Below are 70,549 nucleotides of genomic sequence, written 5' to 3' on the forward strand. Positions count from 1 at the left end.
TGTCCGCGAAACTGTCAGTTCGCACTTCTTGTCGGCAGCGAGCTTCGTACTTGCCACCTCTGGGACTGACTTCACAGGAGGAGCTGGTCAGGCTCCGGGGGTCAGGCGATGGTGGAGGGGGCAGTTTCACTCACAGTGGTCACCCCCGGACAAGTCGCGTGATTCCCGTTGTCTATAGGTGTCGAAGGCCTTGGTTGTCAACCAGAAAACGGGTAAAAACAACGAATCTTGATTTGAGAGACATGAAAGTACCAGAAGCGCCTGTTCAGTTAGCGTCTCCGGACTCTTACACAATCAGTGTCCGAGAAAGCCCGTCGACACTGGGAAACTACCCGCTACCCCTCACCCGACCTCACCTACACGTTTTAATTTGAAGTCATGAAGCATTTCTTTCAAAACTGAACAATAAAATCTTTTTCTAAATTCGTTCCAGCAAATACCTGAACGCATTTTACGCAGCTAGCAAGGTGCTAAGTTTTGGGAATGATGAAAAATCTCAGAAAGGATTGACTTTTGGCTGTACCCCCGCCTCGATGTCTGCGGACACGGATGAGATTTAATTGAATAGCACACTACCGGTTTTGGCTACCACTGCGCCACGTTTACATGCAATGTCTGAAGTGACATTTATCCTCAAGTTTGTGGGCTGTCTTTGCAGTTCTTAAGGTGTTGCTACACTTCACATACTGTGCAAACATCTTGGAAAACGTACATTCACGTAAAACCAATGAGAACGCGTGTATGAAAAAAAAACCCATCTCGTGTTGAATACAAATGCGAGCTAGACAAGATCATTGTTTCCCCACGTCAGAAGACAAAAAAAAGGAAACTCGCTTAGGAAGCTTTTGCGCGCCACGTGTGCGACAAGACTTAGCTCAGCAGGCTGAATACTCCGGGAAATGACCCGAACCGAGCCGGTCCCGCACAAGTCCGGTAGTGTAGAAATCACAAGCGTTTCCCTTTGCAAAGACACGCTCTGCGAGTTGAGCCACGAGTTTATTACCTTTACAGTACAGTCCGGTAGGAAAATAGCTCTCGTGCATGTGAGGCAGCTCAGTGCAAGTTATAACAGTATTTACAACATAATTACAAGCTTTATATATATATACATGTTTTATATTACAAAATAGTTGTATTGTTCTTTTGAGCATTATTGTAGTCAAACCACGACATGGTCCCTTTGGGGTTTCACATCCCTTCTGAAAGAGAGGAGCCACATTCACAAAGCTTTTCCCCTGAGTTATTTAAGCGCAGAGCGTTAATTGGTACACGCAGCGTGACTTCTATTATTTTAACACGCTCTGCTTTTTGTCAGGCGTTGTACAATTTTTCTAGGGCCTTTAAAACAGGAGCCTGTTTTTTTTTTTGCTTAGGAACAAGTAAAGGTTTATTCCACGCTGAAAAGAGGAGAACGGGCTGAAGAAGGCTCCACGGCCGAAACGTTGCGTTTCTTTTCTTCTCTTTCCAGCGCGGAATAAACCTCCACTCGTTCCTTTGCAGCCCACGCACGCTGACGCGGCTGCCTCCTTGAACGCCTTTATTATTACTGAGGCGTGAAGGTCTGGGTGCCGTGAAGAAGACGTCGGAGAAAAGAAAGTCGTTAAATAACTCCTGAGTGGACTCGGTGAATAGTGGCAGCGGCGCCTCTCCTGCGCGCGCGGGTGGGTTTGCTCGTGGGGAGATGGCCGATGCGCGCGAGCGCGGCGTCACGGGAGACAGATTACACGGAGGCTCACGGGAGACGGGACGCGTCCTTTCCCGACTGCATGGACCAGTCAATGTTAATGAGAGCCATCTCTCCAAACGCCCCGGGTGCGAAACCTCGTCTAAGCAGAGACCAGCGCTCAACGGAAACGGGAAGACTCGCTTATTCCAAACAGCTCCTGTCTGGCTCACACCGGCTTCCTCATATCACTCTTCTGTTAAGCATGCTGTACTGTATTACTTTACCGTGGTAACAAAAAAAAACGTCAATCCTTTTTTGATATCCCACAAAAAGTGACATTTTCCAGCCTTTAGAAGACTACAAACAAAATACTACACACGTTTATAATGCAGCGCTTCTTTAGGATTCGCGTTGCGATAAAAGGCGCACAGATCACCCTCACATTCCTCGGCAGGGCCCCCAAAGAAATATGTCTAGACCGAAAGCTGGCTTTTTTGGATCATCCTGGATTTTAAGTCGACGTACTTTTTTTATCAGTTTGAAATGCTTTTTGTATTTATACCGCTACGGACCCGATCGGTGTATTGAACAGATTTTCACATTCAACTCGGTATTTTGCTTGACTGTATACTTGCCAAATACAAATCTACGCCTTCGAGGGAAGACAAAGCGAGGAGCATCAGAGTGAAGAATAAACGCGGCCTTAAATCATTTCGATTTCCATGTGTCTCATTAGCAGGAGAATTAGACGAGAGGGCAGCCCTGGAGGAGGTGGAGGTCAAGTACAACAGGGCTTTTATAAACATCTGGACAGGCGAGTGTCCACTGGTGTGTCCTCTGACAGCTGAGTGTGTGTCCACTGGTGTGTCCTCATAATCTGTCCATTGGTGTGTCCACTGGTGTTTCTTCATAATGTGTCCATTGATGTGTCCACTGAGTGTGTCCACTGGTGTTTCTTTATAATGTGTCCATTGGTGTGCCCACTGGAGTTTCTTCATAATGCGTCCACTGGATGTGTCCTTGGGTGTGTCCACTGGGTGTGTCCAATGGCTGTGTCCACTGGGTGTGTCCACTGGGTGTGTCGTCTGGATGTGTCCCCTGGCTGCGTCCATTGGGTGTGTCCACTGGCTGTGTCCACTGGGTGGGTCTGTTGGGTGTGTCCACTGGGTGGGTCATCTGGATGGGTTCTTTCTCATGCCAGCTCCTTGCCTCCCTGGCTCCAGTACCACCCCCCCCCTCAGCCAGTGAAACCCAGAGTCACAGAGTCCAGCCCCAGGGCAAACACAGGGAACACGCGGGGACAGAAGCCAGCCCCCTGTGCAGCTTCCCCGTTTCCAAGAAGTCAGCTTCCTTCTGCATCATCCGCGCCAGTCCCGGGACTCCGACACGGAACGATCTGATTGCACGTTACATGCCTGCTAGACATATTTCAGGTCGCCCTGCTGGATGCCCAACTGTATCAACCTGGTTCGGGCCTTTTTTAAAAAAAAAACACACATAGCAAAGCTGTTTAAAAACAAACACACACGTTCGTTAGTGAAATGCATCAACGGACTGCTTTTTCCAGCCTGCACTGACCCTCTCTGTTCCTGTCAGGCCCGCTGTGGCAGAACACGTCTCGGGTCTTAAGGTGCAAGGACAGATGGACAGATGGAAATGAAAGTCCTGTTCAGCGTTCATCCTGCTTCTCGTCTTTTAGTCCGCCCGGATCTCCTGCGCTATTCAGTTCCCCGATGATCCCGAGACCGGGGTAGGGCAGCGACCGTCAGATCTTGCTGTTCTCCAGGTGGGTGTCGATGTGCTTGATCAGGGCGTCGTCGGGATAGCCGATGGGGAAGGCCAGCTGGCACAGCGGGCAGCTCCGGATGTCGTTGTCCTCGGTCTCCATCCACAGCTGCGGCCAATCAAAACAACAGGACCGAAAAGTTAGCCAAGTGCCCAAAAGTGAAAAAACCTCGACTGAAAAGCTTCTCTAGTCTCACGCTGTTGCAGCTGAGCACTCTCGCACTGTGGAGGATGTGGTAAAAAAAAAAAAGACAAATACCGAATTATTGCTTGTTGGGGTTCATACGGCGCCACAGGCTAACACTGTTGGCCAGTAGCAGATGTACCGTAGGAGCAGGAATAGGCTGCAGGTAACTGGGCCAGTGTGCACACTGCCAGCTCCACTGGGATACAACTGCATCCCTCTACTGCAGGACTAGGATTCAGCAATAAGAACAACAGTCGTGATACCGTAAAGCACAGCGTCTGCCGCCAACAGGCCGCAACACTGCCATTCACACAGTCTTAGAGGGGAACTGTGGCGCTATTCTTATACTTCAGGGTGCATAAGGATCAGCACTGAAGAGTGCATTTCAAACCACAATAAAAGTCAAATGCACACAGTAACTTGTACAAAAACTCCAATTTACACGGCAAAATAGATGCAATTTTTCAGGTAGGAGCAGCGCCATATTCTGTGATTCAGAACGAGGCAACAAAACCTCCGGTGAGGTGATGCAGCCCCACTACACTGTAAACAAACAGGCTGGGGAATACAGTTCTTCGAATCCAATAGAAATATTGCTCTCGACTGAGACGGGTTTGTGACAAATACCAATTACTTGTTAACTCTACCTGCACATCAGGTTGGGACATTTTTTAAGGTGAACTGCCTGCTGCACGACCTGAACTTATCCGCTCGTCCATCACGGGACATTGGTCCTGTGATGTGATGACAGGGACTAGTGAGCAGGAAGGGCCGCTCCATGGCCCCAGTCTCATGAACTCTCGCTCTGGCCCGTGAGGAGACCAGGGGGTTTGTGACAACAGGGAGACCGGACTTTTCACAAAGCTAGCTCCCGATTTTGTGCTTCTTTTGGAATTGGTCGAATCCCTCTGTCCCGTCAGTGAATTCATCTGGTTTTCGCGAGATTCAGGCAAAACCACCGGTTTGAGAAACTGGGGCTGCAGCTCCCCTTCCCTTGTCGTGGCACCCCTAAGGGCCACTCATGCATCCCCCCCGGGGGGGACGACATCTTTCAAGATGGGGCCACGGGGCTCCCCTGTGACAGCCGGGAGGGGGGGGTACTCACGTTGATGGAGGGCCAGGACTGGGCGTGCTCAGCCTGCAGGTACCCGGGGGCGTGGCAGCTGAGGGCGCCGGGGCCGGCGGCGATGGGGAAGGCGGCGCAGGTCGAGGTCCCCCGGACGACGGCGGCTTCGGCCCCGGCCCCCAGCGAGCCCGGGGGCGTCTCGGGGGGGCACACCCACTCCTCCTCGTCCTCGGAGGACTGGGGGGCCGGGGCGGGCGCGGGGGGCCCGGCCTGCTCGAAGCGCAGGTGCGGGAGCTCGGAGAGGGGGAAGGGCACCTCCCTGGCGTGCCGCGGGCTGCCGCCCCCCCCGGGGCCCGGCGGGGCTGGGGGGCTCTGGTGCGGCGGCGGAGGGGGCGGAGGGGGCGGCAGCGGGGATGGCGCCGGCGCCGGCGGCTGCTGCTGCTGCTTGAGGTAGCCCTCCCCGTACGGGCGCGGCTTGGGCAGCGTGGACACCGGGTCCGGCGGGAACCGGGCCGGCCGCTGGTAGGCCGAGGGGTCGCTGACCTCGGAGTAGCTGCGCCGCCCCTGGAAGCTGGCGCGCAGGTGGTGGCTGGCGGGGCGGCAGGAGTAGGAGGCGGGGCCGTCGCTGATCTCGGGCAGCGGCGAGCGGCGGTGCACGTCCGGCGACAGGCGCTGCAGTACCGGCGATCGCCTCTGGGGGGCGGGAGAGTGCCGCTGGGGGACGGGGGAGTGGCGCTGGGGGACGGGGGAGTGGCGCTGGGGGACAGGAGAGTGGCGCTGGACTAAGAAGGAAGAGAGAGGAGATTACTGGCTAGTTCTGGGTAAGAAAAAGCTACTTCAAAAGAGAAGCAAAAAGCCCTGCCTATTCCCTCCCTGGTTCGCTCATTGATTGCAGTTTCCCCTGTTGAAGCACGGTTTTGTGAGATCCCACTCATGGTGAAGAACGTCTCTCTATAAACTACAACCACTGAATGCACTGATCAACTGGAGCATCCAGGGAGACAGAAAAAATCGATCCAGTTGGGTAGTCTGCCTTAAAGACTCCTTGCTCCAACCCCTGGCCCGCATTCTTGTTCTGATGGCCTTCAAGCCGTCTGTTTTAAAGAGACAGAACGATTCGAGCTCAGAAAGGCTTCCCTCTTTTCAACAGCTTGCACAGTGTCTGGGGAGTGAGGTCTGCGTGTCTGGAGATCAAAGAAAAGCAGAGAGTTGCACAATGCCTGTCGAAAAACCCAAATCATGTGCTCCGGTGTCTTCTTTTCTTGATGCGTACCCGTCTGATGTTTTGTCTTTAATTGTTGTGCGTTAGAATGTGTAATTACCCAATGCTCCAGTTTGGGGAATTCCATGAAAACGTTTCAAAGCACAGAACCTGGCTGTCGGAGCCGTTTACACAGAATCGCAGTTCTGTTGCCCTACATCCTGCTCCTGCCGGGTCCTCCTTTTCATTAACCCAAGCCTGAATTTTTATAGCCCTATTCGTTTTGGGTTTGCACGAACGGACCTGTAACGTCAGGTTATTTGCAAGAACAAACTCACCCAGTTAAAAAAAAACAAAAAAGTTTTCTTCAGCAACAAGTTCCGAAGGCCCAAGCTTTTGCAGAGCAGACTGCTGTGTGCGTGCTTTCAGAGTACTGTCACACTGCAGCTCAACACAGCACACTGAGTGCATGTCCAGGCCAGTATATTTGTGTGTAGTGAACTTCTTTTGCTCAGCATTATTATGATGTTATGATTTCTATACGTTTTCCAAACTTCTCCAGGTCTGGAAATCAGCCATTCTTAATTCCCTACTTTTCCAGACCTTCCAGACCTGTGCACGCACCCCGTTATTGGTTAAGACACTCGGGGACCCCTTCAGAAACGTACTGAGTGGTGACACTGTGGTCATGCCGCTGAGATGATTGGGACTCTATAAAACACAACCACTGAACTGAATGCATTGATCAACTGGAGCATCCAGGGACAAAGGAGTTCAAATGAATCCAGAGCGGGCTGCTCTCTGCCCGTCTCTCAGGGGTGTTGGGGAGCTCACCTGGGCTGCTCTGCTCCTGGGACACCCTCCTCAGGATCTCCGTCTGCCTGGTGCACAAAGTCTGCAGGCGACACAGCTCCTCCGTCAGCTCTGTGTAGGCCAGCGCCAGGTTCACCCTGACGGGAAGCAATAGCACACAGTTAAATGAGGGGGGGTGGTCTAATTCGGGAGAGACGCAGGTCGCAGCAAGGCACAGTGGTTAATGGCTTCACAGCCCCTTGCAGAAGCTGGTGCTGAGCTCTTCTGCAAACTACCACACCTGGATCGCGCCAAGCATGGCCCTATCCTGTATATACATGAGTACAAGCACTGGTGACCCAGCCAGAGAGCCCTATACAGGACACTGACTGTTCCAAACTCCAGCCTGAGAGCAAAGGTTGGGCCTAACGACTAGGAATGAAATGAGCGAGACAGGCCTGACAGTCTCGAGACAAGTCCCACACCGATATTTTCCTTGCCAAGCCCTCACTTGATTAAGCTGATCTATGGATTTAGTGCAAAAAAACATGTCCAGGTACAGTACGCACATGAGAGCCTGGTGATCTCAACATACTGTTAACTGAAGTTCAGGTGAGCAAACCGTCTGCAAATTCACAAGCCCTGAAAGTAGATCCCAACCGATTGGCTGCAAACCTGTAAAACATCACCCTAGTCTCTGCAACAGATACGCTGCAGAAGAGGGAAGAAGGATGGGCAAAGGCTGGTGTTGAGTGGAAAGATGTTGCTGCTGTTGGAAGACAGAGTGAAATGCTGTAGTGAGCACACCCACATGTTGCAAGGGCGCTCAAATGGAATGCAAGGGGCTACAGACAGAAAACGGGAGGCACTTCTTTACACAAAGTGGGGCAGGAGTCTGGAACAAGCTGCCCCGGCATGTTGTGGAAGATGATTTCCTGGAATTCGTCATTAACCGCTGGATGACAGTCTGCCTAGGTCGATAAACTGACACGCTCGTAAACCCCTCCTCTTAAGGAGGCTCCAGCCCTTCCTTCTTTGGTGTTTATCTCCTGCACCTCCCTCCGGTTCCTGCCCCCCGTGCTATAAAAGCCAGGCGTTCCTGCCAATCCGGGCTCAGCCTTGGAAGATGGACGTCCGGAAGCTCGCCTACCAGCGAGTCCAGGAGCGACTCGACAGCATCGGCTTCACAACGGCGTCCTGACCTTCTGGGTCCGAGATCAGGGAGCGTCTGGTCCCATTCCCCCCTTTTATTCCCCAGACCCTCCGCCAGATCCCGCTCCGGCTTTTAACTCTGTTTGTCTGTGTCAGGATGGATCTCCCGGTTTTGGACATTGGATCATTCTTGGATTTGCTATGGACACCCCCCCCGAGTCCTTTCTTTCTAATGCACCACTAACTTAAACCAGGTGTTTCAAATTTAAAATCAGTATGCTATTAAGAATCTGGAAGACTGTAAAGGCATTTGGAATTTTACTTCAATTGTGTGTGAAGTCTTGCATTTCTAGGATGTTTGAATTTGAACAGTTTATTATTGTTCTTGTACAGTCTGATGGTTTTATAGCAGTGTGAGACGTGTGTGGAACACACAATATAAATGTTGTTGTTGCTGCTCAAGTTCCAAACTGCTTCTAATTGTAGGAGTCTAATATGAAGAATCCTGTGAAGATGGAGATCAGACTTCATACACTTGATCTGCTTCCTTCACTTTCATCAGAACAATATGTCCTTGCTATGAAAATGTTTTTGAAGCTCGTAAAGGATGCTTAGAGCTAATCCCATAACTGTATTTGAATATGCATGAATATATTAGCAGAGGCAGGGAAATTTACAGTTTAAAGTAACATGTAAATTTAAAGTAAAAGTAGTCCACCGCAGCTACAAGTTACTTGTGTAAAGAATTACTTTTTAAAATTAAAATAATATATTGTTTCACATGGTAATTACATATACTTCATACTGTAGATCACTATATTTTAAAATCCCCCTTACACAAGTAACTATAATTATTTTTTTAAAGTAGCTTTTACCAGATTTCTATTTAAAATTGTGGAGAAAAAATGTTCTATTTAAAATAATGGAAGAACCCACTTTATGTCGTACCAGAAAGGCAGATTATTGTTGTTCGGACGGGTTTTCATAATCCCTGTGCAGGACATGTTAGAGTATGAACGGGCTTACAGAATGTGTATGTTCAGGCCTGGGTGTGAGGAATTCATGGGTTTGAGAACAAACACCAGGCTTCTAAAAACTGGGATGTTGATTGTTTAAAAGCAAACTGCTATCCAACAGGGCACAGTGGCAAAACAGGTAAATTAACCATCAAGCCAAATAAGTGTGAAAAGAGAAAAGACCATTACCATTTTTTAGATGTTGTCAAGAACTGTGATAAGGTGCTGTCTGATATTTAACCCAGTTAACGCATCTCTTAAAGATACGAAGGTGATGTTTTTAATAACCTTTAACGCGAGCATGAGACCCTCTGTCTTTAAGGGTCAATCCCAAAGCACAGAGCAGGCCTGATGAAAAACAGATTTTAAAGGACGGAAGCCAGTGAGGATGTAACTGGATCAAAACCTGGCGCGGCAACGCCACAGCCTTTTCAGAAAGATACCCACTGCCCCGGCGTGTGCAAAACTGCAGTGCTGTGTTAAAGGGGTGGGCTTGTCTGCAGTCCCAGCTCAGATGCACAGTCCCAGCTGAACCTTGTACCCACCCTTGAAGAAACCCACTTCTAAAAAGGGACAAAGCTGGGAACAAGCCAAGTTAGAATCGGCATAGCCCTGTTCACAGAGCTGTTTTTATTTTCCCAAATGTACCAGCTACCTAAAGATATCATATCACACACAAAACGGGAATATCTGAAACTGGATATGTGCCAGGCTGTTAGAAAACACTGAATCATTTTCTGTTCTTGGGCAATCATTTGTGTGCCTCTTCACAGTGTGTGCTGGAATTGTGGACAGGACAGGAGAGACCTTAAAATTCCTGGTGTGCCCCACTTCAGTCACTCTTAAAGACTGGGGGACACTTGCCGATCATGTAAGCAAGTAATCTGTTCACTTAGGAGATAACCTATAACCCCTGCAGGACTGGTGCTACTGAAGACCCAGGGGGTTCATCCCTGATTTAAAGAATCCAATAAAATAAAAATAAGAAAATAAAATACACCAGTGAAGATATAATTCCCTACCCTGTTTTCAATTTGAAAGCGTGCAAGACCAGTGATCTTAATTTTTGCACCAGGACCCGTTTATTGAATTAAAAAAAAAGTTTCAAATTTGTATTTTATTTTGGAAGTTTATTTTTTTTATTATTTCTTCATCACACGAGGCAGTAGTTACTCTCCCTGAAAAAGCTGCTGGCCTCCCCGACTCTTCAGTGCCCCCAAGTCCTCTCTGCCCTACGAGGGGGGTCTGCGCGGAACCAGATCTGTCTTAAGGTCTTTAGTTTTGCAACGTAGTCAGGTGTAATGCAAGCTCTGCAGAAAACCAGACATGGCTAATTACAGCTTCCACCAGTTTAATTCTGACTAATCTCTTCCTGTGCACCATGTCCCTCCTAACAAGTAAAAGTGATTTTCATGTTCGAATTCTTAATGTAAATATTCTTAAATGAAGAATATTTGCACATGTTTACACAAAAGACATGTTTTGCTGCCATTTCATGATTCAAAATGATCACTCATCTAATTTAAGGGCTTTTTTTTCTCTCTTCTGTAAATGATGAGGCAAGTCCGCTATCAGTCTATCTGTGGAGGGAGACAGAGGTAGGTGGAATGCGTGATAGAGACAAGCACACCGATAATGACTTGCTCAGCCTCGATAAGCACTTTCTTATCTGATCGCTCAAACCAATTTCAGAAAACATGCTTGTATTTTATTATAACCTGACTCAATCTGCCTAATTGTGCCGCTGAAACCAAGATATTTCACTCGATAAGGACAGCGAGCAGCCAAGCTTCGCCTGAACATGGAATAAAAACACACCGTGATGTCTCGTTACAAAAACCACTGCTGGATTTTACATGAAAAAAAGAGCGAGAGAGGGGAAAAAGTGCCTGGAGTAGGCAGTCTATCTCTGTTTGCATATGCCCTTACAAAACACACGTACCTCTGATTCATCCTGAACACTTCTGGGCCAAGAGAGAAAAGTGCTCAGATATCATACTTGATTTAAAATAAGGAGACAAACTCCTGGATCAGCTACATCAGTAAGAGAAAACTACACAAAGAGAAGTTCTCTGATTTGGACAGCATTTCTTTTTGAGAAACAAGGATGAGATGTCCAGTAAATCCTCCAGATAATGATTTATTTATACTCTCCTGGTTGAATTTAAGGGAAACATTATCCCTTGCTATTATTTTTACTTAATAACAGGTAAATGTTTTGTAACAGCATGATGAATGCCTGCCGCCTCGATCGTGGGATGTTATCGGAAGCCCCTGATTGATCAGACTGAGGAAGAGTGTGGTTAAAGAGGGCAGACTGACGTCCTCCACTAGTATATCCGCCCAGGGGTCAGTCTCATCATCTGACTGAGTGGACAGCTTTATTCAGAAAGCAAAACCTTGAAAACAAATAAACACCTCTAAAGCTACTGAAAATGAACGACTGGGGTTTTATATAAATTCAGAAATGTACCCAGCACTCTTTTTTTAAGCAAAGCACATGCCTCCCTCAATTTAGTGTCTTTAAATGAAACAAATTGACCGCTGTCTATGTGCTGTGAATAAATGCAATTATTTTCATTAAATTCACCTTACAATAAATCTAAATAAGACCTTGACTCTGGCATGTCTTATTTACTGGCTTTCTAAATATTTAAACAATATTTGTATTCACACATGCAAAAAAAAAAACAATCCTAACAGCAATCACAAAATAAACGTTATAAAGACGATAAAATGCACACAGGGCACTGAACTGCTCGTGGGTCTGCTGAAGTATGACGGTCTTATTGACAGTCTGGGAAAGACTGCAGACAAGTACTGCAGGAAACAATCAGAAAAACTATTGAAAACAAAACACTTGGATTATCTTCAAAATGAACCAAGATGTTGTCCCAGCTTGAGGATTACATTGCCTGTAACTCTTAAGGACAAGTGCTGGTTTTGAAGTGTGAATGATGGGGTCTTGGTTCTGACGCACCGGTTCGGGTGAAGCAGGTCATTTTTGGAGGACTGGCAGCCGAAGCGTCTGTGAACTGCAGAGCCTCCCCTTTCGCTGTGAGGACCGAGTGTGCACCACAGAGGCAGATCTGCTGGCTTCTCCGGGCTCAGCAGGCGAGAGACGAGCCCCACTCCGACACCCAGCGCATCGGTGTGCGGGAGTGCGCGGCGCGGGGGCGAGCGCGCTGGAGAGCGAGGTACGGAGCGTGTGCGCGCAGACGCGAGCCAGAGAGGGCTGAAGCCGGCTTCAAATACACAGCACTCACAAATTAAACGTTACAGGAATTTTATGGCAAAATGGCAAAATGCTGTTTTTTTTTGTAAGGGATAAACATTCAGATCAGATGAATCACAGCTTTGTTGTTGTTTTTTTCCACGCTCACAAAGCGCCACAGGAGGAAGCGTCTTCGAGGGCTGAGCTCGGTTATGACACATCTCTGTAACGGATTTAAGAAAGCCGCGACTCGGTATTGCTGATGAGATTCATTCTGCTGTTATTTCTCCGCGTTCTTTTTTTTCTGCATTGACTGCCGGGGTGACTGAATCATCAACAGCCTACTCTGAACCCCCCACAACCACCCAAAATAAAAAGTTCATTTACACGCGAATTGCAGAAATAAGGCGCGCTACAAACTCTGGATCTCTCCTGCTTCTCTGTTGCAAACGGCCCAGCCTTGAACACTTTATCCCCCACGAACACCAGCACCACTCGCTGACCGATCCACCCGGGAACCCCGTAGAGACAGACGGCAGCTGTGAGCTTTTCTGCCGTTTTCCTGCTCCATCCGGAACATCAGAGCTGAGCCAAGCCGTGCTGATGGGACAGTCACAGGCAGAATACAGCCCTTGTACTGAAAAAACACTACCTGAACACCACATCTGCATTTGTGCGATCTAAAGAACAGATTTATCACCTTTTATTAGTATTCTAATTATTTTTGAATTAGGCATACCAATCAGCTCATCTGCACTGCTCGTACAGAGGTCTCCAATTCCCCGTCTACAATAATTTATCACACTATTTCCTAGTATTTTTTAAAAACAACTTGGGGACTGGATTCCTGTTTGTCATACTTGAATAAAGCCAGATTACTCATGACTGTAAGCAAATGAGCAAGATCAACCACAATACTGCATCTTCAAATGAGCTTTGACTGCCAAGAAATATTTTAATCTTTGCCACAAAATGTAGAGGAAACTGCACAATCTTTCAGAGCAGCACATTAACCCTGATATGTTTCCTAACACACAAGGCTCTTTCTTCTGTCTTGCAACATTTGCTTCAGGTTGCTGATGTATTAAATGTATTAAAATCAGTCAGGTGTTACCAAGACGTTTACAATATGCCCCAGGTTTAAGCAAAGCCAGCTCTGTATTAAATACTATTAGCACAGGAAAGGCTGGAGTATTACAGGAATTTATTAAACACTTCAGACAATTCTCCCCAGCCTGGTGGTCTTCAACTGGTTGCAGTTAAGAAAACAAGAGATGTTATTTTTAGGCTAACAGAGGTCTTCCAAAAAAGGTGTAATAACCCACAGACTGCAAAATTGCTCATGTACTTCCCATCTACAAAAATACTGAAGTAAAGTCATTAGTGACCTATAAGTTTCACTTTCTTTATACGTAATGTTATAAAGGAATGATTAAATGAGAAGATCTGTAGGGGTATAATTAACTAACTTGCTTAATCACCTGAACAAGCAGTTATGGGTACAAACAGAGCATGTACAGTGATGTACTAATTCAATCAGAAGGTTACAGGATGAAGGCCCTCATAAAGGATTAATTATCCAATTGCATTCAAGGTAAGGCATGTTTCGGGATTGAGAACTGGGTAATGGACAGGAAACAGTAGAGATGATGGGCAAGTGTGGATCCATGATTGTATAGACGAAAGACTGGACAAGTTTGCTTACAGCCAGGTGAACCAACTGGGGTAAAATACCTGACTCAAGGTACAGCTGCAGGGACTCGAACCCACAGCCCACCAGCTATGGGTCCAGAGCCTTACCCACTTGTCCTAATGAACTACATACATGGGCCAAAGGGGCTCCTCTCCTTTCTTCTATTCAGTTTGCCTCTCTAGATAACATCCATCCCGAATTACAAAGCCAGCCACCCAGGTGTTGTGTACAGACTATAAATTTGCATCTTTAGCCTTATGGTTATTTTAAGAGAACTAGTTTAGCACTTCTCAATGGGCTAAGCTTTTGCTGGTAAACAGAGCCCTTGGCACAACTCAAACAAACCACACACTCAAATGCTCTGTAAAAACAAAATTATTGACAGTTTTCGAAGTGCAAATGAGTATGTGGTTTGCTCTCTGCTACCACCAGTTTGACTGCAGAGCAAGAGAACTGTACAGGAAAACTACTGCTGATAGAGAAGGTAATTCGCTTTCTGCTAGATCACACTGTTTTTGATCAATCCCTAACCTAACAGGACAAGAACACACAATGCCCTGGTAGGAAACAACATCAAAGAAAACTACTTGACGAGAAACGCGACTATTCATCTATCTGTTCTGAATTTAAAAGTGGAGAATGACAGTTTCTCTTAACAACAAAGTTCCCAGCTCCAATATGAGCCTCCGTTATGATTTCAAAGGACCAATTCATACACAATTCAGAAATTCCCCCATTGAGATTGATGCATTCTGTGCTTGAGATGACATTAAAGTAGATCAAAATCACATTAATTCTTCTAAACTGGAATCACAACAAAAAAAACATTGCTGAAACATTTCTCAGAAAAAAAGAATGACAGAACTGTGGGTCAGTCAGTTATATACGATTTAATGGACCAAACTACAATATCTTAATCAGATCAGTCTCTGTATAGTCAGCGAGTTATTTATATACGCAATGACGTGTACATTTTCTGGAACGTACTGAGACTATTTCACTTTTCTGGAGAGAATCACATACAGCAACACAGCTAATAAACCCCCTTTGAAAAAAACAGACTCAGTGCTCAATTATTTCATGGACTTTCGTAGGAGAAATTATGTAATGCAGACAGGTCTTCCATTGAAATGAAGATGCCTTGGTCTGGAAAAGATATTCAGCACACAGCGTCTGTTGTCATTTCTCTGAAAGGAGTGTCAGACTATCAGGTGGAATTCCAAACTGTGCTCCTATTTAAGGTTTCCCTGAAAGCAGTTTTGTTTCAAATGAGGTATGGAAAAAGTGGATTTTGGTTTTTAGTGGAGCAAAAACCACTAAAAGTGGAGCAACAGGGTGAAGGAAGCTGTCCCGTTGTCCTGGTAGTGTTGTGTGTGCTGTAATTACAGCCTTTCATTTATTCAACTGTAATCAGTCCTCCAAAAATTCAATCTACATTCTGTTTCTGCCGATTTTGTCTCCTTTAACACATTTCGATGAGCTCGCCAATTTGCAAACCCCTAATTCTTCCTGAGCAGCACTGTCGGAGCCACTCCTGCATCCCTGCAGGCTCTCCAGCACACAGTTTCTAGAAGTGCAGCGTGCTTCCTGGGCAAAGTCACCCCTAGGCTACGCTCAAACACCCCTGACATGGGGCTTCAGCACAAACCCAGCGCTGCCGCCTCCCAGGGCAAAAGACAAGAGCAGCCCCGCTCCCGGTCGCCCCGGTCTCCGGTTTCCCTCGCTCGGCCCTGTCGCGCCTCCTGCCACTGTGGCTCTGCCCCTCCCCCTCGTCTGCCACCAGCACGACGCGAGACACTGGTTCGCCGTTCCTGGAAAAGCCGCCTCTCCATCTCGCACCATCTCCGCACGTTCCACGTGAAAACAGACACGCACCACCGTCTGTACTTACAGCTCAGCGCCCCTGGGTCCGTAGCTGGCGCAGAGAGAGAGAGAAGCAGGCCTGTGCCCCCCCCCCCCCCTTAATCGGGGTAACCAAGCCACTGCAGGAGCCTGAGGTCTCTTGCCCGTCCTACCCAGGGAGCTTTTGCACGCTCAGCCCGAGTGGAGTTCAGGGAGACAGTCTGAACTCTGAGCCTGCTCGGTGCTGCTATTTATTGACCAGAATGTTTGAGCTGTCGACTGTACATTTTCACACTTCTCTTCTCACCCCCCCACCAACACTCCCTAAAAGATCCTGACTGAGCAACACCGAATGCTATGTTCTGCGCTCTGCATTATATCACACGTGTGAACACCTTTTCTGAGCGTGTTGCTGCCTGCCAGCACACACCTTCCGCTGGGGAGCAGAGAGCAAGGCCTTGCGCCTGCTGATCGATGGCTGCAACGACCTGGGGAGGCTGTCGCACTCTTCTGTGTGTGTGTGTGTGTGTGTGTGATTCAAGCACGTGAAAGAGAAATATGTCCTTGTGCTGGGCAAAGGTTCTAGAAAGGGAGGACTGGGTTACCTTGCATTGCTCACTTCAGATGCAAGCGTTCTTGCGTTTGTTTTGCACTGGTTCAGCAGTGAGGTTTGCACAGCTGGCCTGGTGCTCATATCAGTCACCAGTGCCTTCAATAACTCTTCGCTCCCTGAGCCTGCTGCAACACCGCTCATCGGGTTACAACTGGGTGACGGTACAGCGACAGATCTTTCAAGAGACCTGCAATGCTCGCAGGAAGGCTGTGCTCAATAATCAGACCATGGATCGGGCTTCTTCATTGACTACCTGAACCCGAGCCCCTTTCCTGAACCTGGGAGACAGGCCAATCGAGAGCCAGGCCTGCTCTGTGTCATTCTCCTGGCACGTCAGAAAGCCTTCACGCAGAGCAGCCCACACACACACACTCGCAGGCATTATTGTGTCTGGGTGGCGGGCGCGGAGTCACATGACCACCTGCACTGTACCCAGCAGCGTTTTCACATTCGACCACAGAGCCGCCACGAACTGGCAAGGCAGTGGCAGGGACTGTGATGGGGCACTGAGCTAGACCCAGGGCTGACTGATCGCCTGGCGTTTCTTATCTCGCGGTGGGGAGGTATGTAATATAGCAACCGAGAAACATCTAGTGAGCCAGTCAAAATCTGGGTGCTCATCCCACGTGTCTGACACCTCGATGCCAGTGGTGCCAATTAAAAAAAAAAGTTCTCAAAACTAAACTGAGAAACACAAATGGAACAAACCAATTTTTTTTTTTTAAAGCGGCTCTTATTCTCCAGTCAAAGGCTTAAATAAAGACTGGTTGAGAGTGAAACTTACAGGGCTTTCCTTTTAGCAGAAAATCAATACCATTTAATTTTTATCTCCCCTCCCCTTTATGAGGTCTTGATGGCTTATCACAACTACCTCCTAAACAAATACAGTTCTTTCAAGAACATACAAAGAAGAGGAGGCTATCCAACCCATTGAGCCCATTCGGTTGCTAGTAGCTTACTGACCTGATGGTGCCATCTAGCTGTTTCTTCAATGTTACAGCTGATACCCTGCGGACAACATGGTTTGGCAACTTGTTCCTGACACCCACCACCCTTTGCGTAAATAAGTGCTGCCAGTTTGCCTTTCTTCCCCACTTGTGCCCTATGTGCTTATTTTACCCCTGGGTTCTCGGTTTTTCCAGTCAATTCTGTTGGCAAAAATACAAAAAACACCAGGGAGATACTGAAAAGGGCAAGTCCTCTCAATCAATGCATGCTCAATACTGAGGAGCCTCAGTTTCTTTAACCTATGTGCATGACATTCCTGTCTGACTTGGAATCATTCGGGCTGATCCTTTTTGAAAGTGTAATAGTCTTTTTATAATATTGGGATCAAAACAGCACACGATATTCTAACCAAGGTCTGTCTAGTGCTCTGTATGACCTTAACATTACTTTTGCAATATTACATGACTTTTTCTGTTGTCTATAAAGGGGTGACAAACTGAATGCTGGGATACTTTCAAAAAGACAAACTAACCAGTAATAGAGTCCACCTCTTCAATCCTCTACAAACTCAAAAGCTCTGAATACCGGCAAGACAACTGCTTGAAAGAGAAAGACATACGTCAGAACCTTCGTCTCCATTCAGAGCCCCACGCGTTCTGACAGAACTCCACTCCCTACAGTGGAGCATTTTCCTCTCCTCACTGCTATCATTCACTTCTAAAAAACGACCGTGCTTACAAGAACTGCAAAACAACAATAAAAACGCTCCGACAGAAAACTGCAAAGTCAGGGGGAGGGGAGGTAGCCAGTTTCCTCCTCAAATAAGAAATGACTCACTTCTGGAAAGAGTGATTGTCTGAGTGCAGCCCGAACAAGGATATGTGCCATGTTTCATTGCATCAGATCGCTCAGTCTACGACTTCTAGACTTTTTTTTTTGCATGGGGCTTTTAAGCCCACTCCCCAATCTCTTTCTCCACATTTTTGTCTTCTGTCTGTAAGCCACAAGGAACTGGATGTGCCACCTGATAAGCAAAAAGTTCAGTGACAGTACGATAGCAGAGGTGTCACTTCCTCCTTCCCATGAGAACCGAAGTCTCACCAGTACCGGTCGGCTCTCCTTCACACACGGAGAGCCGTGCATCGTGGGACTGCACTGTAAAAGCAAAAGAAAATCTCAGCCAGGCACTCCTTTTCACACATTCAGGTGCCGACTAAACCGAGCCACAGAGGAAAAGCTCAGCAAAGCACTGCGTCAAGGTGCGTTTTGATGTGTACAATGGGCTACTTTTTGCAGACCCTAGTTGCCAGAGTTTTTAAGGCTTCGCTCATCTAAGCCAGGCTTAGGCGGATCAAGATGAGGGATGACGTGGAAGTCAAAGTCCAGCTGTCAGAAATAATGTTTCAAAATGTCTGAAGACTGAACGCACTCTAGTTCTAAAACCAAAAACGCATCACAAACGAGAGGAGGCAACTGGATACTGAAGGGCCGGAGGACCTCATCCAGCTGTCTTTAACTGAAAGATTCCCGGATATCGGATTCAATCACATGGCTTGTTCCAGACTCCCACACCCCTTTGTGTAAAGAAGCGGCTCTTGTTTTCAGTCTTCCACTTGATTCCCCCTAGTTTACACCTGTGCCCGCTGGTCCGTACATCACTTCTGATCCAGAAGACGTCCTCTGTGTTAACTTTGACAGCGATATCAAGGAGCTTGAGCACTAGAATCAGGTAGCCTAACTGTTCAAGGTCATAGACTAGAGGAACAGGCTGAGCCCTGTGACCCAGATGTTGCCTCTCTGAGCCCGAGCTGCACCCCTTCCCTAGCAGTCATATACTAATGGGAACAGCGCTGCTGTTATACGGCGGATCACAGCCAGCCCAGGTTGCTGAGCTCGCAGTGCACCAAAAAAACGAACAGCTCAGATAGGTGGGTATGTCAGGGGGGTGTCAGCAGACCCTCAATCTCCCTCTGCAGCGCATAGGGTGGCTATTCAACAATAACTGACGAGTCCAAATGCATTTGAAATGACTGGCTGTATGCAAGCAAGATGAGGCGTGTTTACTCGAGATGAAGCTTCACAGATTCGTGGCCTTAAAAGGGTCTGAGCTACAGAGTTGGGCTCCCTCACATCTCCCTGTTAAAACCGGGCAGGAAAACCAACGAGCTGGATGTTGAAGAATGTTTCTTGGGGGCTGGGGTCTGGGGAGAGCCCGCCTGCAGGGGGCCTGCAAGGTGGTGGAAGAGTGGGTTTTTTTTTTTTCACTTACTGCTCATCTCCAGCTTTCTTTATCCACTCCACATCGCACTGCTCGCACGGGCCCGCCATCTCCTGCAGGGACAGCACAAGGCGAGCCGAGGTTGCGTTCCCATCCCGCCTGACGACGGCGGCCGGCGGCGGGGCCGCGCCCCCCCCGGGTCTCACCTGCTGCCTCTGCAGCTCCCCCTGCAGGCGCTCGCACTCCGCCTTCAGCTCCGCCTCCCGCCGGCACGCCCCCTGCGCTTCGTGCCGCGCCCCCTCCAGCTCCGCCTCCAGGCGCTGCAGCTTCAGGTCCGAGAGGGCGTCCAGGCTGCGGGAGCTCTGCAGCATCAGGGACGGGCAGTCGAGCACTGAGGACACACCCAGCAGCGCCACACGGCTCAGAACCCGCGCTCGAGGGAGTCACGCGGCGGCGACCACACGCGGAGATTAACCGCCTGGGCTGGGCGGCACGGCGGGGCAGTGGTTAGCTCCGCTGCCTTGCAGAGCCAGGGTCCTGGGTTCAACTGAGGATGAGGGGTGCTGTCTGTGTGGAGTTTGCATGTTCTCCCCAGGTTTGAGTAGGTTTCCTCCAGGCGCTCTGGTTTCCTCCCACAGCCCAAATAATACGCTGGCCCGGTGAATTGGCCGTGGTGTTTCTGTGTCTGGTTGTGCCCTGCGATGAAGTGGCGTCCTGTCCAGGGTGTGCCCTGCCTAGTGCCCTTTGCTTGCTGGGATAGGTCTCCTCTGCCACCTTGGATTCGATGACGTGCTTAGAAAACGGCTGTTTCCATCCCACCAAACCACTGATGAAACCTCCAACGAGCCGCAGTTCTTGTGAAAAACAAGTATGTTTTGACGTGTGCAACCCTGTTGTCACCTGAACCCATTCTGTTCCTGAGCAAATGGCTATCCCTGTCTGCACCAAGCATTTAAGACAGAGATTTTTACACAGCGGGCAGGCAAGGCTGCTTGTCGTCAGTAAGAACTGACTGAAGTGCCTCCTTCAAAGCACTGCCACCTACTTCTGCCTGGGCTCAGTCTGTTTGCTTAAGGAGCTGACAGCGCAGCAGGGCTCAGCAGCAGAGTGCCAGCAGAACAGCACATCTTCAGACAACAAAAGAGGGCTGGGCATGACACAACTCTGCAGCTGAAGCTGCCTGCCCGAAATACCGGAGACTTGAAACATTTAAAAGAGACGGTGGACTGCTTGGGGCTCAAAACTCAAAACACCGCTCAGAGCGCACCAGAGGACAGGAGCAGGACGTGGATTGAAGGCTGAGAAGAGGAGACTCTTCTTCATGCACAGGGTTGTGGACATAGGGCAACACTGTGGAAGCTGAGATCATTAGGTCTGTTAGCAACAAGTAACCAAACCAGCTACACAAGCTCAATGTCCCCCCTCTCATTAACAACTAATTAACTTTCGCAGTCCTTATGTTTTTAAATGAACGGGCAGGGTGTAAAAGTTCATATATTAATCTGTACAACAGTTTGTGGTGCACAGTGGTGCAGTGTATAGTTCACAGAGCCCCGGGTTCGATTCCAGGGGCGCTGTCTGCGTGTGGGTTTCCTCCAGGTGCGCTGGTGTCCACCCACAGTCCAAAGACATGCTGGAGTTAATTGGCTTGTGGGGAAAAAACTGGCCCGGGTGTGAGCATGTGCGTGTCTGCTCTGTCCTGTCCAGGGCGTCTGCTACCTGGCAGCTGTGGCTTACTGGGATAGGCTGGATGAAGGGGTTAGAAAACGGATAGGTGGGCAAGACATTTGCAACCTTTGCTCGTGCACAATAACCCTGTTATAGCAGCCTCAGTGCCCTGGGTCACTGTGGGTCAGGGGTCCAATGATTTAATAATAATAATAATAATAATAATAATAATAATAATTATTGCTTACACTTATATAGCGCTTTTCTGGACACTCCACTCAAAGCACTTTACAGGTCATGGGGATCCCCTCCACCACCACCAATGTGCAGCCCCACCTGGATGATGCAACAGTAGCCATAGTGCGCCAGTCCACTCCCCACACACCAGCTCTCAGTGGGGAGGAGAGCAGAGTGATGAAGCCAATTCCTAGATGGGGATTATTAGGAGGCCATGATTGGTAAGGGCCAATAGGAAATTTGGCCAGGACGCCAGGGTTACACCCCTACTCTTTTCGAGAAACGCCCTGGGATTTTTAATGACCACAGAGAGTCAGGACCTCGGTTTTCCATCTCACCTGAAGGACGGCGCCTGTTTACAGTATAGTGTCCCTGTCATCATACTGGGACATGAGGACCCACATGGACCACAGGGTGAGCGCCCCCTACTGGCCCCACTAGCAGCAACCTTAATTTTTCCCAGGAGTCTCCCATCCAGGTACTGACCAGGCTCACACCTGCTGAGCTCCAGTGGGCTGCCAGCTGTGAGTTGCAGAGTGATATGGCTGCTGCCATATTGATGCCGATGTGAGCCGCGTGGCTCTGGCACTCCGAGGTGTGCATGAAACCGGTCCAGAACCATGTGGTGGACCAAGCTTCCGGGGAAAACTCTGACTCACTGCACCACAGCAGCAAACAGCGAAGGAGCATTGCAGCAGACAGGGGTACTGCTCCTGCTCCAAGATTTTTAGAGCCATCAGGCAGCTGTTTGGAATTTTGCAGGAGGCTGAGAGGCACCAGGAAAAGCTTCGGTCCGCGAGCTGTTGCTGGATTTGACAGCTAGCTATTCAGGATGGATCCAGAAAAGGTTTGACTTCTACGCAAGGGGAGAGGGCTGAAGTTACACAACATCCCCAGCCATTTACCTGGCTGGTGAGCTCTCTTGCACCAAGGCTGCAGGTTTAAAACCAATAACTTAAAAGGTATATAACCCGTAACCACCACAGGGTGGTTAAACACAGGGAATCCTCAGCAACATCAGACCTGCACTGCTGTCAGTACTAAGAGTATTATTACTAGTGAGATAAAAGTTGTGTTAGAAGTTGTAAGTGAATAAATTGAGCTCTAACTTGGATTGGGATTGGCAGGTTGCGGGTGTGAGAGGGTAGTAGATGCAGCCAAGATGGCATTTCCTGTCTATCTGGATCTCCCCATTCCCCAGGAAAGGCAAATTATACCATACAGAATTCAGAAGTGAAATTTGTTCCTGCTAGTTACAGCAGCTAGACAAGCTAAAAAACACCGAAACTAGAGATCAGACAACATTAAGATGCCAGGCTGCAGGGTTAATTGATTGTTTGATTAATTAATGAGCTTCTCTGAAACAAAAGCCACGAGTTACTGCAGTCAGAAAGATAGTGAGAAACTGTATTCTACGTTCGATCTGGGAAGAACAACAGACCTCTATCAAGCAAGTGACCTGCAGATAATCAGTGCCCCCTAGTGGCTCCAGCTTTCATTGCAGCTGCAATAGTTCACAGAAAAGAGATCGACCTTATTATTCCCAAAGGGCATTGTTTTTAAATGGTATATTCTGGAAAACCACAATCCTGCAAGAGTTGCAGCATGAAACTCTTAAAGTGCTTAGAGACTTAAATCAGAAACACTTTAACTGGGTAAACTGTTTAGTTTTGTTTTTTTCATTTTTGGAGCTTAGCTAGAACTTCACAGTGCTAGGGTGAGATATCCAGCCATTTTCTAACCACTATTTCCAGACCGGGGTCTCAGGTGAGCCAGAGCCTATTCTGGCAAGCAACTGGCACAAGGTAAGGGAGGGAGAGACATAACTGACCAAACTGAACACACCTTTGCCAGACTTTTGCCTTGAAACAAGTAAGATAGATCCCTGTATTGGCCATATACAATTTCTTGTATTAGGAATTTGTCTTGTCGCAGACCCCAGCTCGCTCGCCATGAGACACAGACAGGGAGAGAAGCTTGGGGTCAGAGCGCAGGGTCAGCCATTTATACAGCACCCCTGGAGCAGTTGGGGTTAAGGGGCCTTGCTCAGGGGCCCAATGGAGTAGGATTCCTCTGGCCGGCCACGCGATTCGAACCAACCAGCAGTCTTCCAGCCACAGGCGCAGATCCTTAGCCATAGAGCCACTGCACCACCCCAATTGTAACCCAAAATGTAAAATGTAACCCAATTTTGACCAAACTGGCTTTGAATGCCCGGACTTTAGTTACACTGCATGTCTGGTTTTCTATTTCCCTCTGGCCAGAAAAAATGCAGCCTTTGAAAGAGTGTTTAATGCAAGAGAGCTGAGGAGGTACAGGGCTGCATTATGATGTGCTGTTTCTATACCCATCCTGCACTAATAAGCCAGTGTTGCTTGAAAAACCGAAGACCAAATTCTTAGATTAAAAAAAGAAATGATGGGAACTCTCAACCCAGCTAACAAGTACTGGAGAGATTTATACATGAAGAGGTACGGGTTCACTTAATAATATTAGGGAGGACTATTCATTTTCGGGACGAGACGCTGGAGTTATTCGTGAGCATCGGAACACTGTGCCGCACTGACTGTCTCCCCCCAGCATTCAAGAGCAGGCCTGCGGGGATACAGAACAACTATGAAGTTCAGAGGAGTTACTCCTTCGAATCCATCTGCGCCTCGGCTGACATTTAGAGGAGAACAAACCACAGGAGCTGTGTTTGTTCTGTCAACAGCTGCTGCTCAGGGCTCTTTCTGCTCGGCGCTATAGTGCCTTGTGTTCACAAAGAGAAACGCATGCGGGGGTGTAGCGCAACAGTACAGCCAGAACCCCTGTGTAGGAAAAGGTCAGCTCGAAACAGGAGCACTGCAGCTTGCAGAGGCATATCTATGGGGAAACCGTGCGGGTTTGCTGTTGGTGCAGAGGATGAGCAGCCTGCTCTCCTTGGTCACTTTCTCTATCTTCTGGTTGCCCCGACAGGGGAACTTCACAGAGTCAGTGCTGGTGGGAATGGGAAAATATCCCCTAACTCCCCCCACCACTGCAAAGGGACGAAGGGACATCCTCAAGAGGTGCCAGGAACCTGGTATACCCAGTGAAAACCTACACAAACCTCAGGTCCTCTGGTGAGAACACGCAAACTCCACACAGACAGCACACCAGGCTGGAATCAAACCCCAAGCCCTGAAGCAGTGCAGGTAGCAGTGCTGACCACCAAGCAGCCCACAGCTCAGCACCACAGACAGAAAGCGTGGTGGGAGCTGTCCATTCCCTGACACCAGAACCAGCTCGGCCTGATTAAACATGGACCTCAACCTGATGCAGAAAGCCAGATGATTCCTAAAGCATAAGGGCAATGGTTATGTTTTACAGTGAAGCCGTGTGAGCATGTTGTGTCAATGTTTTTTAGCATGGCCAAGGAATAAGCGTGAGCTAAATGTTTGCTTCCCCTGAGAAGACACTCTGCTTTATTTCCCCCTTCGGAACAGAGGCTTTTGAAGAGTCTGGTCTCTGGGCTGGGGTTACGATGCCCAGATTGTGCCAGCAGGCAGGCAGAGAGACAGAAGGAGCTGGTGAGCAGGCAGAGAGCGAGAGAGGCCCGGACAGCCAGGCAGGGGAAGGGGATAAGGGGCTTAGCCAGACTCACAGTGCGAGATGTCGGGGCTGGCGTGCAGCTGCAGGTATTGCACCTCCTTGCTGTGCAGCTGGGAGTTGAGCTTCTGCAGAGAGCCGTCCCGCTGCCTCAGCGCCGCCTCCAGGCCGCGGATCCGCTCCACGTGCTTCTCCGCCAGCGTGGTCTGGGGGCAGAGACAGAGAAGCACAGCCCCAGTGAGCAAGCCCTTCCCTGCTCTCCCTCTCCCACCATCTCCAGGACCGAACACTGCACAGCACCCAGGCAGATCTGCTGGAGGAACGGCACATGACAGACCACTCTGCATCTGTGCCTGCCTCCAGGGACTTCTGAAAGAGGCTCCACATTTATGCACAGGAAGCCAAAAAAAAACAGCAGTGCAGAGCCAAGTACAAAGAACGACAACTGTTCAGCATCTTTGTTGAATCCGATGCTTGGGAATCCTTCAAAAGGCAGCTGAACAGGACTGTGGGATCCAGCAGCTGCTGGGAATGAATTTTCTTTTTTGATCATGAGACAGCAAGGATTTGGATATGGCCAGTCCGGGACACACAACCAGAAAGCAGGCAATTCTCCGGGGAGGCCCCAGTCTCCGGAGGTTATCACAGTGCAGCTGGTCCAGAATGACCATGCACTCCAGGCCTTCAGTGGGGGATTATTTAAGGCAGCTGGAGCCCTAGAGGGCCACAGTCTGGCAAGGTCTATAGGTCTCTTTAATCAATCCTCTAGAACTTAGAAAAGGGTTTAAAATAATGCAATTAACCAATTACGTGGTCAGAAACAGTTGAGCAAAACTGACTCAGAGGTACTTCTTATACCTGCTCAGCTGCAGGGTTGGCCTCTATTCCATCTCTTTCCAGCTGTTTGACTCTCACTCACCTGTTCCGTGAATACACCTCGCCTTCCAGACACAGGACAGCTCTCTCCCTGCTGTCCTAGCCCACGGTGGACAGCCGTGCTGCCCCCCCACTCACCATCTTGTCCAGGTCCCTCTGCAGGTTGCTCTTCTCCATGTGGATCTTCTCGTAGGCCTGGATGACGTCCTCCAGCTGCTCCTCGCGCTCCTTGCTCTTCTGGAGCTGGGGACGGGGGCGGGCGAGGGGGGTGAGCGAGGGCAGAGAAGGGGGACACGAGCAAGGGGGTCCAGGAGAGACAGGGAGCAAGAGAGAGAGAGAGACGGGGGTGAAAAGGCATGGGGGCAGAGACCGGTGGGGACGTGAGAAAGGAGAGAAACGGAGCTGAGAAACAGCCTGAGAGAAAGAGAGAGCACGCAGAGATTGAGGCGGAGCCACATTTTGCATGTGTGTGAGATGAGATGGAGTGAGATTCAGTGCAATTACCACCAGCATGCTGAGAGCTCTGCAGGTCTGTTACATTACAGTGGAGCATGTGGATTCCCTCTGTGCTTAATTGATTAATTGACCTTCAATTAGGTAATCAAACTGCCTGTAATAGCTCAGAGGTGAAGCAGCTTTCCAATTTACGTCACGGCAAATGCATTTAGTGCGAGACATCTGGGTTCAGATGACTGGCGCCGGGACTGAGCTCAGATGAAATCAGCCGGCGAGCTGCAGATTCCTAAAGCGCCAGGAGATGGCGGATTTTCCCGACCGTCGCCCTGGGCTCGCTGGCCAGCAGGGCCGATGTCCTGCGACTGACCCGGTCCATCGGGCCCGGGCCTGAGCGCTGAGCTCTCACCCTCTCACCTCGTGCGTCAGCTGGTTGACCTGTCGCTGCAGGCTGCCGTTCTCCGACTGCAGCAGAGCCGTCTCCTTGGATTCGAAGGAGCAGTAGGAGTTCCTCTCCTCTCCGAAGTCGCTGATGGTGGGGAACTGGGGAACAGGAGGCAGGCTGTGAGTCCAGCTGACACAGGGCTGCTTTCCTCCTTTGCGTTCGACTTCTCCAAGCTGGGTTTTGACCCTCCCCTTTGCACTCAATGCCATGCATCTCAGCACTAACTGCTTGCCACTTAGAAAACCACAAACGGACCACGTTTTCATAAATGACAAGAACACTCATGGAACGACAAACACTAAAAATTCCACTCAATACATCTGGACTGATAGAAATAATAACATTCAATCCTGCAGGCCCACTCCTTTTACGCAATTCGCCGCACTGTGAAATTTTTGTGGGGGTGCGAACTCGAGTATTTCAATGCTCACATTATTGATGAATCAGCTCCCGCAACCCAGCATGCTTGACCTTCAATATCCATCTGCGTTGCTTACATGCATTTTCATATTGAGCAGTTTATTTTAGTTAGATGTGCATCAGGGACAGCTTTCCAACAGGAGATGGATAGTACTCGGTGAGCTAACTTGAGTTGTGCACCGTGTGAAGCCACTGGAGCTCTGTCTGTACCTGTATCTTACTAATACAGTAGAGCTGGCTGAGCAATATGGAATATGGAAGCCAACGTTTTCACTAACCCCTGACCCCTGCAGATCCCCCATGCGATCCCCGCCGACCCCCTGACCTTGATCTCGTAGATCTTGAGCTTCCTCTTCAGGCTGGAGTTCTCGCGCTCTAGGCCGGCCAGCCGGGTCTTGATGTCGTGGTAGGCCGTGATGAGGGCGAAGTGCGAGGCGGAGTACACGTCGTCGGGCAGGGGGGAGCCCGGCCAGCCCACCCGGCAGCCATCCTCCTTCAGCCCCTCGCCCCCCAGCAGTCCCATCTCGCCCCCGAACAAGGACTCCATCAGGGCCCTCACTGGCAGCCTGGGGACGGAGTGGGACAGTCACGCTCACGCACACACACAGAGACAGAGAGAGATCGCCGCGCAGAAGAAACAGATTCACACAGGCCTGCCTGGATCGGAGCTGTAAGAGCACTGCGATTAAATAATAACTTCCGCTTTCAAATTCAAAGTGCTCTTCCTTCTAGGCTACATTCTGAAAAAGCCTACATGTTCAACTGCAGGGTGGCCCGCGGTGCACAGGGAGTCTGATCTTTCTCCCGGAGGTCTCCGGAGAGCTGTGGGTTCCCTGTCCCACCCGCGGGTCTCCGGGCTTGTTTATCGCGACCGGGAAGTGGTTTAACGGCCAACGGGTCTCTGCACGGAGCAGCTTCTCCCAGGCAGGATCCGGGAGCTCTGGGAAGGCGCTCGCTAGAGGCAGGAGCTGCTCTGGCACATCGCCTCAGCAGGAAACTGCGTGGAAGATGCAGAGCTCCAGACCGAGATATATATAGCCTTTACCCGGTCCTCTGGGACAGACGCTCACTCAGAGAGAGCTCCACATGCTCACCAGCATCGAGGGCAACGGAGGTGAGGAAGAAAATGTTTTCTGCTTCATCAACCTCCCCCCACTGCTTGTGCACAAACCGGCCAGGTGCTCTTTACTTTACTGAGCTTTTACCACAGTACGTCGAAGGCAGAAGGGAGGGGCTGAGGGGAGCAGAGGGAGACCTACAGTAGTTGAAGCGCCAGTTGAGGAAAAAAAATCCCGTTTCCCAAAACCGCCTCGACGGCCCTTGTTCTGCCTAATCCCGCCGTGCTACACTGTACACCCCTCCGGACACAGCCTGGCTGTCCCTAGTAACCGGGGAGCAGCACGAAGGGCAGCGAACCCCCTAAAAACACAGGGAGCTGTAGTAAAACGCACACTGTAAAGCACAATGCATGCAATATGCTGTGGTAAGACCAAGTGAGAGGAGAAATAGGTCACAATCTTACCAGGGTAAATTTTGATGAGGGTGTTGCATTCAATAATCAGTCTAATTAAAATAATTAATAAAATAAATAAAGAGCAGAAAACGTGGTTGAAATATCTTGGCTTTCTGCTATCCCTCTAAGTATTTTGTGGTACAAACAATGGCCGTACTCTGAATGTAGATTTTTCTGTTCTTTTTTTACTGGGCTCCGGGATAAATACTCCCACACGCAGCAGTGCTGAAACGCTGCTGATCTCTGTATAGCTGCAGGCACTGGAAGGCATTTTACCAATCTAGCACTAGGAGCAGCAAAAGGTGGAAACGAGCCCAGCGTTCGTTACCCCCAGATTTGGAAATATTACTCTCTGAGGTCCTCATTTTGTCCGCTCACAGCTCTGTAAGACAACAGATGTCAGCTGAAAACTAGACGGGCCCTGCTGGCTCCCTAACACCTGATGTCGTCCTTCCTGTGGAGCGGCCGGGCCTGGGGCCAGCACTCAGCACAGTGACAGGGCAGGCAGCAGAGAGCATGCTGGGAATGTGCCACAGGACGGCATCTCTCATGTCAGGAGAGGAGGAGAAGCTTTGCAATGAGAGAGGATCCTGCTCTGCTTGGGAAAAGAGTAAAACGTTAAAACAAAGGACGCTTTGACTAAGCTCCCCTCCGCCTTTCCTTACGGGATATTTATGGAAAATCGGATTCACAGAAAATAAACGACTTAAACGAAAATCAACCGAACATCCGTGTACATTATGCTAATGCAATGCACGGTTCAATTGTATGAATAGGGATCGGCAGTAAGTACATGCACAGGTTTTCTAATCTTCTGTTGCATAACAGTGGTCTAATTCAGATGTCAAAGAGGCAGCCTCTTTCTCCACTTCCTTTCCCCCCCTGAGGTCACTGTCACTTCTGTAATTGGAGGAGACCCAGAGATTGCTTTCTGACCGGGACAGCGACCCGACAGTCACTGCACCTGTTTTCCCTGCAGGGGGCACTAAAGACAATGTAAATAGACCAGACGGCCAGAAACGGACTCTGGCTGAATCGTTAGGGAAGCTATTAACAAACTCATTAGGAGGCGCTTTGTTCTGCCAGTGCTGGGCAATGAGATGAATGCCTGTTGAGACAGGCCAGTCGTTTTCAGACAGCCCCTGCAGCTCCCGATTAGGATGGATCTGAGAGAGACCTGCCCACGCTCTTGTCCTGGTCTGGTCAGAAACTAGCGCCAGTGTGGAGAGGGCAGGATCAGCTGTTTTCACTCTTAACTTATCAATGCTAACATTGCATTCTCTCAGATCACTGTCTGAAAGTAGTAACTGGGTATGCATGGCAAGATCCATACTCATATGAAATCAGAGCATACACCCAAACCCAACCTAGACCCAGTCCAGGCCCAAAACCTCAGCTGACCCTAACCCTCCAGCACCCACCAGCATCCACCCACCCAACTTTATTCCTACATCCCACGCAAGTATTGTTCTGTATACCATGTTTATTAAATGAACGTTCGTAAGGTTGCTGCTGGAAGAGGTGTTAGTGGGGCCAGCAGGGGGCGCTCACCCTGCAGTCCATGTGGGTCCTAATGCCCCAGTATAGTGACGGGGACACTATACTGTAAACAGGCGCCGTCCTTCGGATGAGACGTAAAACCGAGGTCCTGACTCTCTGTGGTCATTAAAAATCCCAGGGCGCTTCTCGAAAAGAGTAGGGGTGTAACCCCGGGGTCCTGGCCAAATTTCCAATTGGCCCTTATTAATCATGGCCTCCTAATAATCCCCCTCTATGAATTGGCTACATTACTCTGCTCTCCTCCCCACTGATAGCTGATGTGTGGTGAGCGTTCTGGCGCACTATGGCTGCCGTCGCATCATCCAGGTGGATGCTGCACATTGGTGGTGGTGGAGGGGAGTCCCCATTACCTGTAAAGCGCTTTGAGTGGAGTGTCCAGAAAAAGCGCTATATAAGTGTAAGCAATTATTATTATTATTATTATTATCCGTTTGAAGTACTGTGTACGATCAAGGCTAGTCATTACAGATCCCTGCGGCACAAGCGTTTGGAATCTCATTAAGCCCGCAATGGAGCTCGGAACGACTGGGGCCCGGCGGGAGATCAAAACAACCCGATCTCATCAAAAGGAACGACAACAAGCAGAGCATTCGTGAGGATGCAGCGCAGCAGCACCCCAGGTTGCGCGGCAGATACGGGAGACACTCACCCAGTTCTGTCAGCCTCCGGAAGGCCGCTACAGCGGAAACAGCTCATCGGGGCTCTGAGGGAAGAACCCCAGAGCGAGAGCATGAGAGCAGGCTGGGCCGAATCCGGCTGAGCACAGGCGCACACAAGAGACCCAGACAAGTCTGCCACAGCAGGTCCAGAGAGATGGAGACACAGGAGAGATGTCAAGAGGCTGGAGCACAGAGTGCGAACACTCTGAGGCCTCTACAGGCCGACTGTGCAGGGCTACTCTAGGTCACAGTGAGGCCAGCTAAAACGACAGGGAAACTATGGGAAGGGCACAGTGACGCACACGACGCAGTATGGTAAAGCATGAAAGAGTGCAGCAAAGTAAACGCAGTAAATCTGTGGGGAAAAGAGAAGATTGCAGATTTAAAATCTCACAGGGAGAGCATGTTTCCAGTTCCTCACATCAAAAAGCTGTACCTGTGCTCCTGAACCAGGATTTGTGCTTCGTGCTTTCATTCCAACTGAGCTCCCAGTTCTGTAATTCCCCCCTTCATTGCACTAATAATGTGATTAAACCGAGTTCTTTCGTAGTCATTTCTTAAAACATGGCCTTTCAACCACAGTGTGGCACCCTATCGGATATGCACACACAACCCCTGCTGCCACAAAAAGCATCCATCTTCCTCATGCTAGCCAGGTGTGCATAACTTTATCAGTCCAAGCAATGCATAAATTCATTTCACTTTTATCTCATCTGTTGCTTTGAGGAGAGGCGCCCCAGCCCCTCACAACTGGTTCAAAACCAAAACATGGCTCTTAATGCAGTGCTGATGACCGTGCGTGTGCTGATCCATGGCTTAGGTTAACAAAACCAGTGAAGTGTCCGTGTCTGACTAGGTTTCCAAGGTCTGATCAAAGTGTCCCAAGTGTCGAACCCATGCAGCTGTATGGACGGGCTTTTCAGAGCAGTAGGAGCTGATACGCGTGTTGAAGTCCTGGGGTCTCCTTACAGCCATGCATGAAAGGCGAGGCTATGCAGGGTGCTCAGCGAGTGGGTGGTGTTCACCTGAAGAGGAGTGACTATAAAAAAGTGGCAATCAATCCATAAATATCTCGTTTTATTCCTTCCCTGCACGCTAAACCGCATAACAGCTCTTCAGGCTCCGCGCAGGGTCTATTGTCTCCCTTCTCCATCATTCTCGCCCGCGACACCCACAGACGCAAGGCTCTCCTTGGAAACGTTGTCCCCCCTCTCTACCGCAAAGCATGAATCACCGGCCCTTCTGCAGAGATTAACCCCCGGCACGCTGGAGCAGGACTGCCCTGCAGCGCTCCGTGGCCAAGCGACACGGAAACTCCGCCGCCCCCTCCGGCCCGCCGGCGACCGGCTGCTGTGGTACATCTCAGAGACACAGGGCCGCGCCGGAAAACGTTACAGACAGTCCCTTTCTGACAGCGGACATCTGTGGGGAGGAAGCAAACAGGACACTTGCTTCGGGCACACAAAACACCCACTTGTACAGCAGGGTCCTGTCTGACTGCAGTCCAGCAATCTTGAGTCTTCACGGCGGGGTCCAGCTCGTCAGTATATCACCGCCCAGAGGAGAGACAGAGATAATCACCTCCTCCTGGTGCCCTGCCTCCTCGTTCTCACCACCGGCACGCAAACATTACAAACGCGCTGTGAGACGCCTCTACTACTGAGGTTTTGCAAACGTTTTGGGCAAGTAAAGATGGTCGAAATTTCTTAAAACCGGCAACAGCGGTCATAAAGAAACACAACCCTCCCCACCCCACCACCACCCCAGAGAAGGGAATTATTTGAACTCTGTATGTCTGTGTCACGTGGCAGCCTCATTTATTAATGCCAAACAGCACTTACAGTCAGCCAGGCTGACAGACTCTAGCACTGCAGTCTCAAGTCCCTCAATTGAAAAAATTGTATTAAACGGTGACCGTCTTGATACACAACCACTCCAGCCTGACTGATACTACTCCAGACAGATGTAGCCAGGGTTTATTCACATCTGAGAAGTATACAATGGTGGAGAGAGAAACATTTGAGCCAAACACGTCTCGATTAATGAAGAATCTTATTTCCCTTTCATGTGTAAGAGAACCTGCAAGAATGCTCAGGAATGACTATAATCCATCCAAGAACATTCAGAAAAAAAAGACCCAGTAAATGACATACATGTTAGGCATCTGCATATTTTGGAGCAGGGCGCAATTTCAATTCAATAAGAAGAATGAATACACAGTAAAAATAAATGATAAATATTGTCTGATGGAGGAATGGAATGCACAGAAGCCCTGTTCTCTGTGAGAAAGCATGGCTTGTCCTTGCCAAGGACATTTTCGAGGGCAGGAAAGAGGGAGGAGAAGGAAGGAGAGGGGGGAGGGGGATGGGAAGAGAGGAGAAGAGGAGGAGGGCGCGGAGAGAGAGAGAGGAAGGGTCAGATTAGGAAAGGAAGGAAGAGCTGGAGTAAGATCTCGCCATGGAGGAGCAACAGCTGTCCTAATCCCAAATTGGAGAGACTCGGAGAGCGAGTCATTTTGACACACTGCAGAGCCCAGCCAGGGGGGCGACGCACTGACTTCCACACAATCAGGAGCGGAGACACAGGCAAACACAGGGCACACTGGCGAGGAAGCAGACCAAAGAGCTCAAAGACAGGAAGGGAGGGACAGACATGGACGACAGCAGCAGCAGGTGGGCACGTGTGCATTCCGAGGTGGCAGTGGACTCAGCGCAGACCCGGCCACCTGGAGCCCAGCTTGGCTGGCACACTGTCGATGCCTATTGCTGTGAGAGAGGACTCAGCCTCACGGCTGTCGCAGCACAATCCCTAAGTAAACAACACTGTTTGAGCAATTTGTTCAGTGCTGGCCCTTCCAAGAAACGGCATCTCAAGGAGGAGACAAGGTGAATTGAGGATTCAGTGGCCTAACCTTTCAACATGAGCAATGCCAACTGGCTACCAGGGTCTTCGAGAGCCTGATCAAATGAAATTATCCTTCGCTTTGCCAGCTTCAGATTGCCAGCTCTCCCCCCTCCCCCCAGACAAGGGGAGCAAGGCAGACAAACAAGAAATCACTACTCTCGATACTGCAAATCCTCCAAAAACTGCTAACACCTCTACTCTTTATTACAGCTAGAAATACCAAAGTTGCTTCTGCTGCTCCTGCCATTTCTCCTCTGACAATACTACTACAACACTGACATGTGTTCTATCTCAGTGTCGTAGGCATTTTCTCTGCCCGTTTCACTTCATCCCGAGTTTTAGACTCAAGCTGCAGATTTGCACCCCCTGACTGATGGCTTCCATCTGAGAGCGTCATCCAGCATTGTGACAGGAGATTCCAAGCCGTGACGGGCAGGTGGACAAGCTGGAAGTATTTCAGCACCAAGGACAGAGGCGCTGGGACAGAGCACGCAGAGCAGCTATCTGATGTTGCTCCAAGGTACTGGAAGTTTATTCTATAAAAAAAAAAAGATTCCTCTGCTTTCTCTCTCTCTTTCTCTGATCGCTGACTCAAGAGGGAAGCAAGGCGGTTTCACTGCTTGTGGTGACCGGGAGTTTCTAAGCCGGTCAGGCCAGGCTCAGGGCACATTCTTGCTCTGGTTGCAGATAGGTCACAAGCAGTGCTTTTCAACTTTGTTTGCACCCCCACTCTGGAATTGAGACCGCCAGTCCTGCACGGTGAGCAGGACGAGAGGCAGACAGGCTCCTCCAACCCGTCCCCTTGAGTGCCGTTGGTCTTTCTGGAGCACTGCAGCCTCTTCCATCAGTGCCTGACAGGAGGGCAGCAACAGCACAAGCCTTCCTGCAGTCAGGAGGCTTTGTCACGGAGATCCAAGACGTCCCCGGGCAAACTTATCCCAAACCTAAACTTTGAGTGATCCCTCGGGAACAATCAGACCTAGTCTCGAACCCACAACATCTGGGCTGATAGATCACGGAGAGCCCTTACTGGCTCTCACTTTTCAAACTGAATTCAATTCACTTCGTTTTGTCTAAGCTCAACTCAGACCAGTCAGGCTAGCAAACTGTTTCCCCGAACTGCCCCACAAGGGTAACGTTCAGGCAATGAAATTATAATTTCCGCCCGATGTATAAACACCATTGGATTCGGCTCAAGGCTACCTGTTCTAGGTTAAGAGCAAGAGCTAAAAAAAAAAGCATATCCCACGATCAGATTCCAAATGTGCTGCTCCTTCAGAAACTGATGACTAGTGCAAGTTTACAAAACGGCACCAAACCGCAATGTAACCCACGATGATGAGTATTGTGTTATTATGTAAGACAGCTGCGCTATTGGAAAACTAATAGGAACTGGATGCAATGACAGGGCTGGTGTCAACAATAAGAGGGCTGGTCAGCTCAGTAGCACTGTCCAATGCAGCTGGCTGGCACACTGAGGCTGAGCTGCTCCAGATATTCTCAGCTGTACCTGGGCAAGAAAAGTGCAGGACATGTAGGTAACCTCCTTTTTCAGCCCCCAGCATGTCCCCGTGAATCCCCGAGCACAGAGGAGTACCTTCTGTCTGGCGTGTGGCTCTTCCGACGGGTGCTGCCCTCCCTCCAACTCCCCTGTCCTGCCCTCCCCCCGAGAGATCTGGACACCTGCTGTGTTAGTGAGCAGCCTGAGTCATGAGAAAGCATAGCTCCCTTAACCCCTTGGGTCCGGCCTCCAAGTTAGATCGAGATTTTTTATATCTCTGGTATTTTCAATCAGTGTTTCATGTTCAGAACGTGCATGCATGCCGAAAAAAAAATGAGAATGGTTTGAACAAAACTAGAATGGTTGCCATTCTGCAAGCTGTAGTTTTTTTGGCACAGGTTCGGGAAACTAGAACTCTGGACCTCTGCACTCTGTTGTTTGTCAAAGACCAGAGGGGTGATGGAGAGATATGGAGCCCTGTAGCCCAGGCTCACGGGACAGAAGCAGGGTGCTTTGCACAAACCCTCGCACACCCAAGATCTTTACACATCTAGTGAGGAGAGCAGGAGCTCCTAGTGGATCTTTGTGACTCCTGGTTTGGCCCCTTAGGCCAGTGTAGAGCCCAAGTTGGACAGCAGGCTTAAACTGCCATCCCAGGTGCTTTCTCCTGGCATGGATGATGTTATAAGACTTGGGAAAGCAGGGAAAGCCATCGTGTAACAGTTCATCATACACAGTGACTCCTACTGCATCAGAAGCCTCAAGCCCAGCAGCAGAATGAGACACAGAGGTGAAAAGCAAAGTAGGATCACGCACTTGAAGCTCAGCACTGACTTGGCAAGCTCACAATACAACCCTTACTGATGCATGCTCATCTTCTAATGCATCTCTTAACACAATCTGTCATGATCGTTTGCTAGGCAGTTCCTTCACATTTTTTTCCAGCAACAATGATAAATGAGTTTGCATTTTTCCAGATAGTACCAGGCACACAAAAATGCACAGCAACAGAAAATGCCCATGCAGTGTTACGATCACAGCGAGAATAAATAATTTCTATTACTGGCTTAGTCATTTTGTCACAGGCACAAAGGAGCACATTCCAGATTTTCTGGGAGAACATTCAGCATCTCTCAGAAGAAAAAACAACAGGCCACCTCTCTCTATGCAATCCCATGCCTTCGCTTGGAAATCAAGCACAGCACACTGCCCCGAGAACTGGCTCATGAATATTCACACTGGCAAAATAACATTCCGCACCAACACTCACACAAGCCCCACGCTGGAGTGCATCAGACAGATAGCCCTTGATTGTCCAGAGCTTTAAGTGGCTTGCATAATAGTACAAAGTCTAATCCAGCACAGCTTAAAATTTGGGAGAAAATAAAGAAAAGGTGAAATTAGTTTGACCTTTTACATTAAGCACTGAAAAGCATACGCCTTTGCTAAATGCTTTCTGGTGGCTGACGAAAGCATTGCCCGGGCATCTGCAACAGGAGAGGCCAAGACAGGTTCTATGGCCAGATGGAACACCTTAAGGTACGGTTTCTCTTAAGTGTCTCCTGAGTTGAAAGATGCACAGTGATCCTTTGCATATTGAGGTCATTATCCAAGTTAAGGGAAAAAGGATCCATAGGTAGTTCTATGTTGCCTCAGGTCATTTAGATGACCTGGGCCTGGTCCACCAGATGAGACGGAGAATCCTGGTGTTGGAATAAGCTACCCCAGCCATGATGTTGCTGAAGCCAGCACCCGGGTTTTGTTCAAGAAAAGGGCGGATGAGATCTTTGGATCAGTTACCTCCTAGCAACCAGGCAAGCTAGTCTCTTCTCATTTGTAACGCTTCTTGTGTTCTTACATCTTCGTGGGTAGAGTCAAAACCTCACTGGCTCTTCTGTCTCAGGAGGCAGGTCAGGCTGAAGAGCCACACCTCTTAGGCTTGTGGCCAGCAGACTCTTCCCTCTCTCAGGAGACGACAGGAAATGGCCAGTGGACAAGCTTCATGCAAGTCCCTGGACAGAACGGCAGGAGAGGTTGCCCAGTCTCCTCAGGGGTGAAATGGTTCAGTCTCGAAAAGAGAAAAGAGGGAGGAGGGAAATCCTTTTTACTCAGGGCTCTGGAGCTCTCTGGCCTCTCAAAGCAAATGGAGGAGGAGGCCAGGGCATCCAACAGGAATCAGAACAGAATCAATTATATCATCTGGTCCAGGAAATAATCTGAAAAAGAGCATCAGAAATTGCAGGGATCTTCAAAACCACACAATCCCAATGCTGTGGAGGCAGCTGGTAATAAAACTGCGTTTTCCTGAAGATGTGCCTAAAATGGACCTTTTCACAAGAGCGCACAAGACACTGCCACACTCCTTTCGGTCTGGCTTGGCACCGCTGCTGCTTTGAGCTCTGCTAGGTTAAGGTATCCCTTCATTATTCAGGATAATCTTGTTGTTTGCGCATTCAGCCAGAGCAGAGCCCTTTTAGCGGTGAATGATTTAAGTGGCAACATGAAAACTTTTGTTCTGTGTTTGCGGCTGTCCACCCTGTCGGGCCATCATCCCTGCTGCGGCGGCCCTCATCCATGCTCCGATGTCTTTCCCATGGGACAGCTAATGGCCGTCTAATTGGCCATTTTTCATTGGCCGTCCCACAGTTCCGTGCTGCTTTGTCATTGGGCTCTTACTCCGCATCCTGGTTTATACAGGTAACTCCACACTTTGTCCATGGTAATCCATAATTTTGGTCCAGTGGTTCACAACATCTCCCAGCCTCCCTCAAAGTCTCTACACATATCGGCTTGAGATTTATAGCGTTGTCTGATCCAACAACATTGGTTGGAATAATTGAGCTTGTAACAGATCCTTGAATTAAGACAAAACGCAGTGTTTGTGTAGGCGAGACAGTAAGTTATAGAGCATTACATGGCTCATGTAATATTCATAGCCTTCCTCCGACTCCTGCCCTGCTTTGTTAATTAAAGATCCAAGAGGAAGTCTGATTTCAAGCAAAAATCACAACCGAGACAAGCTTGCTACTGCACCTCTGGTTAGCTAGTACGACAGAGGCCAAAAAACATGCATCATTGGCCATTGACGGTGTTCCCAGAGTGCCTTGCTCCATGCACGGGCCTCTGGGAACTGTGCTGACGTTTCTCCACCTGGGAGGTGTCTCGTTAGGCATGGCGCTGCCCTGCTGGAGAGGAGCTGTCAGCTGCTGCCACGGATTCGCGATGGACCCCCCCCACCCCTGCCGCGCGACGTCGACAGCCTCCTCGCGCTTGTAAACGGGGGCAAACCGAGAGGCAGGGGCAAACCGGGGCCACCACGTCAGGGCTGTCCAGAAACACAGGCCCCGACTCAAATCTGCCACGGCTCATTCGCTTGCTGGTTCCGTTCGGCCATGAATGACTCTGCTCTCACGGAGAACCCGGAGGTTCACTGTCAGAGAGAAAGATGCCACCACGATTGGACCCTGCATGGTTGATACGGGCTTCCTGATGCTAAGCTGGAAGTTGCCTTGTAAAGACCACATCTCGTAAGTAAGAAAATTCCAGCTTTTCATTAGGAACAAAGCAAACGTTCCAATCGGGCAACTTGTTAGTTCAGCTGTGGCTTCAGTGAAGCTGTGGAGCTGCGATGAAACAAGCAGGCGTGTAGGCTTTTGGAGCCCAGAATTAGTGTACATGACACAGAGGTAAGAACTCGTCAAATGACAAATTACTGGGTCCTCCACCAGGGCCAGCAGTCCAGCCCCATAGTTCACCCCATCTTCAAGGCCACTCCGCTGAGACTAATGCACTACTCCCCACCTCGGGGTGCCCTCTGCCCAGCACCACCCGTACCCTCACTGCAACGTTGCTGAAGAGGCTCCCTGCTAAGTCAGGGAAGATGGGATAAAGTCCCTCAGACTTCCAATATTCAACAGCCTTTCCCCCGAGTGCTTCTTCCACACAACAGGAGATCTTGAAAGTGCAGTAAACCGACGACTAGCGTAGTGTGATCTCAAAGACCGGCTTGAAAACGCGCCGTCTGCGTTCCTTCCTTGGAGACCAAGTTAATCCTGGAGGATTCTTGAGGAGCTGCTGCTTTTGTGTTGACTCCTGCTCTGCTCCAGTGTTTCACATTCTAAAGCCCTCCTTCCAGGTGGGCTCAGCAGCTAATCACAAAAAGAGCACACTGCCAGACTGCAGATAGTACTGAACCACTCCCAGCAGAGTCGTGCTGAAGTCCAACAGCATGAAACTGGCTCTACCGCTGAGAGACCAGTGTGTAAGATCACTGCACAGCTGTATACTGGCACTACCGCTGAGAGACCAGTGTGTAAGATCACTGCACAGCTGTATACTGGCACTACCGCTGAGAGACCAGTGTGTAAGATCACTGCACAGCTGTATACTGGCACTACCGCTGAGAGACCAGTGTGTAAGATCACTGCACAGCTGTATACTGGCACTACCGCTGAGAGACCAGTGTGTAAGATCACTGCACAGCTGTATACTGGCACTACCGCTGAGAGACCAGTGTGTAAGATCACTGCACAGCTGTATACTGGCACTACCGCTGAGAGACCAGTGTGTAAGATCACTGCACAGCTGTATACTGGCACTACCGCTGAGAGACCAGTGTGTAAGATCACTGCACAGCTGTATACTGGCACTACCGCTGAGAGGCCAGTGTGTAAGATCACTGCACAGCTGTATACTGGCACTACCGCTGAGAGACCAGTGTGTAAGATCACTGCACAGCTGTATACTGGCACTACCGCTGAGAGGCCAGTGTGTAAGATCACTGCACAGCTGTATACTGGCACTACCGCTGAGAGGCCAGTGTGTAAGATCACTGCACAGCTCTATACTGGCACTACTGCTGGGAAACCAGTGTACAAAATACAGATTAGAAAAGTTGTCTAGCTGATAATAACAAGTTGTCGACAAAGCAGTACATAACTACAAGCCCGTTAGCCGAGCACGATCTTTTACAGCAGCAGGACAGAGCGAGAGAGCACGTCAGCCGACCCCAGCTCTCTGGGTTAAAGAGAGGCGGTTGTGTTCGCTGTTCCCCGGCTAATGGACCGAGCTGACGTGTTGAATCGATCAACGAGCAATTAATTACTTACTGTCTGGTTGCCAGCAGGGTAACATTATGGAACTGGGGACAGTGTACAGATACGCATCGTGTACATATCCGACACGTCCACGCGTTTTCATTAGAACTGCGCTCGACGCGGAGTATTAATACAGATTTTCCCCCAGTTATCATTAATAGAAATGACCGTACACAATAGAAACTCGCCACGGACAAAGGCTATAGTCGAAATCGATTTCTCATTTTATAAAAGACGGCATTGGCCGTGCAATTAGATCACACAACGTTTCTTCTGATGAAGAGCACCCTTTTAATTTATATCTAAAAATGAAAAAGACAACCATCTCGAATGGAAATCACTTACTGCACGTCTTGCGATACTTTGGTAGCTATTAATCAGGTTATTACAAGCGTACTAGAATCAGATATTATATATATGACTAAAGAACACGCCGATTCGCCCATCAGGAATTGAAGACACTGAAGCCTGTTTAGCCAAAGTTTTCGTTATTTCTGTCGGCTGGCACAGAAACTCACTCGCTAACCGCAAGCGTCGCCTTTAAGCGATCACCTCAGCTTTTTCCAAAACTGAGACCGATAGACTGGCTATTTCCCACGTAAAAAAAAAAGACGCGTTTATCACCGCCGTCCAAACTGTCTCCCTCCCTTGAGCAGTGTAAGAATGGCGTGTAAGAATACAGAGTGATTTTTATTCCGGTCCCAGCGCACAGCCCCCTAATAGGATCCGGTATTTTCCGTACCGATGTTATGCATTTGTACTGCCACGAGTAAAACATGGCTGTAGTGTAGAGACGGGGAGCATTTCTTATCTTGCTTGGGGTGGGGGGGGGAAGAGAAACCAAGCATCGGTTCTAACGGTAACGATGTGTCTTATTATTCCTATAAGCGTCTTTTGTCTCCCGCGACCCCGTCCCACTCCTGACAGGACAAGTCATGCTCACATGAACGCAAAACCGAGAGGATACTCACGTTCTGCCATCGAGCTGTCCACCTCCTCCTCCTCCTCCTTCTCTTCCCCCCCACCCAGCGAAGCGCTCACGGCCACGGGATGAAAGCCGTCCTCAGCCCCTGTTCGCTCGGCGGCTGTGCGGCAGAGGCAGGCGGGCAGCTCGCTCGCTCGCTCGCTCCCTCCGACTGGCTGGCTGGCGGTACTCCCGTCCACAACTCCTCTCTCCAGCGGCGCAGGCTGGGGGCGAGATCAGGAGGGTCCGCTGGCTGATGGGCGTGGAATCGGACGGGACGAGAGTGGTGGGGGGGGGCGGCGCGGCGGATGGCGACCTCCGGAAAAAGGCTCGTGGTCGAGAGGCAGCGCACACCTTCTCCACCAGCCCCTGCGCGTAGGCTACAAAACAGGGAAATAAATAAATCAAAACAGCTCGTCTGTTTCCTAGCCCACTTACGTATGGCATTGCATAACTTCCTGAGCACCAATGCCGGCGACGGAGAAAACAGTTGGGAGGGGGGAAAGGCGCTATATAGCTACGTCCTGGGGTGAGCGGCGCTCTGAAACGAAACTCAAGATGTTGGTCTTAATCAAACCCCATTGTTTGCCAAGACTGTCCTTTTTCTGCGGGTGCGGTTCAAGTTGTGAATCCCTTCATCGGCAGATTTAGACTAACTTTCATCTTGGGGACCCGGCAGAGGTCTAGGGCCGGATATCAAAGAGGCGCACGATGACGACAGCGGTGACCGACCGTCGGTTCCTCCGCTAGACCCCAGGTCTCTCCCGCTAGAAACGAAAAAGAAAGAGAGGCGGCAGAGTGTGACTGCTTCGGGCACCCGGGAGGAGGAAACGTCACGAGTGGGCCGAGCAAACGTTTCGTGAAGACGCTGTGTGAGTAACCTAGGGGTTTACAGGACAGACTGAAGACAGGAGAGCCTCGGACGCACGTCACTCTAGCGGACGAAACCCACCCCGATACAATCCATGTGAATAAAAAGCCTGCTTTTTAAAAATAAAAGACCATTAATGCAAACACTGCGCTTTAAGTTATTTTTTTATATATTGACTTAAAAAATGCGAAAAGTATGTTGTTGGTTTTTTTTTTAAATGATCTTTAGCAGGAGCGCGCTCTGAACGTGTGGGTAGAAGAACGAGGAGGACCGATTCGCTACTGCAGATAGCTGGAAAACTGAAGAGGGACACTGAATATCTTTTTTTTTAAATGTATTGCTGACTCTCTGTGGTCATTAAATATCCCAGGGTGTTTCTCGAGAAGAGTAGGGGTGTCACCCCAGTGTCCTGGCCAAATTTCCTCCTGGCCTTTACCAATCATGGCTTCCTAATAACCCCCGTCTCTGAACTGGCTTCATCACTCTGCTCTCCTCCCCACTGAGAGCTGGTGTGTGGGGAGTGGACTGGAGCATCATCCAGGTGGGTATGAAACAATTGTTGTGGAGGGGATCCCCATGACCTGTAAAGCACTTTGAGTGTCCAGAAAAGTGCTATATAAGTGTGAGGAATTCTTCTTCTTATTATTATTATTACAGCATGATGCAAACAAAACCCTTGGCATTAACAACATAAAACAAGGGGGTAAATGGCACATTCTTGTGAACTTTATTTAGGGTGAAAGGACGAATGAATGAGTTTCTTAACATGCAGGTAAGGAGCATTGCTGGAAAGCTCTGTGAAGGAGAAGGAAGTCTCTCCTTTCGTGACATCTGCAGAGGCAGGCTTCTCTCCTCCTAACAACATAGCACGAAGGAAAGGAGAAGATTGCCCAGCCTGCAGCAAGACAAGACACCCCAGTGAGGCTGTCCTGTGTGACAATGACCCGAGTGACATTGACCTGTGTGACGCTGTCCTGCGTGACACTGTCCTCTGTGACTCTGTCCTGCGTGACACTGTCCTCTGTGACTCTGTCATGCGTGATGTTGTCCTGTGTGACGCTGTCCTCTGTGACTCTGTCCTGCGTGACACTGTCCTCTGTGACTCTGTCATGCGTGATGTTGTCCTGTGTGACGCTGTCCTCTGTGACTCTGTCCTGTGTGATGTTGTCCTGCGTGACGCTGTCCTCTGTGACGCTGTCCTGTGTGACTCTGTCCTGCGTGATGTTGTCCTGCGTGACGCTGTCCTCTGTGACTCTGTCCTGCATGATGTTGTCCTGCGTGACGCTGTCCTCTGTGACTCTGTCATGCATGATGTTGTCCTGCATGACGCTGTCCTCTGTGACTCTGTCCTGTATGATGTTGTCCTGCGTGACACTGTCCTCTGTGACTCTGTCATGCATGATGTTGTCCTGTGTGACGCTGTCCTCTGTGACTCTGTCCTGTGTGATGTTGTCCTGCGTGACACTGTCCTCTGTGACTCTGTCCTGTGTGACGCTGTCCTCTGTGACTCTGTCCTGCGTGACACTGTCCTCTGTGACTCTGTCCTGCGTGATGTTGTCCTGCATGACACTGTCCTCTGTGACTCTGTCCTGCATGATGTTGTCCTGCGTGACGCTGTCCTCTGTGACTCTGTCCTGCGTGATGTTGTCCTGTCAGGAGCCAGGCCCGCAGAGAGAGGTGGGAGCAGCTCAGCTTCCAGCCCGACTGGCAATAAAATAATAACAAGAAAAAAAAGGAGACAGAAGGAGACGAGCTGACACTAAATCAGTGCTAATTAAGGAGAGCTCACTGGGATGTGTAGGAGGGCAGTGGAGCGGGAGGCAGGCAGCACCTATCCCAGGTTTGAGAAAGGAATTCTTTTTCAGGAGGCAGAATTGCAACCCCCCAGTCCCACACAGACTGAACCCCCTTTGCCCTGTTCGCCTGCACAGACCTGACACCCCCACTGAGCCAGCAGTCAGCGGGGCAGGAAATTCTCCAAGGGGACCGCTTCCTGTTATCGAAGAGGACTGAACTCTGACAGTCTATTAAGAAGACAAATTAGATGAAGAGGAGAGTAATTCTGTTGAAGCCCCCCTCCTCCACGTCTCTCTAATGCCCTGTCCTCCTCCACATGTGCCGACAGCTGCTGGAAAGTGGAGCTTATCTTCTGCTGCTGGAATCGGAATCAGGAATGGCAACCTGGGAGGCTGAAGAGGAGAGCCAGGACTGAATTAAAAGCAGATGAAACAGGTAACCCGCCGCTTGTGGGAATGAATTAATTTTGTCAAATATGTCCTTAGTTTATTTCAGAAATCTCTTCTGTTGCCTCAGTTCACAGATGTGTGTGTAAAGCCAGCAGCTCTATCACTCCGCAACTCACAGCTTGTAGCCCACTGCAGCTCGGCAGGTGTGAGGCTGGTCAGTACCTGGATGGGAGACTCCTGGGAAAGCTGAGGCTGCTGCTGGAAGAGGTGTTAGTGGGACCAGCAGGGGGCGCTCTCACCCTGTGGTCCATGTGGGTCCTAATGCCCCAGTATAGTGACGGGGACACTATACTGTAAAGAGGCGCCTTCCATCGGATGAGATGTAGAACCGAGGTCCTGACTCTCTGTGGTCATTAAAAATCCCAGGGCGTTTCTCGAAAAGAGTAGGGGTGTAACCCTGGCGTCCTGGCCAAATTTCCCGTTGGCCTTTTCCAATCAAGGCCTCCTAATAATCCCCCTCTCTGAACTGGCTTCATCACTCTGCTCTCCTCCCCACTGAGAGCTGGTGTGTGGTGAGCGTTCTGGCGCACTATGGCTGCCATCGCATCATCCAGGTGGGGCTGCACACTGGTGGTGGAGGAGATCCCCATTACCTGTAAAGCACTTTGAGTGGAGTGTCCAGGAGAGCACTATATAAGTGTGAGGAATTATTATTGATTCTTAAAGTTTGGAAAGCTTTGATATTCACTGCTATGCAACTATTACCACTGGGGTTATTCTCACAGTGATGCTTGTCACCTCATTTCAAATGGACCATCACAGCTGACGAAGGATGACTTCGTCCCCCAGATTCTCTCACCATGGGCAAACAGGATCACATATTCCTCCATTCACACACACGCCCTTTCCCCTCCCACACACACATGGCACACACCATGCGTTCCCAGAGAAGGCCATGTGCTTTGTGCATGACCTCATTTACCCACATGCACATCCACGCAGTTCTAGAGCACAGTTTCACACTCCACCGCACAGACAAACGCAGTGGAGTACAGCAAACCATCACAAGCCCAACATCCGTGTCTGCGTCCTCTCAGCCTCCCGGACGCACAGTTGGTAACAAGCGTGTTGATGTCCCTGCGGGCGTGAGACTGCAAAGAGATATAACAAAAGATCCAGGAGACAATCATCCACCCAAACAGGTAACTGGGCTCCTAGTTACACAGGTAACTGGGCTTCCTGTGTCTTTAAGGAAGGAAGACGTTCTGCTCAGTGCCCAGCTGAGACTGCAAGTGAGCAGACGAGCACAGAAACCTGTAAGCCTTGTAAACTAGTCAGGCCGTATCGACTGATAGATCTGCTTCTTGCACTCTCAGCCCAGTCAATACTGCAGAAACCAGGACAGCCACTGGCTTGTGAAAGACTTATCGAGCAGAAGCTGGCTTAACCCTGAGGTATGTGATTCTTTACTTAACCAGGTAGGTGAAGACGGAAGAAGTTCTCATTGACGATAAGAACCTACAGAGTGCCAACTCATACAGCAGCACATTTACTGGAGCAGTCTGAGAGAAGCGCCTTGCTCAGTTGGACACCTAACCATTTCATGCCCTGCTTGTCATTCTGCGTCAGCCTTCAACCACCTCAATGACATTTTTGTCGTAATTGGAGCAAGTAAGGGTGGCTGTTGGTGCTGCTATCTCATACCTGATGCTCATATCCTGGGCTCAGATCTGCAATAGGACACAGTCTGTGTGAGCTGGCATGTTCCCACGTGTTTATCAGTGATCTGCGACAGACTTCCATAGCAATCCATGTGTGACAGACTTCCCTTCCATAGCAAGAGCAATCATGTCCTCTCAGTCCCATCTCACACCCAGCGCTCCCAGCATAGGCCCAGAGGACGTTCGCCAGGCTCTCTGATAACCAACAGATGGGCCAGCTGAACATCTTTTTCCCAGGTCTGAAGTCTCTGATGTGTGAACCAGGCCTTCAGATCCCGGGTGCACTGAGTCCAGACAAGCAGGCTCAACTCTGAACTGCAGAGAAAGCTGTCTTTTTTTTAAAAAAGCCTAAAAGGCACCCCCCCAAAAAGATACTCAAGCTTGCCTGGAAAGGTCAGCCTAAAACATAGGATCCTTCTCACATGTACTGCTTAACACCCATGGAATCATTTCCCACGCTCCAAGATTTCAGGGCGCTCTCAGAATGTGGGAGTGTTGCACACCTGTACTGCAGGTATAATCTCCCCAGACCCAGCCACGCCGCGTGTGTGAAACTGGCACGACTAACCTGTCTATCTGCTCATTCTGATGTCTGATTTAGAACAGCCCCCTTGTAATTACCATTAAGAGGGAGCTTTAAATATCCTACAGATAATAAATCACACCCGATAGAAAGGGAAATGTAGGTCAGGCTCCTCCTGAAGGTGGAACAGCAGCTGGGGAGCTCTGACTAGTGGAAAGATAACACAGCACTCCAGGTGCCCGGGGGCTACCACTATACCCACACACACACACGTGTGTCTGACTGGAAGGCGTTATCATGTCAGCCCAGTCCGTCACTGGAGTACTGCTCCCCTCTATTGTGGACTCGCTGTTCTCAGGAAGGCTGGAAGTATTGTTAAGGATCATCCTGGTTTCTCACTCGTTTTCCCCCTTCCCTCTGGTAAGTGTTATAGGAGCATAAAGGCACGAACTTCCACATTCAGGGACAGCGTCTTCCCACAAGCTGTCAGATTACTGAACTCAACCCCTTCCACTGACTCACACTGATGGGGTTTTTTGTTTCTCACACTGCTTGTCTGACTTTTTTTTTAATTTGTATGTTATTTAACTTGTTGTTGTTGCTTCTGTTCTTTGTTTATGTCTTTAATCGATTCCTTTAATGTTTTTTTATCGCAGCGTACGTGCAAATAAGCATTTCATTGCCCAAACTGAACTGAAAGTGTTTTAGTGGTCAGGGTTCGAGAACTCGTAAGTTGGAGACTGTGGGTTTGAATTCTCTGTGAGACACAGCTCTTGTCCCCTTCAATGAGGTGCTTCACCTGAGTCACTTCAGTAAAACACCCAGCTGTGTAAATATAAGTTGCTCTGGATAAAAGCAGATCTGTTTTGCATGAACTTGATTGAAGCTTGATCGACCGACAGAGTGGGGAGAGGTGCAGGTGACACAGACGTAGAGTTCCAAATGTACTGAACATTCGGAACACATTACAAATGAACAGCACAGCGATTCAGACAACTTTTAATTATTTTTTTCAGATGTTCATTCTCCTTTTGCCCAACAAACATCACACTGATCCAAGCTCAAAGGTGATCCTGAGGTGAATGCGTGAATGCCCATTAACGACCATACAGTCTGGACACTAAACTCAGGATGGGACGCTGTGAGCAAAGCTGTTTCATAAGGGCAGGGGTCCTTCAGGGCTGCTGTCCAGTACGTTTTATAGGTCTTATTAAGATCAAAGATAATTTTCAAAGTCTCCAATTAAGTCAATGAGTTCAATTTGGTAATCAAGGTCCCATGTAATAATAATATTAATAATAATAATTATTATTATTATATTTGCTTACAGTTATATAGCACTTTTCTGGACACTCCACTCAGAGCACTGTACAGGTAATGGGGATCCCCTCCACCACCACCAGTGTGCAGCCCCACCTGGATGATGCCTTGGCAGCCATAGTGCAACAGTACACTCTCCCCACACACCAGCTCTCAGTGGGGAGGAGAGCAGAGTGATGAAGCTCAGTTCAGAGATGGGGATTATTAGGAGGCCATGATTGGTAAAGGCCAGAAAAGCGCTATGTAAGTGTAAGCAATTATTATTATTATTATTATTATTATTATTATTATTATTATTATTATTATTATTATTATTATTATTATTATTATTATTATTGTGGTGACCCAGAGCCAAAAGCAGCAGGGCATGGTCTGGATAGGGATGCCAGTTCATTACAGAGAACACACACACAGACTCGCACATGTGGGGGACGTTTTGGAGAAACCAAATAACCTAGACAGTATATCTATGGACTGTGGAAGGAAACAGGAGCACCTGGCCACATAAACAGCATGTGAACTCCTTACGGAAGGCTCCACACGCCAGACGCAAACTCAGGTCCCAGGAACTGTTGAGTCCACAGCGCTAACGTCCCTGCCACCCCCCTGTGCCAAACCCACAGCCACTTCAGCAAGCCTGAGAAAAGTGGGGTAAGCCCAGATAAATCCCTGCTTTCATTCTGCTCACATATAGATGAGCCATTAGAAAGAGTTTACTATTGAAGGGACAAGTGAGACAATGGTATTATTTGTGTATGTTTGCAAATCAATGCAGTCTTGTGTGGTCTAATGTTGGCTTTATACCCAGAACATAAAGTGGAACTAGTTAAAGCTAAGAAAGAGGATTTAAGATATAAGATGCTTATTCTGCATGTTTATTATGAACTTTTTGCTCAGACATTTATCCAGGGAAATTCTGCTTATTTGTACATTGGAGCAGTTTGTCATGTATCACTAGGTAAGCTCACTGAGACACAGTTATATGGGGGGTGCGCTAAACAGTTTGCTTCACTCATCTTTGCATGAACTTTATGTGACGTATATCCGTATATAGACAGACTTCTGTATTACTATTAGGGGGAGTGTTGCTTTAGCTTGTGTGTTCCACGGTATAAAAGACCATCTTTAGTTACTTATTTTCAAGTCTGGTGGTTGCAAGCCATGCTCCCAAATGCATACGAAATAAAGAGACTTCTACTACACAGACACCAGGACTTTGTCATCTGTATGACACAACACTATGATGAGCTGAAACTATTTCAGTTGTTCTCAAAATGCTGTTATGAAGGCAGTAACCAGTCTGCTACCCAGAGAGGCAGAGAGGGGTCAAGAGGAAATAGGACAGACTAAAATCATCCACTGCAGCAGTAACGCCTCCTGGTTTGGAGCCCGGAGCTCATCTAAACCAACATCATTTACTGTCAGCACTAGAGGCACTTGATAGTGTCAGCGTATGAGAATAACAAGACAATTGGGTGTGCTGAGTCTGCCTCTGTTCCCAGACTGAGAGACTGTGTTAACACCTGAGTGATTGGATTAAAACACTTTGGACTAAATGTATCAGATCACTACTCTGAACCTGACTAACGAGTGGTCCCTTGATCCTTGATTAGAAGGAATTTGTAACACTCTGAATATTTGCAGCCATAATTATCTAGGCATTTTATTTGTGTTTTTATTGCACATTTTCAGTTCTGTCTTCAGCAAACAGTCAGCTGAGAGACATACCCAGGGGCCAAATTTTGGGGAGCAGAAACTGACATAGCTCTGGCTTACCAAAGTGTTAGGATGACCATACTGCCTTGTTAAATTAAAATAATCCAAGTTTTTCTACGGTCATATGCAAATATACCCTTCACTCCTTAAGGATGAGTAATTAATCTACTTGACAGTTCCATCCACGAACAGATGTTTTATTTTTGCTCCTAGACTGTAAAAAACGCTTGTGCAAGGAATAATTTAAATCACCCAAACCATTTATCAAAACCATGCCTGTTACATAGGAATAAAAACGAATGAAAAGACTCTTAACTAGCCTGTATTAATTAATAACGTTTAATGTAATGAGCTGTAATGCACATAATATCCACAAGGTGGGGCAGGATGGCCTTGGAATGAAATATAATGTATTTGTATTAACAGAGTCTGGATGAAAATAAGCTTTCAAGCTAAAGGAAACATACCAGTTCACTGAAATGATTTTTTTTCCTTTTCCCAAAGGTGAAATAAAACCTGGACAAACTCAGGTGTGAGGAAAACAGGAATAAGCTGTCCAGTGTGCGATTGACCAGAAACTGTACATGTCCACCTTTTCATAGGCAGATCTGGAGTGGGAAGCTCTCAGGGCTGTTACAAAACAAGCAAGAGACTTTCCAGCTAAATGTGTTTTTTTTTTCAACCTACTATCTGTGCAGCCTGCAAAACAGGCTACGGTATTTGTATCATATCATAAAAAGCTTATTTTCTTTTTTGGAGTGGATGTGGGTGGGTATGCTAACCCACTCGTTATATGTGGGAAAGGGGTCTGAGAATCAGAACAGTTTGACAATTACCGGCGTACCGCTGTATGCAGTCTGCTTTTTTACAATAGCCTGGGGAGAGATCGAGAGTGTTTTTAGCAATCTGCCTGCATCCCCCACTGCTTGGGCACACAGCGAAGAGGGAGCTGCACAGCCTTCTCTCACCAGCACAGGCCAATGTGTCTTTTGTGAACATCAGAGGCAGCACATCATCCTGGGACATTAAGGTGCAGTGTCTGAGCTCGTCCCCAGAGGGGAGCATAAGAACTTGAAAGTGTTGCAAACAAGAGGAGGAGCATATAGCTCCTTTGGCTGCTCGGAGGTTCTAATCCAGCAGCTTCTGGGAAGGAGCCAGGATGTCGACTTCAACAACATGGCCGGGCAGCCTGTTGCAGACTCCCACAACTCTTTGTGTAAAAAAAAAAACCATGCCTCCCAGTCTCAGTTTTCCTTAAAGCACTTGGCCTTAGTCGCCTCTTGGTGCCTTCGAAGATTGTGAAAACAGTACTGTGCTTGTCTCAGACACCCTCGTAATCTTCCCTGTTCAAGTCTGAAAAGATTCAGGTCTTTTATTTAGTCTGTCAGAGTAAGGCAGCCCTTTAATAATAATACTATCAACACTAATGCATTGCATTTATACAATACTCTTCATCCAAACACATCCCAAAGTGCTTTATATGTTAGAGAGGGCACATGATCCTGACACTGAATTGCAGCACCTACCTGAGTGATGTGTGCACTCTGCTCTAGACAGATTCTAGAGCAGCAATATCTCTAGTGCAATGAATTGAATACAATTAGATACAGTATTTGAAATCACTGCTTACTAGTGTGTTTTATAATGTTAATATTATCCTTTTATTTAGGTTATACACTTTTAGCTACTATATATATATTAATGCTGCACATTGCAATTGATGTATCAACATGAAAGGTGTTTTGATAAATTCTTGATGCACAGTGTTTTCCATTTTATGTCTACATATTTTTGCAATATTCTACCCTTAAACTGAACCAGCCAGGTGTTTGCCCAGTCTTGAATTTCACCTAAGTCTTTTTGAATTCCGATTGCAGTTTTTTACAGTGTTTGCTAATCCTCCTAGTCTTGTGTGATCAGTGATCTGTACCTGTGATCTGGGATTTGTAATGACCACAGAGAGTCGGGACCTCGGTTGTACGTCTCATCCGAAGAACAGAGCCTTTTTTTACAGTATAGTGTCCCCGTCACTATACTGGGGCATTAAGACCCACACAAACCACAAAGGTGAGCGTCCCCTGCTGGCCCCACTAACACCTCTTCCAGACTGCCAACACAAACTGTAGATTTGGAGTAGTGGTCCTCACAGAGACCCCTGTGCTACTCCACTAATTAACATCACTTTATTAACCCTTTACAATTTCTTGCCTTAGGAATTTGTCTTTTCACAGACCCCAGCTTGCTCTCCATGAGACACACAGACAGCGAGAGAAGCTGGGGGTCAGAGCGCAGGGTCAGCCATTGTACAGCGCCCCTGGAGCAGCTGGGGTTAAGGGCCTTGCTCAGGGGCCCAACGGAGTAGGATTTCTCTGCCGGCTGCGGGATTCGAACCGGCAACCTTCCAGCCACAGGCGCAGATCCTGAGCCACAGAGCCACTGCTAATTATATCATCCCTGTCTGAGCAGTCACCCCTCATCTCAAATCCACCCTGTTTCCTATACATTAACCTCTCTCAGAATTATCCTTTTATAATTAAACTGCACTCACAACCATCACTTATTCGAGTGCGCATATTTCCAGAGTGAAATCATGTTGACTGAGAATTCTGCTTCAGTCCTTAGCCATTTAGACAGATAAATAAGTAAGAGATAGAGCTGTGTATGACTACACTACTAACGGTCACAGGTGTAAACAGGTGTTGTGAAAAACAACTTGGAGGTTAATGTAGCTCAATATCAATATAGCCAAACTGTTGAGGTAAAAAACAAGGACGATCAGCCCCTGGAGATACAGGGACAGGCAGATGGCTAACTCATACAGTAGATGTTTTTTAGCACAGATAGCTCTGACAGATGGATGTCCGTGTTAATGGTACTGTAAAAACAGTCCCCAGAACACGATTTTCCATTCTTATTGTTTCAGAGTAGGTGCCCTCATTCTGTATTTAGTTTAGTAACGCCTCATGTCCTTAAACAGTATCACCTGGAGAGAATTGTCAAGTCAATGATCAAGGGAGGAGTCTCATGATTGGTCTCAAACAGTCTCAATCACCACCGTTGTCACCTCGCACTTTAGGGAAAGGGTTAGAAATCAATGAAAAATAAAGAAAACCGGTGTCTCCCTCCTCCTCTTGCATTCATATGGACTTAATCCGTGCCCGTAAAAAGCTTGAAATGCTCGCAGCAGTGCACAATCATGCGGGTGGCTGTGGGCATCACTGTGCGCCACTTGGAAGGACAACACCTCTTGGGGGCGGGGTGTATTTGATACATTAGCAAAACATGGTAGGTATTCGCTCCACGACCCCCCTGCGCGGCGAGTTCAAAGGGCAAGACGCGTGACTGGACGCACGTACAGCCGCCTTACGCCCTTAAGTGCACGTCTCACCTAGCGCAAGTGTAAACCATGCAAAGGACCCGTCTCAGTTATTGAAATCGGCACGTAAGAGCCCGAGGCCTATATCTAAATGCCTTGTGGTGTCAATAACAAACAGGAGCAGATGGAAGCACATTGTTGTGAGCTTCTGCTATCTGGGGGGAGTTCCTGTATCACCCCCCCCATCAACAAGTTGCGCAACATGACATGCGCAGCTAACTACATCACCTCGGGCGCGACAAAGATGCTTAACACCTAAAGATTAAATACTTTGGAAGCGAAAAGGGAAATTTCGTGGAGAACTGCCTCACTCCAATGAAGGGTGTCCGGCAGATCTCATCAGTGGGGCTAATTTCATTAGTGTATTTAGCAAGCACGGCTGTATTTTACAACTTTGAAACAAAATTCTGTACAACGAAATGATTGATAGTAATTTAATGGTTGTCATCTCGTCCCTTTAATTGGGATAAATGCCAGTTTTGGTGGAATATGGTGTGATTGTGCAGTACCGTCTTCAACAGGCTTGCTGCGATGTAAGCGGTCAATACTCTTGTTCTGCAGGTAATGAATCCAGCGCCTGCTCTGTGCGTTATCAATATGTGTTTCAAATGAATAACAGAGGTTTGAATATACATGTTTCACAGCGGAAAGGAAGTAAACCCCCAGGCAAATATCAAGCGAGCGGGCTCAAGGGCAATTTCGCGTACAGGACAGGCCTGGAGTTTTAAAAGACAAGACCCGGAATTTGCACGTTCTTTCTAGCACATGAGAGATTGTCCAGGGTGGCCAGATCAGACATGATGAAATCATGAATCAAAGCGCTTTTGATATGGTCAAGCTGGGAGCTGCGTCAGCGTGAGGTGACCCCAAAGGGTAACACGTACAAGCGCATTTCCACGCTGAAAAGCAGGAGACGGTGGAAACACAGTGACACCCCAAGAATGCTGGGCAACCGAAACTTGCCGTTTCGCCTTTCTACCTTTCAGCTTGTTGTGAACCTTTACCTGTTGCTACGTTTTCTAGTTGTACCCAAGGGACACTTGAGCTCGACATGTTTTCCACATCCTCCGGCAGCTATCGGGTTTTACTGCGTGCGCGACACTTTCCGAGGGATGAGGTCAGGGAACACGCAGACTGCCAGCAGAGCACGACCCCCGATTTAGGCAAACAGACCAATTTCGAGGCGGTGCCAAGAAAAAAAGCCCACCCCCACCAAACTCCTGGTGCAAGAACAACACCACCCGCCCCGTGACTGGACAAGCTCCAGAAACACGCGGATCCCACTGGCCCCGCCCCCCGCCTCGTCCCATTGGCCAGAGCGGCGCAGTGACGCGAGCAAGGCGGCCCGCCATTGGTCGGGAGAAGAAAGATCTGCTGTTCGCTTGCAGCCCGCAACCCCAGAGATCAAGAGAGAGTTGTGGAAGAGGAAGATTTGATTTATCCAGCTGATTGGTGTTGCATCGCCTCTGCTTTTCTACCTCGGCTATTTTCGCAGTAGCAGAAAGTCGCAGCCTGCGTGTCTTCACAATGAAGTTTGTCAGGTTCCTGATGAAGAACGCCGCTTTGGCCAACGTGCCGAAGCACATTGACCACTTTTCGAAATTCTCGCCTTCTCCGCTGTCCATGAAGCAATTCCTGGATTTTGGTGAGTGTGCAATGGTTTGTCATTCATTTACAAAACGCTCCACTCTTCGCCTTACAGCTCCGCGGGTCTAGCATCCAGATTTCCTGCGCATCTCCCGATAATATTCCGGTCTGTGTGTGGGTTTAATACCGATTCACTATGCGCTTGCTGCTGACTGCTTTTTAATGGCAAAATCAGACTACGCCTGTGTTTACCCTCTCAAGACAAATGGCCATTAATGTTGCAGGCCACTCGGCTGTAGTGATGACTTTCCCCCACGGTCGGGCAGAGGTAACGAGGCAACACCAGCTGGTCACTTCACGGGTCTGGTGGAACGTGACTGCGTGGACAGGAGAGACAGTAGCTAACGGCTTGAGTGCATCTCTATTTTCGATATAATTCGGGGTAACAGACAATATACTCGTTTTCTGGCGTGTCTGCTTGCCAGGTGTACGCTGATGACTCTTGTTTCGTTGTACAGAGAAGGTATGTTATTGTCAGGGTAGGTTTCAGCACATGCATGGCACCTCACCGAGGCCTTTGGGGCTTTTTATTGGGGGGGTACCGGGTTGCGGATGGGGGTAACCCTAGGAGCAAGGCAGTTGCACGTCCGTACAAGGCTGTCAGAGATTTTCCATTGAGGGAGAACCAGCCCCGATCGGCTCGCCCAGCTGTCGGCTGTCCTGCAACCTGCCCGGGTGTTGCGTCAGTTTTGACTGGAGTGCTGCGCGGACGAACGGAGACCGTCCGTCCCCGGGGTAGTAGGGGGGCTGCCCGTGCTTAGCACATTACATCTTAACCCAAAACAAAGGGATTGCTCGGGAGTGTTGCAAGGAAGCTGTTGCGCCATTACACGCGTTGTGGAACACGGCCGCGAAGCCTCAATAACCTCGATCTGTGCCCCGTTCTCTTTACATTGTTGCGGTTTTAACGGCCCGAGGCAGGTCTTCTGCAGAGCCATCCTTGGTTTTTTTTTTAATGTCCCCAAACTCTTGCAAATTGCGGGAATGCTATTTCCAAGACGTGCTGCCTGGGGGAGTCGGCGACGATGAGACTTCTTGGTCCAAAAGAGATGTGTGCTCTGTGCGCTGGGGCTTTCAATGGCGGTACTCGCTGGGTGACGGGGGGCTTCTGTTTATAGTCAATCGTGAAGTTGAGCATTAGCCGCTGAATAACAATGGTGATTGAAATGCAGCGCTGGGACTGCCAGAATACTCTTGTTTACAGGGAGCCGTTGCTACACGGAGGGCTGTCTTTACTTAAAATGACTATACTGACCTCCTAGGATTTGCGGGGAAAGTGCCCGGGGCTCAGATATTTAACACCTCAATAAGGGGATGAGTACAGGCATTTCCACTTCAAACACGCCACCCGTGAGGGTAAAGGCACTGTGAAAAGAGTGATCTGCATGCACAGTACCGGCCCTTGGTACCACACAAGTGTTTTTAGTACGGCTGCTGTTTTATTGAAATACCACATCACTGTAGTATTTCAAATGCTACATGGAAGTGCCTTTAAAACCGAGAACGGGGGGGGGGGGCACTTCCTTACACAAAGGGTGGTGGGGGTGTGGAACAAGCAATCCAGCTATGTGGTTTACTGCCAGCATTCTGTTGTTTTTTCAAGACGTGGCTGGAAGAGATCCTGGGATTAAATAGTTACTAATTACCAAATGGGTTTGATGGGCCGAAGGGTCTCCTCACTTTAGTAACCTTTCTTATGGCAGGTTCTGTGTGGCATGCCCCGTTTTGCAGTTATCTGGATTGGTGTTTATGGCATTGCACGCAGACGTGGTGCCCTCTCCCTCGAAACCAGCCTCCGTGGGGCTTTTTAATGATTCTTGGCGAACCCGTTATTGACGAGAGCCCCGATATTGTAAGAGTAGTGTCCCTCCAAGTGATGGCTGTGCTGTAGTACAGGAAATTAAGGGGGAGCTGCAGTCCTGGTTTCTCAGATCGGTTATTAAATCTGGGCGACAAAATCAATTCATCGACGTTGCAGATAAACGTTGCCGATTTCGAGTGATTTGAAGCACAGAATCGTGAAACGTTGTGAAAACGTGTCGTCTCAAGCCTCTGCCCTCGCCACGGCCCACAGCGAGAGTTCCCACAAATTGCGGCACGATGCTGCCCTTCCTGCTCACCAGTCACTGGAATGACCACTGTGACGCTGTAATGACTAAGGGAACACGATGTACGAGCAAATTAAGTGGCAGTAGTGCAGCAGGCAGTTTCCAGCGTGATGTGTTAACAAGTCAATTCCGTTTATGGGGCAAAACTGTCCTGAAATCAAAAGCAGTATTTCTGTTGGATTAAAAGAGATGTTTTCACAAGCCTGCTTGTTTACATCTCACTGGAAGTTTTATAGAGCTGCACATTCCTGGAAGTTTCGCCTACTTTGTGATGTAAATTGGGGGCCTTACAAGTTACTATGTACTGTATGTACTTTTATTGTGGTTTGAACGGCACTCATCGATGGCGATTCTTTCGAACCCCAGGATATTGAGAGACTTGAGAGAGCCTTGCTTTCGGACAAGGTCGTGTGAGTGATGCATGCTGGGACAGCCCGGCCGATTGACTCTGTCTGATTGACTCTGACCTCTGTCTGTCTGGGGGGGCTGTTTCTCAGGCTCGACGAACGCCTGCGAGAAGACCTCCTTCACCTTCCTGCGGCAGGAGCTGCCGGTGCGGCTGTCCAACATCATGAAGGAGATCAACCTCCTGCCCGACCGCCTGCTCAGCACCCCGTCCGTGCAGCTGGTGGAGAGCTGGTACGTGGGCTCGCTGCCTCTCCCGTCTCCCGTAACCTGCCGTCTTCCCGCTACTGGGCGTTCTCAGCCCGGGATTGTGACACTCCAGCCCCAGTCCTGTCCCTCTTACAGGACTCCCTTATCCTAACCAGCCCCTAACCTGCTCCATTAGGGGAACTTTGGTCCTTGAGGGTCTTGAACTAGATACATCCCCCCCTGACTGATAACAGCCCAGCTGTAAAACATCTTCAGCAATGGAGGATTTAATGGTGTCTTATGAAGCCTGCTGGGTTGGAGCTCAGCAAAGCCAGGACTGAAGATCGCTGCTCTGGTACATGACCGAGAAGGGCACATCGCCAGCGCTGGCCTCTCGTTTCTTTTAGATTTAACTTGTTCTGCACCACCCCAAAGATTTTTTCCACAGACAGAAGCGTGGCCATCATTTTAAGAGATCCAGAGTTTGAAAGAGGGCCGATGTGTATCTGCAAAAGCATCTGCATTTTCTGTATTATCTGCGTGCGAGATTTACAGCACAGAGATCAGTAGGAAGGGATTACTCTTCAGCATATAATTTCTGCAGCGAGTGTAAGAATAGTCTGACCTTTGTTCCACATGAAGATTCTCAGGCCGAGCAGCGGCGTGAACTTTGTCCCAGTTCCCTTCCCTGGTCACGTGATGTTGTTTTCGAGCAGCTGCTGGCCCGCGATTGGCTCCTGTGTGAAAGTTGCACGCTTGCCAAGTTCAGCCCGAGAAAGAGGAACTAAGATTAGCTGAAGGCGAGTTACTGTAACAACAAAACACGTTGTTCTGAAACGCTGTTAGAGCTGAGGTAGCACCTCTTTCAGAAGGGTGGTCTGCAGTAGTCGTCCCTTCGAATGTCTGCAGCCGTATGCCTTGAACTGGCAATAATCTTGAAATGAGTTATTTTCAAAGGCTGCAATTTCCTACAATTAATAAGGAGTTACGGGCTGGGAGAGCACCCTCACATTTTAATACTCGATGGACAGTAACAGGTCTTGCAACCACTTTTCAACACCCATCTGCTGTGTCTGTCCACCTTTCTGCTCTCGTTGGTCAAGCAGTTTGTTTGTGGTAGTAGTCAGCTCAACTGTAACAGAGGAAAATGAAAACAAATAGAGATTGTGTCCTTAAATGTGTGACTAAAAGAAACGCACACAGGAAGGTGTTCTGAAGTGCGACTCGACTGTCCAGCCGCTGTTACTGTAGTGCTGACCTGGCTGGGAGAGAGGGGCTGGCGGTTGTGGCCAGTTTGGTTTGTGCGGGGAGGAGTGTGTAACGTGAGCCCACATTACACATTAAAATCCCACCAAAGAGCGACTCTGACCTTCACGCTGTACAGCTTAGGAGACGGCTCCTGTTTGAGAAGCCGATTTAAGGTTCAGCCAAAGTTAATACTCCTGGACAGTTCGGATGAGTGGAGGCCTGAGCTGCAATGTGCTGTCCGGTGTATTGAAATAAATATGACTCGGTTCTCATCAGACATGTAAATGAGTGCAGCTCATTAGCTCAAAGGGAATCCAGAGGTGGAACTATTATTAAGTTACATGCAAACTATTATTAGTGTCGTCATAGAATAGTAAACATGTGGGCCTTTCTTAAACACTGTGCCCTGACTTTTATGGTACATGAGGATGTAAATCCAACCCTAATATGGCTGTTGCAATCCAGGAAACTGTGGAATCTGTTTTCCTCCTCGGTGTGCGGTGTCCAGCACCTCTAAGGCGATTGGTGCAGAGAGGGGGTTGGTTTCTTGGGTAGGGGAGGAGACTTGCCCTCTCTCAGTGGTTCAATATTTATTCTACCTCTTCAGGCTGCTCCTTGCTTGCTTGCAGCTGGCAGGAGCTAGATGGCTTTCAAATACATATTTAACAGCATTATCAAAAAAGCGGGCTTCTCTTTCCCAAGCTAAAAGCAGAGCAGGGACGGGCAAAGATTTTAAACCGCACTTACGTCAAAAATAAATTCCTGGACGTATTTGTACATCCCTGAGCTTAAATATTTTTAAATCGATCACTTTCATCGCTGATAGTGACATCTGTGCATCTAATTCAGGTGTGTTCAGCCTGCGCGCCTGATTCTAGGCCAGTGCAAATCTTTACTCAGGCTGTAATGGTGTGGTCTCTGATCAAATTCACTCTCGCGGACAAAGTCAGGGTCTGTGTCTCTAATGATGCAGTGCCCCGTGTCCGTGACTGAACTGCATGTTCCTCTCTGTGCACACAGGTATGTCCAGAGCCTGCTGGATCTTCTTGAATTCCTTGACAAGAGTCCAGAAGACCAGAGTATTTTGAGCAAGTAAGTGGGCTTCATCCTGAGAATCTATACTACTGTGCCTGTGTGCAGGTCTGTCGTAATATGTTTTTGTGGTGACTGTACCATTTCCTTTAGGGGTGTGTAAACGGTGTTTTGGATGTATTCAGTTACAGCACTGTTTTATTCCAGGGCATGGCTGTAAATGAAAAAGGCAAGCAAGCTAAGTTCCTAAATGCATCTGGTTGTGCTTCTTGGGCTGCTCTGCTGAAGGCGGTTTTCTGTGTCTCACCTCTCCCTTTCTCCCGGCGCAGCTTCACGGATGCCCTGGTGAAGATCAGGAACCGGCACAACGAGGTGGTGCCCACCATGGCGCAGGGCATCATCGAGTACAAGGAGACCTTCGGCCAGGACCCGCTCACCAGCCAGAACATCCAGTACTTTCTGGACCGGTTCTACATGAGCCGCATCTCCATCCGCATGCTCATCAACCAGCACAGTAAGTCCCCTGGGCCGGCTGCCTGAGACGTCCCCCTCACTTCCTGGGCTGCGGGGGGGTCCCAGTCCCGGGCCTGGTGACCCACACACTAACTGAGGGCTCCGCTGGCACAACAGGCCAGGTGACCCCAATCAGACGCTTCATTGCCTTAATAATAAATCATAGGGTTAAGTTAAACAGCTCCCTCCCAGCTCTTATGCATGTTGGAGTTATAACAGCTGCCTTTTAAGAGATAAGGAACAAGTAGTAGGTTTATTCCATGCTGGAAAAAATGAAAGAAAACACAACGTTTCAGCCGTGGAGCCTTCTTCCTCACACCTGAAGAAGGCTCCACGGCCGAAACGTTGTGTTTTCTTTCTTCCAGCTGGAATAAACCTATTACTTGTTCCTTTACAGCCTGTGCATGCTGACGTTGCTACCCACCTGAACTTTTAAGAGATAAGATCACTTTATTGGCAATATACATGTAATTTCTTGTATTAGGAATTTTTACCCCAACTTGCTCTCCATGAGACACACAGGGGAAAAAGAAAAAGAAAAGCAGTTCTTCCCCCATCTTGGGCACTGGTGGTGCAGACTCAGCCCTTTGCCCTGTTGCCCCTCTGTGTGTACTGCCCACTCCCTTGTGCCATTGCTCATTCACCCACCTCCTGGCAGCAGCCGCCACCCTTGACCCACTCGTGTACCCTGGCTCACCCAACCCGCCCCCCCCCTCTGTCTCCGCAGCTCTGATCTTTGACGGCACGACGAACCCAGCGCACCCTAACACGATCGGGAGCATCGAACCCCACTGCCAGGTGGCTGAGGTGGTGAGAGGTGAGGGTTCTTCCTTCTCGGGGTGGAGTTGCCGGGTGAGAGCGAGCAGGGCTGGCACAGACCTCTGCCAGTCAGCACAGGGGAGGAAACGAGAGGCGCAAATTGGCGCACCTGTAATCTGGGTGGCACGGCCCTGAGCAGAGTGCAGAGTCTGATGCAGATGCTTGTTGCGGAAAGCAGGTTTATATACTGTGGGGCAGTGCATATTGTGGGATACTTGTGGTTCCAAAGACTTGTTGGCCTTTACTGCTATTTTTTCGTATTTTCTCATTTCTTGTCCTTTTCCGGTTGTTTCCAGATGCCTACGAAAGTGCCAAGATGCTCTGTGACCAGTATTACTTGGGCTCCCCGGAGCTGGAGTTGGCAGAAATCAACAGTACGTAAAGGAAGGGTCAGCCAGGGCCTGTGGGCACAGTCTCACACCCTGCTCTTCCTCGCTCTCCGCCTCGGCATTGAAACCCGTCTTTATTGACGGGGGACCTGCAGTCCCAATTACTCAGACCCCTTGTTAAATCTTGGTAACAAAATATATTAATTGACAGTAGGGGCAAACGTTTGCAAATTTCGAATGAAGCACAAAATTGTCAACGCAGACCCCTGGTCTCTCCAGAGTTCACGAGAGTTGTACATGATGTTGCCCTTCCTGGTCACTAGTCACTGTAATGACTAAGATGGGCAGGTTGTGCAGCAGACATTTCAACTCTGAAACGTTCCAACATGATCTGCATGCTGAGATATGTTGTTCTTGTTGGCAAGCCCATCTCGAAGTTGAGAGCAATATTTCTATAGGGCCACTTCACCTCACTGGAAGTTTTGTTGCCTTGTTCTGAGTTGCATAGCATAGTCTCTGAGCATACCTGGAAATGTAATCTATTTTGATGTAAATTGGTGGTTTCACACGTTACTTATGTACATTTTACTTTCATTGTGGTTTGAAACGCGCTCATCAGTGCTGATTCTTTCTAACCCCAAATATAAAATTAGCATCGCTGTTCCCCTTTAAATAGACTGCATGACGTTTTCATTCAGCACTGCAGGAACAGAAACAAAAGGACAGCCATGCACTTAGGGGAACTGCTTTTCTCAATGCAAAGCCTTAAATGAAGCAATTGCAAAATGCTAGAGGCTATAGAATCCTTCCTGGTACTGAAGATATTGGCTGTTGTGACACAGTGCCTCATGATTTTAACAATATTTGCATGTAAACAGTACTTGTAACACAATAGCCTAAATGCAGGTCTGGGGAAGACCGAGGGTACAGAAAGACAGGACCAGTTTTCATCAAGAAATGTATTTGTGGTTGTTCAATGTACCTGGGCTTCTAGGGATAAAAGTAAACTTGTGTTTCCTTCCCTCTTCAAGCTAAAGATAAGAGGCAGCCCATTCAGATGGTCTATGTGCCCTCCCACCTCTACCACATGCTGTTTGAACTTTTCAAGGTAAGAACCTGTCTTCCTAACTTGGAAGGCCCAGGCCAGGATGAGCACTCTGTGCACTGGAGGAAGTGGTGGTGACTTCCTGTTTCTCCTTGACAGAACTCCATGAGAGCCACTGTGGAGACCCACGAGGCCAGTCGCACCCTCCCACCCATCAAAGTCATGGTGGCCCTGGGTGGAGAGGACCTGTCAATCAAGGTAGGTGCAACCCGCTGTTGAATCCGATTGGCTCAGCAGACCAGTAGGGTTTCCAGTCACGCCAAGAATGAACCGCATTTTTAGATGGCAACTGGAAGCCTGGACTGTTGCTTGACCAGTTTTCAATCTGTCGAATATTGGAACCCAGGAAAGGCCATTGAGCAGATCAGCACTGAGAAGCATCTTAAAAGTCTTAAGAAGCTCGTGAGCCTCTCAGTGATGATTAATTTAACCAGTAATGTCAGTCAAAGATAAAACATCAAAACATTCAATTTGTCAATATTTCATCTGATCTAAGACTCAGTGCAGTCCTGTAGGTTTACTGCTATGTACAGAGTTTTGAGTAGCACTGTCTGCATTGTGCACCAGTACAATAGATGTTCATGAAACAAGGACAGTCTTCTGTGAACATCGTATCAGATTGCAGAAGTGTGAATTGCTCAGTTAGTTGAACAATCCTACCTTTCCACACCTTACTGTTACACTTTTATTTATCTTCTCCACGCTTTGGTCACAGCGCTCAATGGCTGGGAACCAGGGTGCCCTTTAAAAAAACAGAACTCTTCTTCAGTCTGACAGGGGTGCTGGGAGTCCAGTTAACGATCAGACAGGCTTCAAGGCACAGGGCTTGATGGTGTCAGTATTCTCTTTCCATTGAAACAGGCATCACAGCTTTTTACAGTGATCTGGGTTGTAAGCCAAAAGTTTGCAGCTCCACCTGCTTTGCTTTTTAGAAACTTGGGTGATGTGCAAAAAGTTTAGAATGGTGTGGTTTTGTTTCACACGTTAAAAGGGACATTGTGCTGGAATACTTTGTCAGCTGCTCTATTGCAAAACTCTTGGTGAAAATAACCAAGTGCAGAGAGACACCAGGGGTCAGACGGGGTTGTTGGAAGAGTGAAACTGGGGCGAGTGGTCGGTGTCACTGGGCAGGCCTGTGCATGAGCAAACGGCAGCTCGGTCAAGAAGCCTCCAGCTCTGGGGAGCGGGGAATTGTGGGTAGGGTCAAGCCCCAGGGGGGCACGGGGAATCATGGGGTCAGGGTCGGGCCCTGGGGCTGGGCAGGAGCAAGGGATCATGGGAAGTGTGTTTCTGGCATGCTGCAGATCTGCCAGGCAGGGCGATGCCTCCTGGACTGCTCAAGACCCACTTTCTCACCCCCGCCTCCTTGATCTTTCTCTCCGCAGATGAGCGACAGAGGCGGCGGCGTTCCCCTCAGGAAGATCGAGCGGCTGTTCAGCTACATGTACTCTACTGCCCCCACCCCGGAGATCAGCTCACAGCGCCCCCCGCTGGTGAGTTTATTATTATTTTTTTGTCCACAGTGCATCACAGCATTTGGTCTGTCCCCTCTGGGCTTCGGCAGAAATTGGGGTCGCGCCTTCCCGAGCCCAGCAGTGGCGATCCCCTGGAGTTTTCACAAGCTGTAGGTCCTTGGGCAAATGGAAGTGATGAGGTGGAACAAGCAGCATCCGAGCTCCTGTCAACTCCATGTCGGCCTGCGTAAATGCGCCGCTGTTGACTTGCATGTCACTGGAGTGGAACTTCTGTCATGTGACTGAGTGCTGTGCTGTGAGCCATTTCTATCAGTACGATTGATCACGGAGCACTCCGTGTATCCACAATCGCACACACCTACCTGCTGGAGCACACAGTCATGCAGACGCCAGTCCCAGGAGGTTTCAGAGTCCCTCTCCAAGCCTCGATCAGCGAAGGGCTGTTCTGACCCTCTGGAGATATCGGTGCAGATCACTGGCTCTATCAGCTGCGATTCCATCGAAGGAGTTGATCCCAGTGGGTGCCAGATGCCTGATCCCTCTGTTTGTCCGCAGGCTGGGTTCGGATACGGGCTCCCCATCTCCCGCCTCTACGCGCAGTACTTCCAGGGGGACCTGCAGCTCTACTCGATGGAGGGTTACGGCACAGACGCCGTCATCTATTTGAAGGTAAATTCCATTGCGGGACTTTGAATCCTGGAGCTGGGTGGATGGGGGGGCATCTGATAGGTTAAGGAACACTTCCGAACGAAGACGCCGAGGTCTCGAGAAGTTGAGAAATGCAAACGCAGCACAACACATAGCATGAAACAGAGCAAGCACAAACATAGGAGTGCCTGGCTCTTCTTCTAGGGCCAGATGGTTGGTGTCTGAGTCCACTGCAGTGTTACGCTGCTTGGGAGTGGATGAATTGCCAGGGCTCTGTCTTGTGATGTTTCATGCACATGGGTGTCTTTCTTCAGTGGGGCTGTTCTGTCAGTTCAGGATCTGTTCAGTCAGTTGACCTAGGGTGTACCATGGAGGAGTATCAGTTTTGGTAGAGAATGTGATCTGTAGTTACTTCAGTACTGGTGGTGTCTGTTATTTCCCCCTGTGAAATCTGTGGAAGTTGCATTTCATCTGCTGCTTCCCTGTTTTCCGCCAGGCCCTGTCGACAGACTCCATAGAGAAGCTGCCCGTCTACAATAAATCCGCCTGGAGACACTACAAAGTGAGCCTGGAAGCAGATGACTGGTGTATACCCAGCAAGGAGCCCCTCAACCTGGCTGGCAATAGGGCAGCAAAGTGAGGGCAGAGAGCAAGAGCATAGCGTGGCACCAACATACCCGTCACCTTGACAACTGAACTCTCACCCAGGAAGTAAACGGAGCCTACCACTCCGGACGGTTGGAAGAGACCAGTCTCCAAAGTCACTGTGCAGCCCTCCTGACTGGCTGACCTCATAGGAAATCACACGGTAGCTTAGAAGGCCTCACATTCACAAGGAACAAACCTGCCGCTAGAAAGAACGCAGACATTTGTCCAAGCCGAAGTTAAAAATGGGACAGCAAACTGTTTGCTTATCGTTACATTGTCAACCACTGGCATTTTTAATTTCCCAGAGCTGAGGGATCATTTTATTAATGTTTTTTTTTTAATCTAAGCAGAGCTTTGAGTTAAAGCCTTCATGTTACCTTGCGTGAGCAGTGCAGGGACAGGCAGGGTGGCTGTTCGGCTCCGCGGTTCTGTCTGCGCCGCTTCGGAGAGGCAGGGGGTAGTGAACTTCTGAACGCCAGCAGCCAGAAAGTGCCGAAGGCCGGCGGACGCTGGCCTGTTGTGGGGGCGTTTCGGACCCGATGGGATCCGCGCTCAAGCCGGTTAAGGGGAGGACGGAGGTTAGCGTCTTTGTGAGCGGACCACAGCTCAGCTCTTGCGGAGGCAGAGGAAGGAGTCTGACCCAGACAGGTTCCGCCTTGCCAGCCCGCTTTTTTACCTGAGTGAAGATGTTTTATTTCTGCGATGATCTGTGGTTTTTAGGTTTTAGCAGTTTGTCTTTTTATCAGCTCTGGGCTTGGGTTTCTGCATAAAGATTTTGTTTGTTTGTTTTTCTGTTTGTTTCAAAGGGGAGATCCTGGTGCCTTGTGGCGCCGTAATTCTCAGAATGTACTGTAAAACGCAGCCAAAGAAGTCACTTCTGGTGTGGTGGTGGTCTTGGAAACCAAGTCACACTTGGCAGTAGGCGGGTGCCTACCCTTCAGTCTGCCAGTCCTCTCCTGCTAATTCCAGAAAAGCAGGCAGGTGGAGGGTTTGAGGTCAGTTGTGTAGAATATCCATCACCTCCGCTCCCTCTGTGTCTGGAAGTGGTGCCGGTTCATCTCGTAGTGCAAGCAGAAACTGAACGGGCTTTTCTCCTGCAACGCAAACGCCAGCCTACTGCCACACCAGCACGTGACCTGAGTTGCCATAGGTCGTGGTATTGATTTCTAAAGCTACAACACTTGTGGACTTTACATGGAATTATGTTTTTGCACAGGTGTTTGATTGCCAGTATTGATGCTCCACTGTTGTAAAATCTGTTTCACAAGGTGTTTGAGATTGTTGGTTATTCACTAGACCTTTCTGGGTGCAGCCTAAGCTGTTTCAGAGTCCCAAGTCTATTATCAATGCAATTATTTTTTTGTTTTTAGAAGTGAGTGTGCTTGGAAATAATCGTGTGCAAATTAAGAGTGCTAAATATTCAGTTCTGGGGCATTTAGCCTTCCTGATGGAAGTGTACTGATTGATGCTATTCCAGATTTCAGATAGCAGGGACCTTGCTCTTCTGGAAATGGGGGGCTTCTTATGCACAGTTGCCTGAAAGTTTCACAGCAGTTCCACTCCCCTCTCCTGTGGTCCTTGTGCCAGCTGGAGTTCTTGCAGTTCGGATTGGAGGTGGGGGAGACCGTAATCAAACAGCCACTAGGCTTGACAACTGCCACCTTGTGTCTGGGTGTTAGCTGAAGTAAATTACACTTCCCTTATGGGCTGCAGTAAGATGGGGTGTGTGTTCCTAGGTGTGTAAGGCAAGTCTAATGGTGACTTTATTGGCTTAGCACACAAATCCCTTTTGCGGGCTGGCATACAATGGAGATTGATTAAATGCCTGTACAATGAACTGTTGTGCAGTAGGGTAACGTGGGGACAGGCCCTTAGAAAGTAGAGGAGCTTCAGCCTCTTTCTTAGCAAAGAAGTGGAGCCATTTTTGCTCAAATGCTTAAGAAAGAGGCTCTATAGCACAACACCCCGCAAGCTGCTACACACAAACAAGCTTTAATAAATGTGGTTTCATTCGAAGTTGAAGTTAAAGTTTGTCTTTATTCTGCTATGTCCTTTCATTCCACACCCCGCTGTGTTTGAGAGAGAGAGGTGTGTTCTGGAGCTGGAGAAGACCCTGTTGTAAGAGCCAGCGTCGGTACCAGATTGCTATACATTTTTTTTTAAGGAGGTTCTCATTTCACTTTTAATGTATATTTTGAAATTTCATATTTTTGTAATGGATTTTTGAAGTGGGGGGGAGGGAAATACTTGTAGAAAACCATAAGCTAATAAAGAAATACGTTGGAAAGAAAAGTGTGGAGTTGTTTTCTGCTAGCGCCGGTAGCTCGGAGAGAGTGGCGCCACCTATGGGCGGATCAACACCGTTTCCTCAATTGAGAGCCAGGTGCTGCCAGGTCAGACTGGTTTTGCCTGCAAGTCCACCAGCCCTGGTCACAGACCAGGCCCCCTAAGTGCCGAGACATCACAGAATCAGGTTACAAGATGGTAATCTAGTAGCAACTAATAACCTGCAGCTCTTGTTTTAGCAGCTCTTTAAAAGCAGGACCATTTTTAACACCGATGCAGCCATGCTGTATGTACCCCTTTATACATTTCCAGTTGGTAGCTGCGCCAACTTGTGTATGTTGTAAAGAGAAGAGACAACGTTTTGGCTGTGGAGTCTTCTTCAGCATGGAATAAACTTTTACACATTTCCTCTCTTTATCCAAGGTAAAGATAAAGATACCTTTACCAGCCAGCCAGATACACATCGAGTGAGCTGAAACTAGTCGTGTTTTTGACGCAGTGAAATGTGACGAAGATCAATTCAGCAATACTCGGAGGGTAAGGACAGGTCAGGCGTTGGAGGCAGTAGATGAGTTTCTAATTCTACCACAGCCAAAGAAAACAGTGCTTTTGGGGCCTTTGAACTGTTTCCACACACACACCACACTGCCAATCGCTTCAAGTTCAGCACCCCTCCAGTCCAATGTACTCTGAACCAGGTCTGGTTATTTCCCAACCTGCAGAAAATGTCCTCGTCTTACTCCCGTTGATCATCTCTGACAGCTTTTTTTTTTTCCTTTGATGAGGCATTTCTCAAGTTAACGCACACAGCTGCTGATTAATGTTCTCAGGAACAATGGCACACTAATGCCTTTCAATGAGAAACTCAAAACAAGCTGAAATGAGGCAGAAATACATTTAAACCTAAAACAGGTGGCACTTTTTTTTTTATACAAAGGGGTTGTGCGGAGTCTGGAACAAGCTACCCTGCCACATTGTCAAAGCTGGATGAAATCCCAGTCAATCGGAAGTCCAGGTCTGTGCGCCCTGCAGTAAACAGTTTGGAAAACTTGAGCTTGACTTTTCACATGCATATCTGACTTCTCCATAGGAATCTAAACATTCAACATTTCTGAGTGCATTTCACATCACATCGAATCTGTAACTTCATTATAGTCTGTTGTTAGGATGAAACTGAAAACTGGGGTGTTGTCAGCATAGATCTGGATGACCAGGAGCTGTTGTTGATAGTATAATTCACCCTATAAATCTTAGCATGAGCGTTCTGCTTAACGTTTGTGCGTCACCATCTGCTGTTGTACGTACGGAAGAGATAAAGGGATAGAATGCATGGAGAACTGCAGAAAAATAGCACAAGCTTTGCTCAATCAAGTCCCCCGGAGAACAGGACTCACCCCAGCCTTTGAGTCTCAGCTCTGGTTAATAAAAAACCTGAGGTCTCTGGGCTGAAATCCCAGAGTTCCTCCTTCTGGAAAGTTGGCAGGCTGGTGTAGCACAGACAGGGCGTGACAGTGCTGTGTAACTGAAGCTTGGAAGGGTACCTCATCACTTCTATTGATCCCTCCACTCATTTGTCCCAGCTGCCCATCCTACTGATCTGTAGTCACACGTAGTTCTCCAGCGCTGCATTGCCCCACCACTTCCCATCCCTGCTCTGTGGTTGCTGTGACGGATTGCAATGCAAAGCGATCTGAAAAGTGGCTCCACTACGCCCTCTATGTCCCAGTAGCACCACCGCAAGAGCTCGCTGCCAAGTGGGTGCAGAGGTCGTCTCACGGTCAACACTGAATCACACGTTCTAACTGGTTTCCTCAGGAGAGAAAAGCACGACGTGCACCCCCCTGCAGCTGGCCACTGTCCTGCAGTGTCCAGGTTTAAACAGCAACATCGCAACAACATCAACAACCACGAGGACATCCTCTCCTCTGCATCACTCCTGTTTCTAATAAAAGAAGGGTGACCAGGAGCTGCAGCAGGAACCTTTAAGAGCTCTGGCCCACCTCGTCCTCACTTGCTCAAACAAGGCTCAGTGATAAAACAGCAGCATCACGCTGGAGGCTGGCGGCTCATCAGGCTCGAGTCGAACCCGGTTTCTGTAATGGAAAATGGACTGAGGCTTCTTCTATTGGATGGGACCCTAGGATGTCAAAGGGTTGCTTCCAGCAAGCTGGTACCCATCTATGCCTCTGGGTGAACAGGAACAAGTGGGGTGAAGTGCCTCAATCAAGGGCGCACACGGCACAGCCCTAACTCCCAACCTAGCTAGCCAGGCCATCGGTTTTATCCGGGGGGTTCACCATCTCTGCTGTGGCGACAGAGCCATAAGAACCCCCAAAACTATTTCAGGACAGGCAGACTGCCCCCCCACCCCGATCGATAGGCCTGCTTTGGAAGGTGGGTGTAGGAGCAAGACCACCATGCTCTGGGTGGAAAGGCACACTGCCCAGCCCAGCACGTGCAGGATCAGTACCGGTACCCGACCGTGGTGGTGCTCATCTGCTTCAGACAGGCTAACCCAGCCTCGCTCTGTCATCCTACTGGATTTTCAACACAACAGGAGGGTGGGAAAACACGTTTACGAACCAGAGCCTCGGCCCGTGCACACCAGACAGCACATCTAAAGTGTCACAGCCCTGCTGCTGCTGCTCTTTCCACACTGGAACTTCAGAGACCGTCTTAGAGACACTTTTCCCCACAATGAATAAGCTACTTATAGACTCCCGTCTGAGGTCAGTTTCATGATTGACCAACCTATCTAAGAAGGGTTACAACTAAGAGATGTCCATTCTGCCCACTACACTACCAAACCGCTTATGTTATTAATCTTAAACAGTTTCTAAAAAGACGTCTGGAAACTGGTTTCAAAGACACGGCTGGGCAGCTTTTTTCAGATACCCACAATGCCTCCTGCTCTCGGTTTTGACTGCCCTTCTCCGTACAAAAGCCATGTGCAAACATGTGTGAATCTGGTACGTCATGCCCTGGTGATTTTGGCAAATGGTTCAAGGACGGGACAGGTGCAAAACACGAGGCTCTAGCACGCTGTGATCTGCCTAGACTTTCCTGTCCAGCAGCCTCCAGCTCGGGGAAAACAAGAGCGTGTGAGAGCTCGTCGATGAGTCTCC

General features: G+C 48.9%; 2 protein-coding genes and 1 long non-coding RNA gene across 7 annotated transcripts; 2 read left to right on the top strand and 1 right to left on the bottom strand.

The window, feature by feature from the left end:
* Positions 1-977: 977 nt before the first annotated feature.
* tbkbp1 (TBK1 binding protein 1) lies at positions 978-42,072 on the bottom strand. Of its 4 annotated transcripts, none has more exons than XM_069185606.1 (11): positions 41,917-42,072; positions 41,267-41,639; positions 30,785-30,838; positions 27,388-27,628; positions 26,615-26,740; positions 25,883-25,987; positions 24,924-25,074; positions 19,445-19,784; positions 6,740-6,855; positions 4,744-5,486; positions 978-3,560 (listed from the first exon to the last, which is right to left on the bottom strand). In XM_069185606.1, exons 3-11 carry the CDS (start codon positions 30,829-30,831, stop codon positions 3,432-3,434), a joined length of 1,998 nt encoding a protein of 665 aa, XP_069041707.1. In that variant the 5' UTR covers positions 30,832-30,838; positions 41,267-41,639; positions 41,917-42,072; the 3' UTR covers positions 978-3,431. The 4 variants fall into 4 exon arrangements, with proteins under 4 accessions (XP_069041707.1, XP_069041709.1, XP_069041706.1 ...); XM_069185608.1 differs by having other exon boundaries at positions 19,445-19,506; positions 19,600-19,784; positions 41,267-42,072; XM_069185605.1 differs by having other exon boundaries at positions 41,267-42,072.
* Positions 42,073-45,561: 3,489 nt separating this feature from the next.
* Positions 45,562-50,934, top strand: LOC138225507 (uncharacterized). 2 transcript variants are annotated; one of them, XR_011183947.1, is made up of 4 exons: positions 45,562-45,770; positions 47,577-47,751; positions 47,891-48,123; positions 50,101-50,934. It is a non-coding gene; the product is annotated as an uncharacterized lncRNA (long non-coding RNA). The 2 variants fall into 2 exon arrangements; XR_011183946.1 differs by having other exon boundaries at positions 45,562-47,751.
* A 3,426-nt stretch (positions 50,935-54,360) lies between these two features.
* pdk2a (pyruvate dehydrogenase kinase 2a) lies at positions 54,361-67,154 on the top strand. The gene is made up of 11 exons (XM_069185600.1): positions 54,361-54,617; positions 57,225-57,366; positions 59,590-59,661; positions 59,931-60,115; positions 60,842-60,931; positions 61,230-61,307; positions 62,294-62,370; positions 62,467-62,565; positions 63,753-63,860; positions 64,398-64,511; positions 64,987-67,154. Exons 1-11 carry the CDS (start codon positions 54,500-54,502, stop codon positions 65,128-65,130), a joined length of 1,227 nt encoding a protein of 408 aa, XP_069041701.1. The 5' UTR covers positions 54,361-54,499; the 3' UTR covers positions 65,131-67,154.
* The last annotated feature ends 3,395 nt before the right edge of the window (positions 67,155-70,549 follow it).

The sequence above is a fragment of the Lepisosteus oculatus genome, chromosome 28 (genome assembly GCF_040954835.1).
Source record: "Lepisosteus oculatus isolate fLepOcu1 chromosome 28, fLepOcu1.hap2, whole genome shotgun sequence".
NCBI lineage: Eukaryota > Metazoa > Chordata > Actinopteri > Semionotiformes > Lepisosteidae > Lepisosteus > Lepisosteus oculatus.

Coding starts and splice junctions, on each gene's coding strand:
- tbkbp1 (XM_069185606.1), bottom strand. CDS start 30,831: ATGAGCTGTTTCCGCTGTAGCGGCCTTCCGGAGGCTGACAGAACTGG. Junction 19,785..24,923: donor CAGCCCCGACATCTCGCACT/GTGAGTCTGGCT, acceptor GTGTGTCCTCAG/TGCTCGACTGCCCGTCCCTG. Junction 5,487..6,739: donor CCAGGAGCAGAGCAGCCCAG/GTGAGCTCCCCA, acceptor CTTCCTTCTTAG/TCCAGCGCCACTCTCCTGTC.
- pdk2a (XM_069185600.1), top strand. CDS start 54,500: ATGAAGTTTGTCAGGTTCCTGATGAAGAACGCCGCTTTGGCCAACGTG. Junction 54,618..57,224: donor GAAGCAATTCCTGGATTTTG/GTGAGTGTGCAA, acceptor GCTGTTTCTCAG/GCTCGACGAACGCCTGCGAG. Junction 59,662..59,930: donor GACCAGAGTATTTTGAGCAA/GTAAGTGGGCTT, acceptor CTCCCGGCGCAG/CTTCACGGATGCCCTGGTGA.